Source organism: Cervus canadensis, chromosome 6 (assembly GCF_019320065.1).
Source record: "Cervus canadensis isolate Bull #8, Minnesota chromosome 6, ASM1932006v1, whole genome shotgun sequence".
Taxonomy (NCBI): Eukaryota; Metazoa; Chordata; class Mammalia; order Artiodactyla; family Cervidae; genus Cervus; species Cervus canadensis.
The window spans coordinates 14708977-14773010 of record NC_057391.1 but is presented as its reverse complement, the minus strand read 5'-3'; the positions used below and the strand labels follow the sequence as shown (position 1 = coordinate 14773010).

At 38.6% G+C, this 64034-nt stretch overlaps 1 protein-coding gene and 1 pseudogene across 1 annotated transcript; both read right to left on the bottom strand.

Annotated features, from left to right (window-relative positions):
- Window positions 1-7511: 7511 nt before the first annotated feature.
- On the bottom strand, window positions 7512-31868 carry SPESP1 (sperm equatorial segment protein 1). Its single transcript, XM_043472829.1, has 2 exons — window positions 31726-31868; window positions 7512-8720 (listed from the first exon to the last, which is right to left on the bottom strand). The coding sequence occupies exons 1-2, from the start codon at window positions 31796-31798 to the stop codon at window positions 7678-7680; spliced, it is 1116 nt and encodes a 371-aa protein (XP_043328764.1). The 5' UTR covers window positions 31799-31868; the 3' UTR covers window positions 7512-7677.
- Window positions 31869-52550: 20682 nt separating this feature from the next.
- Window positions 52551-53021, bottom strand: LOC122444016 (annotated as a pseudogene).
- Window positions 53022-64034: the final 11013 nt, after the last annotated feature.

Here is a 64034-nt window from a genome sequence, read left to right as displayed (position 1 = left end):
CCCTTATGGCAGAAAGTGAAGAGGAACTAAAAAGCCTCTTGATGAAAGTGAAAGAGGAGAGTGAAAAATTTGACTTAAAGCTCAACATTCAGAAAACTAAGATCATGGCATCTGGCCCCATCGCTTCATGGAAAATAGATGGGGAAACAGTGGAAACAGTGTCAGACTTTACTTTTTGGGGCTCCAAAATCACTGCAGATGGTGATTGCAGCCATAAAATTAAAAGACACTTACTCCTTGGAAGGAAAGTTATGACCAGCCTAGATAGCATATTAAAAAGCAGAGACATTACTTTGACAACAAAGGTCCATCTAGTCAAGTCTATGGTTTTTCCAGTGGTCATGTATGGATGTGAGAGTTGGATGGTGAAGAAAGCTGAGCACCAAAAAACTGATGCTTTTGAACTGTGGAGAAGACTCTTGCGAGTCCCTTGGACTGCAAGGAGATCCAACCAGTCCGTTCTAAAGATCAGTCCTGGGTGCTCTTTGAAAGGACTGATGCTGAAGCTGGAGGGATTGGGGGCAGGAGGAGAAGGGGATGACAGAGGATGAGATGGCTGGATGGCATCAACGACTCGATGGACATGAGTTTGAGTAAATTCCAGGAGTTGGTGATGGACAGGGAGGCCTGGCATGCTGTGATTCATGGGGTCACAAAGAGTCGGACACGACTGAGCAACTGAGTCGCCAGTTTCCTTTTGGTGTGTGATGATTCTTACATCAGTTTTATAACTTCTCTATCAATTCTGTTAATGTACCAATAGTCTTCTGATCAGTGTTACTTAAGTTACCCAGAGCTGGTATCTGTTGCCCCTAACCTAAAACCTCTTTGATTGACAGATGGTGGGGGTAGATGGTGATTGTAAACAGATCACTGGATAAGAGCTCTAGGCAGGGGCCCTAGGGCCCTTCAACTCCATCAAGAGAGGATGCTCCAGAAGGTTGCCTCCCACCTGGTGCCCAGCTCCTCTGTGGGCCCTTTAAAGCTCTCAAGAGGGGCCACTTAGGACCAGAACCAGATACACAGCTCAGTTCTCCCAACTGACCTCTGCTCTCACATGGGAGCTTCTGGGGATGACAGACTACCCTGCCCCTGCCTGCTAATGTAATATTAAGACAACTGCTCAATAATGATTGAGGCAGATCAGAGGGGAAGTTGGGAGTACAGCCTTTCAGATTAGCATGCCTAATTTCTTAATCCTGACTCTGTTATTTTCATTGTATGTACTCAGGCCTCCATTTTCTCATCTGCAAAATATAATAAAACCCACCTCACTGCCTGGAGAATGCCATGGACAGAGGAACCCAGTCCATGGGGTCGCAAAGAGTCAGACACGTCTGAGCGACTAACACACACACAGACACAGACTGCGCTGAGGTTTAATAAGATGGTCCATGCACAGTGAGTGTGCCTGATGTGTGCCTGATTGTAACAAAAGTACCTGTTGTTTTCGCAGGTAGGGTAAGACATGCAGAAACAGGAACAACTTTCCTAAGGGAAGAAGTGTGCTATACTCACAGATCCTTAGAAACAGGAGGCATGCCACACCTTGCAGGTCTACATGGGGAAATACCAGGGCCCAGCAGAAGGCAGAGAGAGTAGAGGAAACTGGGTGAGAGCCTTTATTGCAGCTTCCATGGGAAAGATGGGTAAGGCAGGACTGGTTTTTAAAATAATTCTAGCAGGTTCTGGGGCACAGGGGCTATCCTGAGCTGTCTGGTACCTGACCCTGGAATGATTAGGGCAGGAGAAGAGAGGCAGCAATCCCTCAGTCACCAAAGGGCAACATGAGGACATCCGTGAGGCCAGGAGGCTGTTAGCACTGAAAGTCATCACCTAAGAGTCTCATCTCTCTTTGTGGATCTGGAAGCACAGCAGGGGCCATGATCAAGATACAGAAGCAGTAAGAGTCAAAGGACCTGCCAGGATGTGTAAGAGGGGAAGAGAAGCTGGCCATGTGTGTGCGCATATCCGTGTGTGTGTGCATATCCATGTGTGTGCATACGCATGTGTGTGTTGAGAGGTGGTGGGTGAGCAGGTAGCCCTGGAAGTAGTTGAATTATATTGTCAAGAACACATTTTAAAATCCTTCCCCCACTGTATTTGCCTGAAGAAAATGTCTGATTTGTACATTCTGCAGGACCGCACACATGGGCATTGTCGGTCAACAGCAAACTTACCTGATAATGATCTGCGTCATTATCTCCTGGGGTTTCTCTTGTCTTGATGGAGGCTTGCCACCTTAACTAAAACAGAGCCTCACTTCCCCACATCATCAAGCAGGCTGCTGAGGGCCAACATGGACTTGCCTGGACCTGCCTCTTATCACCTTTCATCTGGACTGGGACAGAGCTTTCAGGCTCAGGCACAACCACGGCTTACATCCTCATCGACTGAGCAAAATCAATGAAGGCGTCTTGAAGCCAAATAAGAAGAGAGAAGTGAAATATTTCCTGCATATCAGTAAACAAGAATGTTATAGTCATTGGTGATTCCAGTCCTCCATCATGAGCTGGTGAGCCCTGAGAAAAATCAGGATGTGAAAACACAGGATACTGGCCCCAGATAGTTGAAAAGTCAAAGGAACAGTTTCAGTGAGTCCAGACTCTTGCATCTTCCCACACATTGGAAAAGTGCTAAATTCCTTACCTTGGGATATCTAGTTTTCTTTAATTAACAGTAATCTTTTGATGTTCTGACTACCTGCCCTTTGTTGCAAAACTCCTTTATATCCTGACTCCTTCCCTCACCTCCTTGGAGCAGCTTCTCAGATCTGTCTGAAACACTGTCTCTCGGGGTACAGTCGTCATTTTGCCCCAAATAAAACTTAATTCGCAGCTCTCATGTCCTGTATTTTTTTAATTTAACCGAAGTGAAAGGACCCCCTTTTGGCCTCTTGAGGCTGAACTGTCCCGGCTATGAGGAGCCCAGGACTTTCTCAGTTTAGCGCTGAATGTTTTGTGCCCTGCAAAACCCCCGGCCCCAAGCAACCTGGGTCAGGTGGTCCCCTTGCCTGAACTCTGGTGGTGCTTGCCCTCCAACCTTCTGCACGGGGCTTCTGAGGGTGACTGGCGGGGAGCAGAGCCTCCTGTGGGGCCTCCCGGGACTGTATCAGGTGTCCCAGGCACAAGGCCTACTCACAGCACCCCATCTGTTAGCTCTTGGTTCCAACCCAGGTTTGATTTCTCAGAAGTCTGGGTTAGATCCAACCAGCTGGAGAGACTGAAAGGGCCACCAAGAGACCAGATCATCCTCGTGGAATGACATGATGTCAGTAAGGAAACAAACTGAATGAGGTTCTGTTGAAAGGTGAAATCTTGGCTTGAGACAAGCAATGTGACAAGAAGCTCCAGGAGACAGGAAGCTTGTACGTGTGTATTAAAGGAAGACAGGAACAGACTCCCTCCCCTCAATGGCTAGGAGCTCATCAGACAGCTGCATGCTCAGGCAGTGGTCCATGAGCCAAGACTGCCAAATAACACTTACCAGCAGGCACAGGGCACTGATAAAGTAAGATGGGAATGCTGGAAGGACTCTGGTTCCTGTAGAAAAATGAAAATGTCAGTTAAGAATTTGAAAGCAAGGGGACAAGGACAAGGAAGATGGGTCCGAAAGGGATTCAGAAGCAAGTGAGGAAAGCCCAGCCTGGTTTGATCTAAGTGAGCAGAGGAGCAGGAAGAGAGAACAATGAGAAAGTAAGGCCCTGAGTCTTGGAGAGGGATGTCCCCATCAAGGAGAGGGGCGACTCACCAAGAACCAGATGCCCACCTGATTGAAGCATAGCCCCAGTATAAAACTTTACAGTTAGCAAAAGCCTCCACAAGCATGTGGTCATTTGATCTGATCTTCACAGTAACCCTGTGATGCAACAAAGCAGTGGTCACCCCACTTTATGGGGTCAAGAGATGTACTCCTGTAGCAGCAGCAATGAGCCTTCTGAGAACTCAGATGCAGACAGATGAGGTGGAGAGATCACCGGTCACCTTGGCCACCAGCATGTCAGCTCACATCTTACGTTACACTGTGATGATAGCTGGTCCAAACTGCCTGGATTTTCCATCCTCTTCTGCAAAAGTCTCAAAAATCCACCCTATGCTGTACCTTATCCCTAAAGTGAAAACATAATCACTGAAGCATGCATAGCTTGGGTTTGTGGAAGAATAGGGAATAGTTGGAAGAAAATGAAAATCAAGAGGCTCACTTCAGCTAAAAAACCAATAAGGGTCTGGAAGCCAAGTAGAGGACAGGCTCTCAGTCTCCATGTCAACAGATATCTACAGATTAACTGGAAGCTGGCTATGAGACAGATCCCGTTCAGACACAGAAATGAGTGAGACACATGTCGTAACTGTGAGAATCTTCCTGTTCAGAGGGGAGGCAGACACAAAATGGATGAAGAGCAGTAATCATAGCTAAGATGATATCTATTGTCCGCTGAGTGTGAACCCATACTGGCTCAACGCTTGGTGACATCCCACTTACCTGCCTCTACAACCTGGTGGGATAGCAGTGTGATCAGATGAAACTGCGTGTGTGAGGCGCTAGGCCTGGATAACAGTGAGCAGATGATAAATGCTAGCTGTGGTTTAAAATAACTATTGCCCCTGTATTAGAGGAGGGAGAAATGGGGCCTAAAGGGGTTAAAGTGATAGGCCCAGGATCCCACACTCCATGTTGTTTGATTCCCTAATCTTGACCATTGATTCCAGCAGTTCCTTTTTAAAAACTTTTTATTTTATATTGGAATATAGTTTCGGGTGCACAGCAAAGTGATTCGGCTAGGCTTATATGTGTATCTGTTCTTCTTCAAATTCTTTTCCCATTTAGGTTGTTACAGGATACTGAGCAGAAACCTGCTATATGGTAGGTCCTTGTTGGTTATCTATTTTTAAATATAGCAGTCCTGATATCAGTAATTCTTAAGTTTGCTTGTTGAAAACACAGCTTCTTGGGCACTCCTGTTGGAGGTTTAGATTTTGTCAGGTTGATGGTGGCAGGGAGGTCATGATGACAAGAAGGAGGTATAACTGGTGTTTAAGAGCCAGAGCTTTGGTCTGAGAACAAACTCTGCTCCTTACTAGCCTTGTGACCTTGCTAAATCTCACCAAGACTCAGTTTCTTGGTCTATAAAATGGGGTCTGTGATACAGGAGTCTGTAATGTTATCCATTATGCTAATATACACACAAGGCACTTTAATAAAGTGGTTGAGAGCATGAACTCCAGAGTCAAACTGCTGAAATTAAAATCTGGCTTCACCATTTGCCACTCTCTGTTGTTTATTCGCTAAGTTGTATCTGATTCTTCTGCCACACCATGGACTGTAGCCTGCCAGGCTCCTCTGTCCATGGGATTTCCCTGGCAAGAATACTGGAGTGGGTTACCATTTCCTTCTCCAGGGGATCTTCCCAACCCAAGGATTGAGTCCAGGTCTCAGGCATCGGCAGGCAGATTCTTTACCACTGAGCCACCAGGGAAGCCCACCTTGTGCTTTTCTGTGCCTCAGTTTCTTCATCAATGAGATGAAAGTGATATTATTATCTCCTTCAAAGGGCTGTTCGGTCTTAAAGCGTTCATACTTGTAAAGTTTAGGACAGGACCCGGTGAGCAGGAAGGACTCAACCAGTGTAAGCTGCTGCTATCATTAATATTGTTTTCACCATCATCACCATTCTGGCAAGAGGAAACAGACTCTAATTAAGGCAGTGGTCATAGGACTAGATAAGAAAGAACATGGGCACAGAATTCAAAAGATGAGCTTCAAGGAGCAGCAAGAATAAGAAAAGGAGAATGCGCTCACCTTCATTCCCAAACTGGTGGTGGGGCAGTGGGTGGACCTGGGACAGTCCTGCTCATGCCACTGGCTTGCAGGGCGCTCCATCTGGAGGTGCTCTCTCCTACCTTTCTTTTTTTTTTTTAATTTCATTTATTTTAATTCTCCCCTACCTTTCTATACTCTGGCTGCTTCTTGAACTTGCCATTACTCATTCTCACCTCATAGCATTTACACATGCTCTTCCCTCTAGCTGGAATGCCCCCTTCTTCCTTACATACAACCTTATCCTACAGATCTCACTTTAAATGCTACTTTCTCTGGGTAGTTTTCCCATTATTCTTGGTCTTGGTGAGGTCAAAGTTCTCAAGCTTTTATAACAACTTATCAAAATTGAAATTTAAAAACTGCTGAAGTTATGTCTCTTTGATGCTATAATTTCAAAGAGAGAAGGAACTAAACCCTACTATTGCATTCCCAAAGTCTAGCATTTTGTCCTACACAAGGTCAATAAATGTTTATTAAACTATAAATGACTGGGTTGCACTCCCAAAGTCTAGCATTTTGTCCTGCACAAGGTCAATAAATGTTTATTAAACTATAAATGACTGTCCTGATAAATGAATAAATAAATTAAATACTTCATAGCTCAGTCGGTAAAGAATCTGCCTGCAATGCAGGAGATCTGGACTCGATTCCAGGGTCAGGAAGATCCCCTGGAGAAGGAAATGGCAACCCACTCCAGTATTCTTGCCTGGACAATCCCATGGACAGAGGAACCTAGCAGGCGACAGTCCTTGAGGTCACAAGAGTCTGACATGACTTAATGATGAAACCACCACAAATCATGCAACAGAATTACCTGTACCATAATCACAAAATTACAGTTAACCTTAATGGTGTTAGTCGTGTGTGTGTGCATGTGAAGTCACTTCAGCTCTGTCTGACTCTGTGCAACCCCATGAACTATATAGCCTGCCAGACTCCTCTGTCCATGGAATTCTCCAAGCAAGAATACTTGAGTGGGTTGCCATGCCCTCCTCCAGGGTATCTTCCTGACCCAGGGATCGGAACTGCATCTCCTGAAACTCTTGAACTGCTGGCGGATTCTTTACCATTGAGCCACCAGGGAAGACCACGTTAGTCATACTCCCAAATACAAAATTTGGAAAGCTTCCATGTATATGTGTATAAACTAACAAAAGGAGAAAATAAGTGAGAATGATCACATTACAAATCCAGGTTACAGTCCTTCACTGACACTCCAGAAGTATTTAACAACAAAGGAATAGGGATGTATCTTAATATATCATCCACCTTTCAAAGGTGGCACATATGTACTCAGACAAAAGTAGTTTTGATACAAGCTCCAATTATGCTATTTAGACAGAATACTCAGATCCTCTAAAAGAGAAATAAGATAGCATATCCTAAAATTTTACATTTATATGCAATTATTTAAAGCCAGCTACTCTGGAGAAGGGAATGGCAACCCACTCCAGTATTCATGCCTGGAGAATCCCATGGACAGATACCTGGTAGGCTGCAGTGCAAGGGGTTGCAAAGAGTTGGACACGACTGAGTGACTAACACGACTACTACTACCTATATAGTGGACTGCACAGTCTCTTAAGTCTTATAAAATGGAAGAATTTACTAACCTATCAACTAAAATCAGTTTAAACACTTTAAAGATTAGACACTCATAACTTTTAAAATTAATGAGAGAAACTACAAACTCCTGAATCAAATTTTTATTTTAAATTGTTAGGTTTCAGTGCATATGAAAATTTTTCATAACACATGACATATAAAGATGTTAACACAGTAAACTACAATAGAAAATATTTTCATACAACTTTTGAATCACTAATATGCTTATTTCTCCCACAAATGAATGCACAGTTAGCTTGAATCATCTTTGTCATGAGTATCAAGTATGTGTAAAATTTTTATATTATTATTTAATAACTGCTTAAGGAGGTTGTGAGTTTCTTCTCCATGACCAACACATAGTATTTTTTTCAATGTACGGACTACTACAGTAGCTTTCCCTCTCATCTCTGATGGAACATATTTTATATCTAAATATTCAGATAATTTATATCTAGAATTATACAGCATGTTAATAACAGTTACAATGTCATAAACTCCACCACTGCTTCGTCCTTGTGGTAACATCTGGGATTTATACATTTTTTCTAATTTATGTTCTGCTGCTACTGCTAGAGCAAGGCTTCGTTTTAGGTGTTCTTTAGAGGCTCGAATGTCCGCTCTATATTCTGGCTTGTAGCTCTCAGGAAGAGGTATGTGATGCAACTGTGAATTAATGTCTGCAATTCTTTTCAAAACGTCTTCATTATACACATCATGTGATTCAAGATAATCCATTCCATTGTCACCTGAGAGCTGAGGAACATCTTCTTCTTCCATGACGGTGTCAAAGTCAGTGCTCCTACTTAAAGAGGTGACGTCTTGGCTTGGTTCAGTAACACTTGGCACTTGCTGTGGTGCCTCAGTGCGACGTTCAGTTGGCTCTGGCTCTGGCTCTGGCTCTGGCTCTGGCTCTGGCTCTGGCTCGTCCTTCTCAATATAAGGCTCTTTTGCATGTAAAACAACAGAAACATTATTTGGTTTAATCGACCAGAATGCTGTGCTTTTAGTACGTTTTTTCTTGTCTATTTCCAGGGTGAAGCCCCTAGTAGGGAAAGTTGTAGTTTCTTCACTGACAGGATTGATTAAAACATCATTGTCACCTGGACTTACATCATGTGTATAATTTATCTCCTTAACTCTTGATACTCTCGGTCCTATGGAATTAACATTATTTGGAGACTTTGATTTTTTCTGACGACCTGGCTCCTTAGTGGGAACACTTAGTATTAGGTTCTGTAAAACTTGTACATAATGATTCAAGTTTTGTTCTTCATCAGGCGTCACAGTTACTCCTTAAGGAAAAAAAAAAGTAACATTTATTATTATATATGACATACTGACAGTATTTACTCACCTAAATTTACTTCATATGCTATCACTTAAAAGTTGAGATAAAGAACCAAGAAATAAAGCACCTCTGACACCATCAACTCTCACCTAAATGAACAAAATTATTTTTTCAGATTCTTATTAAAATACATGAGCAAGATTACTGTAAAAGTTGCATATTAACACAATTCTGTATATCTCTTTGCTTTTACTCTCTCATATAACTTATGATTCAGTAGGTAGCTTATTAAAAAAAAATTCTTGGTTATGTTCTCTTACACAGGGGTGGGTTATAGTAGACTCACAGTGGCTCATTAGAGCCAATTAAACTTTAATGAACTTCATGAGCCAGATGGTAAACATATACATCATTAAAAATTAAATTCTGTATTTACAATTAAGTAAATATATTCATCAAAACAAGGTAATAAATATTCAAAACTCATCCTTTCTTATTATTTTATTTTATCTTACTATTATTTATGCTCTTGAGGTTATTTATATCTCAGTTCAGTTCACGTCAGTCACTCAGTCATGTCCGACTCTCTGCGACCCCATGAATCGCAGCACGCCAGGCCTCCCTGTCCATCACCAACTCCCGGAATTCACTCAAACTCATGTCCATCGAGTCAGTGATGCCATCCAGCCATCTCATCCTCTGTCATCCCCTTCTCCTCCTGCCCCCAATCCCTCCCAGCATCAGGGTCTTTTCCAATGAGTCAACTCTTTGCATGAGGTGGCCAAAGTACTGGAGTTTCAGCTTCAGCATCAGTCCTTCCAATGAACACTCAGGACTGATCTCCTTCAGGATGGACTGTTGGATCTCCTTGCAGTCCAAGGGACTCTCAAGAGTCTTCTCCAACATCACAGTTCAAAAGCACCAATTTTTCAGAGCTCCACTTTCTTCACAGTCCAACTCTCACATCCATACATGACCACTGGAAAAACCATAGCCTTGACTAGATGGACCTTTGTTGGCAAAGTAATGTCTCTGCTTTTTAATATGCTATCTAGGTTGGTCATAACTTTCCTTCAAAGGAGTAAGCATCTTTTAATTTCATGGCTGCAGTCACCATCTGCAGTGATTTTGGAGCCTAAAAAAATAAAGTCTGACACTGTTTGCACTGTTTCCCCATCTATTTGCCATGAAGTGATGGGACCAGATGCCATGATCTTGGTTTTCTGAATGTTGAGCTTTAAGCCAACTTTTTCACTCTCCTCTTTCACCTTCATCAAGAAGCTCTTCACTTTCTGCCATAAGGGTGGTGTCATCTGCATATCTGAGGTTATTGATATTTTCCTGGCAATCTTGATGTTATAAATGCTATATAGTGGTTGGCTTCCCAGGTCACTTAGTGGTAAAGAATTTGCTTGCCAATGTAGGAAACGTGGGTTCAATCCCTGGATCAGGAAGATCCCCTGGAGTAGGAAATAGCAACCTGCTCCAGTATTCTTGTCTGGAAAATTTGTATCTAGTACGTTATAAATCCTATATAATGGTATGCCTCTGTTTATCTCTTTCACCTCCGTGTTGAGTGATGTCAAGTAGGTCGAGTAGGTCGTCTGAAATCGACCATGGTGAGAGTATTTATACCATGTAAATGCGCAAATGCTGTAAGTCAGGGTGTACTCATCTCTCAGAAAAGCCAGTTGTTAAACATTTACCAGTATATCAGTCGAACACAACTTAGCAACTAGAACATCACCACTCCTTTCAACCCAGAAAAGATCTAATTACAGCCTGTGAGTCATATCCACCCAAATGTTTTTATAAATAAAGTGTTTGTTTTTTTTAACTCAAGACAGTCTTGCTCCTTTGTTTATGTATTGTATACAGCTGCTTTTGGCTGTTCAGTAGAGCTGAATAGCTGGAACAGAGACTTTATGGCCTAGAAAACTATCTGGGCCTTTACAGAAAAAGTTTACTGATTTCTGGTTTAAATCATCAACATTTTACTCTTACAATAAAATGGCAGTTCTATTTACACTGGTATTTTGTAGCATCTTCTCATTTCCAATGTGGAAAACAGAAAAGATTACTGAATAATATACTCTGAAATTCTGTTCAACTCCCCTACTCTAGAGTCAGAAGTTTTTTAAGTGCTAGAATCTTGTATTACAAGTAATTTTGAATTTATTTTGCCACTATTATGGATATAAATTGATTTAATTCAAGGAGGTAAGTTACTTTTTCCCAGACACTAATGAATAAGTTCTAACTGAATATTCCCTCTGCAGGCAAATGAAATAGCAAACTTTCTGCCCAGGAGGCACTTTTATTCAGCTCTTTAGCAAGCACAAAGTAGTCCCCAAATGCTTTTCCTCCTCTCTTTCTTAACTCACCTGTTAAATTTAGACCAGATGGAATTTTAATCAAACTTGAAAGCATATTTCTAAATTTAAAAAAAGTCTTAATCATAAGTTTAATAGGCAATGTCATAGTGGAAAGATACTAGACATGTCTACTAGAGATCTAGATTCTAAAAGCAGACTCTGCATTTTATGTCATGTTTAGAAAAGTCTGGCATATTTCAAGATCCATTTGATGATAGGTGAAAAAAGAAAGAGAACATAGATTTATTTGTATATTATCCTCATAATTTTTTATGAACCAATGATATAGCATCATACATTTGTCTGGGAATTGAGAAATTTTAATGATTAGAAGGATAACATTATCAAATTCATGTGGGCATTTGCCCCTGAGGAGAGAGAATGGGACTGAAGTTGGACATTAAAGGGGTCTCTGGACTTATCTATAAACTTTTACTCTCTAAGCACAGACACCCAATCATTTAACACAGTAAACAATTAAAGGCCATATTTTTTAAAGAAAATAATTATTTATGTATTCTTATGTATATAAATTATATTAGGTCCAGTAGACAGAGTGCCAGAAGAACTATGGATGGAGGTTAGTAATATTATACAGGAGGCAGTGACCAAAATCATTCCAAATAAAAAGAAATGCAAGAAGGCAAAGTGGTTGTCTGAGGAACCTTTACAAATAGCTGAGGAAAGATGAGAAAGAAGGCAAAGGACAAAGGGAAAGATATATCCAACTGAATGCAGAGTTCCAAAGAATAGCAAGGAGAGATAAGAAGGGCTTTTTCAATGAACAATGCAAATAAATAGAGGAAAACAACAGAATGGGAAAGACAAGCGAACTCTTCAAGAAAGCTGAAGCTATCAAGGGACTATTTCATGCAAGAACGGGCACAATAAAGGACAGAAACAGGAAGGACCTAACAGAAAAAGTAGAGATTAAGAAGAGGTGGCAAGAATACACAGGAGAATTATACCAAAAAAAAAAAAAATCTTAGTGACTCAGATAACCACAATGGTGTGGCCACTCACCTAGAGCCGGACATCCTGAAGTGTGAAGTCAAGTGGGCCTTAGAAAGTATTACTACCAAGAAAGCTAGCAGAGGTGATGGAATTCCAGCTAAACTATTTAAAATCCTAAAAGATGATGCTGTTAAAGTATTGTACTCAATATGCCAGCAAATTTGGAAAACACAGCCATGGCCCCAGGACTGGAAAAGATCAGTTTTCATTCCAATCCCAAAGAAGAGCAATGGCAAAGAATGTTCAAACTACCATATAATTGTGCTCATTTCACATGCTAGTAAGGTTATACTCAAAATTCTTCAAGCCAGGCTGGAGCAGTGTGTGAACCAAGAATTCCAGATATACAACCTGGGTTTAGAAAAGGCAGAGGAATCAGAGATCAAATTGCCAACATTCGTTGGATCATAGAGAAAGCAAGGGAATTCCAGAAAAAAAAATCTACCTGTGCTTCACTGACTAGGCTAAAGCCTTTGACCTTGTGGATCACAACAAACCATGGAAAATTCTTAAAGAGTAATACCAGACCACCTTACCTGTCTCCTGAGAAACCTGTTTGTAGGTCAAGAAGCAAACAGTTAGAACTAGACATGGAACAGTTGACTGGTTCAAAATTGGGAAAGGAGTATGACAAGGCTGTATATTATCACCCTGCTTATCTAACTTAAATGCAAAATACATCATGTGAAATATCAGATTGGATGAATCACAAGCTGTAATCAAGACTGCCCATAGAAATATCAACAACCTCATATACGCAGATGATACCACTCTAATGGCAGAAAGTAAAGAGGAATTAGAGAGTATCTTGATAAGGGTGAAAGAGGAGAGTGAAAAAGCTGGCTTGAAACTAGACATTCAAAAACCTAAGATCATGCCTGCAGATCCCATCACTTCATGCCAAATAGAAGGGGGAAGAGGAAGCACTAACAGATCTTAACTTCTTGGGAACAAAATCACTGCATGGTGACTGCAGCCATGAAATTAAAAGACACTTGTTTCTTGGAAGGCAAGTTAAGACAAATCTAGACAGTATATTAAAAACCAAAGACCTCACTTTGCAGACAAAGGTCCATTTAGTCAAGGCTATAGTTTTCCCAGTAGTCATGTATGGATGTGAGAGTTGGACCATAAAGAAGGCTGAGTGGTGAAGAATTGATGTTTTCAAATTGTGGTGCTGGAGAAGACTCTTGAGAGTCCCTTGGACTGCAAGGAGATCAAACTAGTCGTCAATCCTAAAGAAAATCAACCCTGAGTATTTATTGGAAGGACTGATGCTAAAGCTGAAGCTCCAATACTTGGACCACCTGATGCAAAGAGCTGACTCAATGGGAAAGACCCTGATGCTGGGAAAGATTGAGGGCAGGAGGAGAAGGAGGACAAGATGGTTGAATGGCATCACTAACTCAATTGACATGAGTTTGAGCAAATTCCAGGAGATAGTGGAGGACAGAGGAGCATAGTGAGCTGCAGTCATGGGGTACCAAAGTTGGACCCAACCTGGTGACTGAACAACAGCAAATATTTATAAAATGCATTGTCCTGAATCTAGGGGTTTTTCTGAAGGAAAATGCTAAGGGAAATTAACTTGTGACCTAGTGCAGTGAAAAATTATCTTTCATTCTGGTTCTGGTTCTACCACTTTCTAGTATTATGACCTTATTTCTCTACTACTAAATTAGTACCTACTAAATTTCTCTTAATATTTACTTAACTATAAAATTAAGATACTAAATCTGCCCTTTATCTCATAGGCTTAAAAATATTGGTCATTTGAAAACACTTTAGGGGGCAGTCCTAAGATGGCACAGGAATAGGATGGGGAGACCACTTTCTCCCCCACAAATTCATCAAAAGAACATTTGAAGGCTGAGCAAATTCCACAAAACAACTTCTGAATGTTTGCAGAGGACATCAGGCACCCAGAAAGGCAGCCCATTTTCTTCTAAAGGAGATGGAGGAGTCTTGAGGCTACTGTAAGAATAAGACTGAAAACCAGAGGCAGGAGGCTTGAGTCCAAAATCTGAGAACACCAGAGAACTCCTGACTCCAGGGAACATTAATCGATAGGAGCTCATCAAAAGCCTCCATACCTACACTGAAACCAAGCACCACCCAAGGGCCAACAAGTTCCAGAGCAAGACATACCACACAAATTCTCCAGCAACATAGGAACATGGCCCTGAGCTTCAAATACAGGCTGCCCAAAGTCACACCAAACCCACTGACATCTCAAAACTCACTACTGGACATTTCATTGCAATCCAGAGAGAAAAAATCCAGCTCCACCCACCAGAACACTGACACAAGCTTCTCTAACCAGGAAACCTTGACAAGCCACCCGTCCAACCCCACCCACAGCGAGGAACCTCCACAATAAAGAGGAACCACAAACTGCCAGAATACAGAAAGACCACCTCAAACACAGCAACATAAACAAGATGAAAAGGCAGAGAAATACTCAGAAGGTCAGAAGGTAAAGGAACAGGATAAATGCCCACCAAACCAAACAAAAGAGGAAGAGATGAGGAACCTACCTGATAAAGAATTCAGAATAATGAGAGTGAAAATGATCCAAAATCTTGAAAACAAAATGGAGTTACAGATAAATAGCCTGGAGACAAGGATTGAGACGATGCAAGAAATATTTAATAAGGACCTAAAAGAAATAAAAAAGAGTCAATATATAATGAATAATGCAATAAATGAGATCAAAAACACTCTGGAGGAAACCAACAGTAGAATAACGGAGGCAGAAGATAGGATAAGTGAGGTAGAAAATAGAATGGTAGAAATAAATGAAGCAGAAAGGAAAAAAGAAAAAAGAATTAAAAGAAATGAGTACAACCTCAGAGACCTCTGGGACAATGTTAAATGCCCCAACATTCGAATCATAGGAGTCCCAGAAGAAGAAGACAAAAAGAAAGACCATGAGAAAATACTTGAGGAGGTAATAGTTGAAAACTTCCCTAAAATGGGAAAGGAAATAGTCACCCAAGTCCAAGAAACCCAGAGGGTCCCAAACAGGATAAACCCAAGGTAAAACACCCCAAGACACATATTAATCAAATTAACAAAGATCAAACACAAGGAACAAATATTAAAAGCAGCAAGGGAAAAACAACAAATAACATACAAGGGGATTCCCATAAGGATAACAGCTGATCTTTAAATAGAAACTCTTCAGGCCAGAAGGGAATGGCAGGACATACTTAAAGTGATGAAAGAGAAAAACTTACAGCCCAGATTACTATACCCAGCAACGATCTCATTCAAATATGAAGGAGAAATCAAAAGCTTTACAGACAAGCAAAAGCTGAGAGAATTCAGCACCACCAAACCAGCTCTCCAACAAATGCTACAGGATCTTCTCTAGACAGGAAACACAGAAAGGGTGTATAAAGTCAAACCCAAAACCACAAAGTAAATGGTAACAGGATCATACTTATCAATAATTACCTTAAATGTAAATGGGTTGAATGCCCCAGCCAAAAGACAAAGACTGGCTGAATGGATACAAAAATAAGACCCCCATATATGTTGTCTACAAGAGACCCACCTTGAAACAAGGGACACATATAGACTGAAAGTGAAGGGCTGGAAAAAGATATTCCACACAAACAGAGACCAAAAGAAAGCAGGAGTAGAAATACTTATATCAGAAAACACAGACTTTAAAATAAAGGCTGTGAAAAGAGACAAAGAAGGACACTACATCATGAACAAAGGATCAATCCAAGAAGAAGATATAAGAATTATAAATATATATGCACCCAACATAGGAGCACTGCAATATGTAAGACAAAAGCTAACAAGTATGAAAGGGGAAATTAACAATAACACAATAATAGTGGGAGACTTTAATACCCCACTCACACCTATGGACAGATCAACTAAGCAGAAAATTAACAAGGAAACACAAACTTTAAATGATACAATAGACCAGTTAGACCTAATTGATATCTATAGGACATTTCACCCCAAAACAATGAATTTCACCTTTTTCTCAAGTGCACATGGAACCTTCTCCAGGATAGATCACATCCTGGGCCATAAATCTAGCCTTGGTAAATTCAAAAAAATTGAAATCATTACAAGCATCTTTTCTGACCACCATGCAGTAAGATTAGATGTCAATTACAGGAGAAAAACTATTAAAAATCCCAACATACGGAGGCTGAACAACACATTACTGAATAACCAACAAATCACAGAAGAAATTAAAAAATAAATCAAAATATGCATAGAAATGAATGAAAATGAAAACAACCCAAAACCTATGGGACACTGTAAAAGCAGTTGTAAGGGGAAGGTGCATAGCAATACAGGCTTACCTCAAGAAACAAGAAAAAAGTCAAATAAATATAACCTAACTCTACACCTAAAGCAACTAGAAAAGGAAGAAATTAAGAACCCCAGGGTTAGTAGAAGGAAAGAAATCTTAAAAATTAGGGCAGAAATAAATGAAAAAGAAACAAAAGAGACAATGGCAAAAATCAACAAAGCCAAAGGCTGGTTCATTGAGAAGATAAATAAAATTGACAAACTATTAGCCAGACTCATCAAGAAACAAAGGGAGAAGAATCAAATCAACAAAATTAGAAATGAAAATGGAGAGATCACAACAGACAACACAGAAATCCAAAGGATCATAAGAGACTACTATCAGCAACTATATGCCAATAAAATGGACAACTTGGAAGAAATGGACAAATTCTTAGAAAAGGACAACTTTCCAAAATTAAACCAGGAAGAAATAGAAAATCTTAACAGACTCATCACAAGCACAGAAATTGAAACTGTAGTCAGAAATCTTCCAGCAAACAAAAGCCCAGGACCGGACAACTTCACAGCTGAATTCTACCAAAAATGTAGAGAAGAGCAAACAACTGTCTTACTCAAACTCTTCCAGAAAACTGCAGAAGAAGGTAAACTTCCAAACTCATTCTATGAGGCCACCATCACCCTAATACCAAAACCAGACAAAGATGCCACAAAAAAAGAAAACTACAGGCCAATATCACTGATGAACATAGATGCAGAAATCCTTAACAAAATTACAGCAAACAGAATCCAACAACATATTAAAAAGATCCTACATCATGACCAAGTGGGCTTTATCCCAGGGATGCAAGGATTCTTCAATATCCACAAATCAATCAATGTAACACACCACATTAACAAATCAAAAGATAAAAACCATATGATTATCTCAATAGATACAGAGAAAGCCTTTGACAAAATTCAACATCCATTTATGATAAAAACCCTCCAGAAAGCAGGAATAGAAGGAACATACTTCAACATAATAAAAGCTATATATGACAAACCCACAGCAAACATTATCCTCAATGGTGAAAAATTGAAAGCATTTCCCCTAAAGTCAGGAACAAGACAAGGGTGCCCACTCTCACCACCACTATTCAACATAGTTTTGGAAGTTTTGGCCACAGCAATCAGAGCAGAAAAAGAAATAAAAGGAACCCAGACTGGGAAAGAAGTAAAACTCTCACTGTTTGCAGATGACATGATCCTCTACATAGAAAACCCTAAAGACTTCACCAGAAAATTACTAGAGCTAATCAATGAATACACTAAAGTTGCAGGATATAAAATTAACACACAGAAATCCCTTGCATTCCTGTAGACTAACAATGAGAAATCAGAAAGAGAAATTAAGAAAACAATTCCATTCACCATTGCAACAAAAAGAATAAAATACTTAGGAATATATCTACCTAAAGAAACAAAAGACCTATATATAGAGAACTATAAAACACTGATGAAAGAAATCAAAGAGGACACAAATAGATGGAGAAATATACCATGTTGATTGGAAGAATCAATATAGTGAAAATGAGTATACTACCCAAAGCAATCTATAGATTCAATGCAAGCTATCAACAGTATTTTTCACAGAACTAGAACAAACAGTTTCACAATTTGTATGGAAATACAAAAAACCTCGAATAGCCAAAGCAATCCTGAGAAAGAAGAATGGAACTGGGGGGATCAACCTGCCTGACTTCGGACTATACTACAAAGCCACAGTCATCAAGACAGTATGGTATTGGCACAAAGACAGAAATATAGATCAATGGAACAAAATAGAAAGCCCTAAATCCACACACCTATGGACACCTTATCTTTGACAAAGGAGGCAAGAATATACAATGGAGAAAATTATATTTAAAATCTCATATTATATATTTAAAGTATCTTTAACAAGTGGTGCTGGGAAAACTGGTCGACCACTTGCAAAAGAATGAAACTAGAACACTTTCTAACACCATACACAAAAATAAACTTAAAATGGATTAAAGATCTAAACATAAGACCAGAAACTATAATACTCCTAGAGGAAAACATAGGCAAAACACTCTCCGACATAAATCACAGCAGGATCCTCTATGACCCACCTCCCAGAATATTGGAAATAAAAGCAAAAATAAACAAATGGGACCTAATTAAGCTTTAAAGCTTTTGCACAATGAAGGAAACTATTAGCAAGGTGAAAAAACAGCCTTCAGAATGGGAGAAAATAATAGCAAATGAAGCAACTGACAAAGAATTAATCTCAAAAATACACAAGCAACTCCTGCAGCTCAATTTCAGAAAAGTAAATGACCCAATCAAAAAATGGGCCAGGATAAAGAAGCTGTGGTACATATACACCATGGAATATTACTCAGCTGTTAAAAAGAATTCATTTGAACCAGTTCTAATGAGATGGATGAAACTGGAGCCCATTATACAGAGTGAAGTAAGCCAGAAAGATAAAGAACATTACAGCATACTAACACATATATATGGAATTTAGAAAGATGGTAACGACAACCCTATATGCAAAACAGAAAAAGAGACACAGAAGTACAGAACAGACTTTTGAACTCTGTGGGAGAAGGTGAGGGTGGGATGTTGCGAAAGAACAGCATGTATATTATCTATGGTGAAACAGATCACCAGCCCAGGTGGGATGCATGAGACAAGTGCTCGGGCCTGGTGCACTGGGAAGACCCAGAGGAATCGGGTGGAGAGGGAGGTGGGAGGGGGGATCGGGATGGGGAATACATGTAAATCCATGGCTGATTCATGTCAATGTATGACAAAAACCCACTGAAAAAATAAATTAATTAATTAAAAAAAAAATGGGCCAAAGAACTAAACAGACATTTCTCCAAAGAAGACATACAGATGGCTAACAAACACATGAAAAGATGCTCAACATCACTCATTATCAGAGAAATGGAAATCAGGACCACAGTGAGGTACCATTTCATGCCAGTCAGAATGGCTGCTATCCAAAAGTCTACAAGCAATAAGTGCTGAAGAGAGTGTGGAGAAAAGGGAACCCTCTTACACTGTTGGTGGGAATGCAAACTAGTACAGCCACTATGGAGAACAGTGTGGAGATTCCTTAAAAAACTGGAACTGCCATATGACCCAGCAATCTCACTGCTGGGCACACACACCGAGGAAACCAGAATCGAAAGAGGCACATGTCCCCCAATGTTCATCGCAGCACTGTTTATAATAGCCAGGACATGGAAGCAACCTAGATGCCCATCAGCAGACGAATGGATAAGGAAGCTGTGGTACATATACACAATGGAATATTACTCAGCCATTAAAAAGAATACATTTGAATCAGTTCTAGTGAGGTGGATGAAACTGGAGCCTATTATACAGAGTTAAGTAAGCCAGAAAGAAAAACACCAATACAGTATACTAATGCATATATATGGAATTTAAAAAGATGGCAATGATAACCCTACATGCAAGACAGCAAAAGAGACACGGGTGTATAGAACAGTCTTTTTGGACTCTGTGGGAGAGGGCGAGGGTGGAATGATTTGAGAGAACAGCACTGAAACATGTATATTATCATATGTGAAACAGATCACCAGTCCAGGTTCAAGGCATCAGACAGGGTGCTTGGGGCTGGTGCACTGGGATGACCCAGAGGGATGGGATGGGGAGGGAGGTAGGAGAGGGGTTCAGGATGGGGAACACATGTACACCCATGGCTGACTCATGTCAGTGTATGACAAAACCACTACAATATTGTAAAGTAATTAGCCTCCAATTAAAATAAATTTTAAAAAATAAAAAATAATAAATTTCTATGTAAGACTTCAACTATTTCTATATGTTAAAATATAATGTTTGCAAACTAAACTAGTTGGAAATATTTTGTTTCTTGGTTTACGCATTGGTTACCCAGAAACATTAACTATAAAAATTAATTAAACTATACATTAGACTGTGCACTTTATTCTATGTATATTATACATTTAAAATCTCATATTGGTAACTGGTTTGCATTACACTTACTGAACATTAACACAAAGGTTTTAAAAATCATTTTGAAAGAATTAGAATTAATAAAATTTAATTTTATCAATAGACGTTATTTTCATTTTAGTTAGCAGAGCTAACTGAAGGCATACATAAACCAAGAGTTTTATTTACCAGAGTAATTATGCTATCTCTTTTCATTATGCCATTATGCCATAATATATGCCAAATTTTACTATTTTAAAGCATGAGGAAGTTAATATAAAATTGCATGAATCTATCTAATTGAATGAAAACTTCAACTCATAATAGGTGTAAAAACAATTTCTTCCACAATATCCATTTAAAAGAATGGAAATATATAAATGTATTGTTTTGTAAAAACCTCAATGGTTATACCTTTATCTGTTTCTGGAGAGATTTCCTACTTAGTAATACTAAAGTGCATTAATTGTTCTAACAAATTTTTCTGGAAACCTTACACTAAAAAGGGGGGTGGGGCAAGAGTTTCTATGCAACTAAAAAGTGACTGCATGCCAAAAATAACAATAAAAAGCAATGACACTAATGCTAACGTTAAAAGGCTTATTAGAAAGATACCTAATTCTTTACTTCCTTTGAGACTAAAGTTTTAAGAAATAAAAAAAAGCCACCCTAAATCTTGATCAAAGAACCAATAGCTTCTAAGCTGAATAAAAAGGAAAACTAAACCAAAAACTCCAGCTTTTTGGTTAAAAAAAAGGAAAGAAGCTACAATTTTTAAAAGATGTATAACCTCAAATTTGGAAGCTTTAATATGAAAAATCTTTACTTCAAAGGGTAATAAAATGTAGGACTATAAGAAAACTAGGCAATTTTAATATTTCTTTGGTTAGTTCCTTATTTAATGTAACAGTTTAAAATCTCAAAAGAAAAGTGGTAAATCTTAAGACTTTTTTTTTAAGACTTTTTAAAAAACTTACTTTTAGAAACGTATTCTTATGTGTTTTATTTATGTGGTCATTGTGTAGTTATCGCAGAATACAAAACTGGAAAGTAAGGACACATCCAAATCTATATGAAGAATTTGGATTTTTGCACTTGAGGTCCATATAGCTAAACTTTTCAAGAACGGTATCAAACACCACATACATAAAATGTGAATATGGGATTTCACTTGAAATGTATTATAAACCAAACACTTGGAATCTCAAAAACTGGTTATTATAAAACTCACACAATTCTGTAAAATCATATGGACCAATAGAATTTTTTCATTAAAATGTTCTATATATAGTCTTTAACTGCTATAATTCTCTGGCAACATTTAATATGAATTGTATTTTATTTGGACATTAACTTGGTTATAATTCCTGACATTCTTAATTATGAACCTGCAAACTAAAACAATTTTAAATTAATAGCATATGTATTAATCTAAAGACTTTTAAAAGGCAAAAACTTGAGGTTTGGTATCAAACATTTTAAAGTAAAAAGAATATTGCTAGTAAAATAAAGTATACTGGTTAATTGCTTATAATTATAAAAAATTAAAGGACAATTTTAAACAAACTCTCAAAATACTGAGTTTATTTACAGTCTCTTTCTAATTTAGAGTACTATGAATCACTACTCAGATAAAATTTTATCTAAATAACTTAAATACATATCTGATAGTCAATTAAGACTTCTCTCTTCTTTCCAATAACTAGTACCTATCAACTACAAATTGGCATTTGCCATCCACCTCTACAAGGATTAGATCATGTGCTGCTGTAGCTGCTGATTTTCAAATCCTACCCCCCTCAAAAGGAGTTCAGGGTGGAGAACAGAAATGAGGCACCCTACTCAGGGAAAAACTGGCAAGACAGGTCTTCAAATAGTTAGATATTTTCAGGAGCCGATTTTATGAGCCCAATTCTTGTATCTACTCATATTTTAAAAAGCACTAAAATCCTCCATGGTGATGAATGACCCTCATGACAGGCAGAAAGCTTCACAAGACTAGCAGAAACTTTCTGGAAAAATATGTGTCTGGTTGCATATATTCCTCCTTCACCAAAATCACATATATACTGACCATCCCCCCTGCCTCTTTGGAGCAATTACTCCAAAATCTGAGGTGCTGTCTCCCGGGCTGCACGCCTCATTTTTTCCCAAATAAAACTTAACTCACAACACTTACATTGTGCATTTTTTTAAGTCGACATACATTATACACAAACTGGAAAATAACATAGACAAAAACGACTGTAAACTTAATTCCAACATATTTTGACCAAAATGAAAAGTAGGGCATCACAGTCATCACAGTGTGTTCTACTTAGGTAATCTTGTTTACTTGTAAAACATAATGCCTCTTCCATAAGCCCCAAATAAAATGTTTTAAAACAATATATTTGGACTTCTACTTCCAAACAGATAGACAATATATATTTTTCCTCTATCCTTCCTACTAAAACAGTTAAAAATCCTGAACACTACATGTAAGACAAGCATGAGATGAGAAGACTCTGAAAGGTAGATCAATGAAGGCAGACCAACTAGGGACTTCAGGACCTGAGTAACGACATAGCAGTGAGTTCCCTGGGTTTTCTTTTTGCCATATACATCCTAGACTGGGAACTGGAGATGCTGGCAATGCAAAAACACCAAGGACACAGACAAAAAAGGCTCAAAGAAAAAGACTGCTCTCTTCATGGCCAAAGGACCAGGAAAAGAGTAAACTAACAAGACAGAAAAGGGAGGGGATATATGTATACCTATGGCTGATTTCATGTTGAGGTTTGACAGAAAACAACAAAATTATGTAAAGCAATTATCCTTCAATTAAAAAAAAAAAAAAAGGCAAAAGCACAGAAAACCAGCAATCCTACCCCCACCAGCAAAGGCTGAGTGGAGAACACAGACTTTCACCCTCATCAAGTTTCATTAAGCTTCCCCAATTCCTCTGCCCTTATCCCACGAAGTGCTGCAACAAATATGAATACCTCTTCTTTTCAAGTAGAGAAGGCCAAATAAGGAGCAAGGACTTTCAGCTCCTTCCTGTGGTAACAAAGCAACACCCCCCATCCACCACTAAAGTGGTGTCAGAGATCTATTTAAATCTGTAGCAAAAGAGTTAAATAAGGTCCAGAGTCTTACAACATAATACCCAAAATATCCAGGTTTTAATCAAAGGCCACTGGTCATTGTAAGAACCAGGAAAAATCTCAATTTGATTAAGAAAAAAAACCCAACAGATGCCAACACTGAAATGATGCAGATTTTAGAATTATCTGACAGGGATTTAGAAGTAGCCATCATAAAAATGCTTCAACAAGCAATTATGGAGTGCTTAAAACAAATGAAAAATAAAAGTCTTAATAAACAAGTAGAAAATCTCAGCAAAGAAATAGAATATATAAGGATGAATTAAGTTTTAGAATTGAATAACACAATAACTGAACTGAAAAACTCAGTGGGTAGGTTCAACAGCAGAATGGAGGAGAAAGAGGAAATAAGCAGTGAACCGGAAGATAGAATAACAGCAATTATCCAATCTGAATAAAAGAGAGAAAATGAAATGCAAACAAATGAAAAGAGCCTCAGGGTCCTGTGAGACTGTAACAAAAAGATCTAACATTCATATCACCTGAGCCTTGGAAAGAGAAAAGAAAAAGGATAAACAGAAAAGGTATTCAAAAACGTAATGACTGAAAATTTCCCAAATTTGGCAAAAGACATGAATTTACAGATTCAAGAATCTGAATCTCAAAACAGAATAAATCCAAAGAAATCCATGTTAAGATATATCATGGTCAAACTTCTGAAAACTCTAAAGACAAAGAAAAAAATCTTGAAAGAAGCAGGTTAAATTACAATTATAATTCTCAAGAGAAATCATGAATGTCAGAAGGAAACGGCATAGTATTTTTCAAGTGATAAAAGGAAAGGACTATCAATCTAGAATTCTTTATCAAGGGAAAATATCCTTCAGCAATGAAAGGATAATCAAGACCTCTCAGATGAAGGGGAATTAAGATAGGTTGTTGCCAGAAGACCTATTCTAAAAGAATAACTAAATTAAGCTCATAAAACAGAAAGGAGGGCATCCCTAGTGGGTCAGCAGTAAAGAATTTGCCTGCAATGCAGGATACACAGGTCCAGTTTCTAGGTCAGGAAGATTCCCTGGAGAAGGAAATGGCAACCCACTCCAGTATTCCCAATAGACTGTAATAAGTTATGTATACATAATGTAATACCCAGGCAGTACAAAGAAATATGCTCAAAAACCATACAAGTCAAGATAGAATCCTAAAAAATCCTAAATCCTAAAAAAAAAAAAAATCTCTCTCTCTCAATATAAGAGGAGTTCCCTTGCAATCCCATACAAGAAATGAGTAGCCCTCATAATTAACAAGAGTCCAAAATGCAGTACTTGGATGCAATCTCAAAAACAGAATGACCTCAGTTCATTTCCAAGGCAAACCATTCAACATCACAGTGATCCAAGTCTATGCCCCAACCACTGATGCCGAAGAAGCTGAAGTTGACCAGTTCTGTGAAGACCTAAAAGACTTATAGAACTAATACGAACAAAAAATGTTCTATTCATCATAGGGAATTGAAATGCAAACATAGGAAGTCAAGAAATATCTGAAGTAACAGGCAAGTTTGGCCTTGAAGTACAAAACGAAGCAAGGCAAAGGCTAACAAAATTCTGCCAAGAGAACACACTGATCATAGCAAATACCCTTTCCAACAACACAAGAGACGACTTTACACGTGGATATCACCAAATGGTCAATACTGAAATCAGATTGGTTATGCATTCTTTGCAGCTGAAGATGGAGAAGCTCTATACAGTCAGCAAAAACAAGACTGTGAGCTGACTGTGGCTCAGAACTTCAGATCCTTATAGCAAAATTCAAGCTTAAACTAAAGAAAACCGGGAAAACCACTAGGCCATTCAGGTATGACCTGAATCAAACCCTACCTAAATCAAATCCCCTATGATTATACAGTGGATATGATGAATAGATTCAAGGGATTAGATCTGGTAAGCAGAGTACCTGAAGAACTACAGAGATTTGTAATACTGTACAGGAGGCACTGACCATAAACCATCCCAAAGATAAAAAATGCAAGAAGGCAAAGCAGTTATCTGAGGAGGCCTTACAAACAGCTGAGAAAAGAAGAGAAGTGAAAAGCAAGGGAGAAAGAGAAAGGTACACCTAACTGAATGCAGAGTTCCAGAGAATAGCGAGAGACAAGAAGGCCTTCTTCAATGAACAATGCAAAGAAAGAGAGTGAAACAATGGACGGGAAAAGACTAGAGATCTCTTTAAGAAAATTGGAGATATCAAAGTAACATTTCATGCAAAGATGGGCACAATAAAGGACAGAAAGGGTAAAGACCTAATAGAAGCAGAAGAGATCAAGAAGAGATGGCAAGAATACATAGAAGAACTATACAGAAAAAGATCCTAATGACCCAGATAACGATGATGGTATGATCACTCACCTAAAGCCAGACATCCTGGAGTGTGAAGTCAAGTGGGCCTTAGGAAGCACTGCTGCCAATAAAGCTAGTGGAGGTGATGAAATTCCAGCAGAGCTACTTAAAAATCTTAAAAAAAAAAAAAATGATGCTACTAAAGTACTACACTCTAAATGTCAGCAAATTTGGAAAACTCAGCAGTGGCCACAGGACTGGAAAAGGTCATTCTTCATCCCAATTCCCAAGAATGGCAGTACTAAAGAATGTTCAAACTATCAGACAATTGTGCTCACTTGCCATGCTAGTAAGGTTATGCTCAAAATTCTTCAAGTCAGGCTTCCATAGTACTTGAATCAAGAACTTCCAGACGTACAAGGTGGGTTTAGAAAAGGCAGAGGAACTAGAGACCAAATTGCCAACATTTGCTGGATCACAGAGAAAGCAAGGGAATTCCAGAAAAACATATACTTCTATCTCATTGATGATTGTAAAGCCTTTGACTGTGTAAAAAACTCTCAAAGAGATGGTACTATCAGCCCATCTTACCTGTCTTCTGAGACACAACTGTATACAGGTCAAGAACCTTATATGGAAAAGCTGACTGGTTCACAATCGAGAAAGGAATATGACAAGGTTGTATATTGTCACCCCGTTTATTTAACTTATATGCAGAGTACATCATGTGAAATGCTGGGCTGGATGAGTTATAAGCTGGAATCAAGACAGCCAGGAGAAATATCAACAACCTCAGATATGCAGATGACACCACTCCAATGGCAGAAAGCGGAGAACTAAAGAGTTTCTTGATGAGGATAAAACAAGAGTGTGAAAAAGCCAGTTTAAAACTCATTACTAAAAAAACTAAGATCATGGCATCTGGTCCCATCACTTCATGGCAAACAGATGGGGCAAAGGTCGAAGCAGTGGCAGATTTCCTCTTCTTGGGCTCTAAAATCACTACAGAGGGTAACTTCAGCCATGAAATTCGAAGATGACTACTTCTTCGAAGGAAAGCTATGACAAACCCAGACAGCATATAAAAAGCAAAGACATCACTTTGCCGACAAAGGTCCATATAGTTAAAGCTATGGTCTTTCCAGTAATCACGTATGGATGTGAGAGTTGGACCATAAAGAAGGCTGAGGGCCAAAGAATTGATGCTTTCAAACTATGGTGCTAGAGAAGACTCTTGAGAGCCCTTTGGACAGCAAGGAGATCAAACCAGTCAACCCTAAAGGAAATCAACCCTGAATATTCATTGGAAGGACTAATGCTCAAGTTGAAACTTCAATACTTTGGCCACCTGATGCATTGGAAAAATCCTGATGCTGGGAAAGATTGAAGGCAGAAGGAGAAAAGGGCAACAGAGGATGAGATGGTTGGATGTATCACCGATTCAGTGGACATGAACTAGGGAAAACTCTGGGAGATGGTGAGGGACAGGGAGGCCTAGTGTGCTGCAGTCCACAGGGTCACAAAGAGTCACACACAACTTGGTGATTGAACAACAACAAAATAAGATGAGTGCTATCTGATCATGTGCTTAAAATGCAATTTATGTTTTTAAAAACTAAGGCCTTAAAGCCCAATAATATTATTAATTTAAACAAAAAAAAAACTGGCATAACAATAAATACCTGGTAAGTTAAAGGTAACAACAAAATGTTCAATATAACTGGGGGAAACATAGTAGCTCAGTAAAGAGGGAAAGATAAATTTTTAAACTTCTCAGATACAGACAAAAGTAGTTAAAGTTCAACAGAATATGATTGGTCATTGTGCTTTAGAACTCATATGTTTTTACTGTAATCTTAACATAGTACTTGGTGATTGCACCCAATTTAAAACAAGAACCATGGATGCTCATCTTTTAAAAGATTCAAATATAACTAGGATTTGTATTACCACAAGTGTGAATGGCTTTGTCAACAAAGAATTCATGTATATAAAGCTTAACATATACCCACGCATTGAATCATTTATAGATGGGCCAGACTCTGCCTGAATGTCTTAACTCTGGAGAACAAATTGCTTTTATTTTCCATCCAAGTCATGTAATGAGCTCATAAAGAACAGACTTCCCATACTCTACAGAAGTGTTGCAAGTAAGAATTAATACCTGAAAGCTGTCAGCATGTAAGAACTTCCATCTAAAACACCAACACCTTCAAATTAAAAGAAACTTGAATAACTGAGCTGAAGTACTTCCAACTCAAAGCTGTAATAACTATGCTTCATTAGTAGGGTATACTCAAAGAATGATCAGAAAAGGAAATGTTGCATCTTGTTATTTATGCAGCAGTTTTCCTATAATTTGTTAATTCAAATTTTAAGTTTTGGTAGCAGGTAAAACAAACAAGTAATTATGTTTATATTAATTAACTGTTCATGTTAAGGAAACATAACTTCAGGGTTAGGGATAGGGGAAATGGGGAGAAAGCCTGGTTAAAAAAAAATAGAAACTTTCAGTTATAAGAAAAATAAAGCCTGAGGATCTAATGTATAATATGATGACGATAGTTGATGAAACACACAAAAAGGTAAAGATGTGAGGTGACATGTGTTAATTAATTCAATGGTGGGAGTTAATATATATATATTAATACATATGTCAAATTATCATATTGTACACTTTAAATATATTATAATTTTATGAATCAATTATGTCTCAATGAAGCTGAAAACAGAAGAAACATAACTTTATGGCTTTGCTCTTCTTGATATTTATGTTTTGGGTTAATGTGTCTCTTCCCACACTGAATATAGGCTGTTCCCATGTGACTGTCTTGGCCTATTATAGGACACTAGCAAATCTGACGTGGCATAGGCTTTATAAAAACTTGCATATTGAGGGCTTATAAAGTTCTGTCTTGGAATCAAGCTCCCATGATATAAGGACACTTGGGCTAGATTACTGAAAAATGAGAAGTCATGTAGAGAAAGACCCTGAAAGATGAGCAGCCATGTTGGATGTTCTCATCCAAACTGTGCTTCTTCAGTTCCACCACATGAAGCAGAACTGTTCAGCTGAGTGCAGACAACTCACAGAATCGTGAGAAATGATAAAATTTGAGGGTGGTCTTTTATGCTGCAACAGAAAACCAAAATAACTATACTAAATTATATTTTGAAAAAGGAATACAAATTTAGTTAAGGTGAAGAGTCAAAAATCAGAACATTATCTTATGAGTAATGTTAAAGTTTAATCAGAACCCAAATAAATTCATGACCATGAAATATATCTCTTCTAGTTCTGTTGAGTAAAATGACCTAAATAATAATATTACCTCAGCATTGATATATATCCCAAGTACTCGGGTCTCTAACACCATATACTATTTTGTCTTCTCAGAAGGGTGGTTAATCCCATTCAGAACACAGAAAATACAAAGTGGTCTTGGTACAACTGGTTACTGTCAGAAAACAAGAAGTCTTAAAAAACACAAGACCCTATCAAAAGAACATGGACAATAGCTCCAAAGAACAGAAAGACAGAATTTTTCCCGTAAAATATTAATAGGCTAATGAAACTACTATACCCCCAGAGGCCATCCTCTGACATCTGCATTAGAAGACACACTCCTCATTATCTAAAACATTAATGAAGTGTCATAACATTCCATTCACAAGTTTGAAAGACTCTCCCAAGTGCCATGGCCTTGAGCCTTGAAATAGTGAAAAATGAACTTGCAGCACCAGAACCAAGTGAATTTCACCTTCTCAGTGTTCTTGAAATAAAAGCAATCTGCTTTCACTTTCAATTCCAATCAGTCACCAATAGATATGAATATTTATTGCCTTACTACTTCCCTTGCCTTCTATGGTCTATTAGGACTAAAGCCTTTCTAAAGACAAAGACAGATGCCAAAGAAGTACTGATGTTTTCAACAAATATAATAATTCCTGTGATGTTTGCATAAGATAACCTCAAAACTATCTTGTATTCCAAAAAAATTGTTAAAGATGCACTTTTCCTTAAAAAAACCAATTTGTCTTTTATCTGGCATGAAAGAGCAGTTTTTTATATGGCTCTCTTGACAATACTGTTGGAAGAGTAGACATACAAAACAAAGAATACATACCTGATTTAAATCGAACACAATGATAAACCTGGTTTCACAGGAAAAGTAGCCATGTTAGTACTGCCCTACATATCCCTTCATCTACTTCTATGGAAAATATGTAAATTACACTTTCTAAGATATCTTTGTGACCTATGACCTGTATATATATATTTCCTTTTCTCTTGTATCATCTGTATCTTCAACACAAAATCATTCCTTTGTCTGAGAAGTATCTTTTCATTTCTTACAAGCCTTAAGAAAGTTTAGGTTAAGAGGGTACAAAGAAAGTGCACAGGCCATGAAGTTTTGGAGTTAGACAAGAGATCGAACTGAGTATCCAGGTATTGCTCTCAAGCAGTCTCAGAGAGTGCTGTGTGACAGTATTAATTTCACTTCAGCTCTAGTCTGCATACGTATTGGTCAGTTGTGACCTACTGCTCTACAACTACCAAAATTCAATCTCTGGTGTTAGTAACAATGACCACTAGTAACAGCAAGAAAAGACAATTATCATCTTCAGTATGCTCTGTTCTTTACAGCAAAAAAAAAAAAAAGAAAGAAAGAATTTTACAAAGACTTTTGTTTAAAACAACTAACAATCATTAAGTGCTAGTATTGAAAAGGCTAACTTTAGTTACCTAAGGCAATTTATCCAGAACTTTATCCACTACTATTTGTGACTTCGGTTGTGCTGTGTTTTCATTCTAGAAATTTAATTGTTAACTAAGAGCTTTTAACAAGTCTGAAATACAGCTCTGCATGACTAGCATGCACTTTAGTACTTTTTTCACACCTACTTGTTAAATTTTATTTAGTTAGTTAAACCAAACCCCAACATCACTAGATACTACAATGAACTAAAGTTAAGCTAGATGAATAGACCGCATGGTCTATCTGGAATACCAGATATCAGACACTTAAATACCTCAAGGTGTTCATGTGATATTAATTTAGTAGTCTCAGCACCCCTGAATATGACCTTATTAGTTTTCAGCCATCGGAGAGGGACAAGTAATTAAGTCATAATCCTGCTCTACTAAGGTTTTGAATCCTGTGCGCCTGAGGATGCTCCGTGGGCGTGCATAGGAGGTCAGCGAGTGTCCTAGACAGCCCTCCACAATCCACACACTCTCCCTGTTTAAACATGGGCTCAAAGTCTTTCTATCAAGGGCCAGAGAGAGAATAGTTCAGGCTTCGCAGCCCATCCTGTCTCCGTAGCAACTACTGAACTCTGCTGTTAAACGGCGGGAAAGCAACCTGGACAACAGGCTGGCTGTGTTTCAAGAAAACACGACGAACGATAAAATTGGAATTTATGCTTTTGCACATGTCACGAAAGATTACATTTACAGCGAAAAAGGTAGCGAACAATGTAAAAAAAACCATGCCCAGCCAGCCAGGCAGCCATCCAAAACGCGGGTGCCCCGCCTACTGGCCGCAGGTGCTCCCATCCTGCTTTACCACACCTGCAGCGACTCTCGGGCAAACGACGCCAGGTGAACAAGGGTTGTCTCTGCCCGGGGTGAGGTCACTTGCGCAGTCCCAGGTGCCCAGCCCGGTTCACCCCAGCCACGCTTGGGACCCAAAGCCTGGATCACTGCCTCACCGTGCGCAGGTGGGGCGGACCAGAACTGGGACATAACTTGGCACCTGAGGCCGAGCCCCTGGAGAATGGGGTTTGGGAGGCATGTAGGGCCAAGAAAAGGAAGAGCTGGGTCTCAGGCGGGCCCGGGAACCCATGGAGGTTCCCCCACAAGTGTCCCCTGGAGTGGCAGCCGCCTCTGGCCAGTCACTCACTTCGATACGCTGGCAGGGACGAAGGCCATAGCAGCAGCGCAACTATAAGGACTAAGAACTTCATGGGCATCATCCACAGCACTCCGCCATGCGTCGGGAACGTCCTGGGGCCACCAGGCCGGGTACCTCAGTCCGAAAGGGGAGGGGGTTGGCGGGACGACCGTCCTTCCTCAGGGCCCCAGGCGCCCCGCAACGGTTGTCCCCAGCACGCAAGCGCAGAAGCCCTGGGTGGGGGAAAGGGGTCGCGAACGGCCGTGGCCACGCCCCCTATTAGTGCCACACACAGGGGGTGGGGCCACGGAGCCTGGCCCCGCCCTCCTAAACACAGTTGCTAAGCCTTGGAAGCCCTTATCGAGGGAAAGTTAGAAAGTTAAGTCGCTCAGTCGTGTTCGACTCTTTGCGATCCCGTGGACTATAGCCCACCAGGCTCCTCCGTCCATGGGATTCTCCAAGCAACAATACTGAAGTGGGTTGCCAAGGGAAGGAAGGGGAAAATCTTGATGCCCAGGGGAATATTGAGGCTTTAAAGGGTGGGTGTGGTGGCCTTGGCCTATTCCAGGAACTGGACTTGCTGTGCCTAAAACACGGTCGCTGTGCAGAAGGAAGTGACTGGGGGAAAGACAGACAAATAACCTGGCCGTTACAACAACTTGGAAGTGTCGTAATGGGGACGCATAGTGGCCAGCCATCCGAAGTTAACAACTGACCAGCTGCGAGCAGTCATTGAAGATGATCCTCTTATAGCTACAGGAGAAGTTGTCAAAGAACTCAGTGTCAATCATCTACTGTCATTTGGCATTTGAAGCAAATAGGATAGGTGAAGCTAAAGCTAAAGGCAAAGGAGAAAAGGAAAGATAAACCCATTGGAATGCAGAGTTCCAAAGAATAGCAAGGAGAGATAAAAAAAAAAAAGTCTTCCTCAGTGATCACTGCAAAGAAATAGAGGAAAACAATAGAATGGAAAAGACTAGAGATCTCTTCAAGAAAATTAGAGATACCAAGGGAATATTTCATGCAAAGATGGGCACAATAAAGGACAGAAACAGTATGGACCTAACTGAAGCTGACAATATTAAGAAGATGTGGCAAGAACACACAGAAGAACTATACAAAAAAGTTCATCATGACCCAGATAACCATGATGGTGTGATCACTCACCTAGAGCCAGACATCCTGGAGTGCCAAGTCAAGTGAGCCTGATGAAGCATCACTATGAACAAAGCTAGTGGAAGTGATGGAATTCCAGTTGAGCTATTTCAAATCCCAAAAGATGATGCTGTGAAAGTGCATTCAATATGCCAGCAAATTTGGAAAACTCTGCAGTGGCCACAGGACTGGAAAAGGTCAGTTTTCATTCCAATCCCAAAGAAAGGCAATGCCAAAGAATGTTCAAACTACCACACAATTGCACTCATCTCACATGCCAGCAAAGTAGTGCTCAAAATTCTCCCAGCAGGCTTCAACAGTATGTGAATCATGAACTTGCAGATGTTCAAGCTGGATTTAGAAAAGGCAGAGGAACCAGAGATCAAATTGCCTACATCTGTTGGATCATTGAAAAAGCAAGAGACTTCCAGAAAAATATCTATTTATGCTTTATTGACTATGCCAAAGCCTTTGACTGTGTGGATCACAACAGACTGTGGAGATTCTTAAAGAGATGGGAATACCAGACCACCTTATCTGCCTCCTGAAAAATCTGAGTACAGGTCAAGAAGCAACAGTTAAAACCAAACATGGAACAATGGACTGGTTCCAAATCGGGGAAGGAGTATGTCAAGCTGTATGTTGTCACCCTGCTTATTTAACTTATATGAAGAGTACATCATGCGAAATGCCAGGCTGGATGAAGCACAAGCTGGAATCAAGATTGCAGGGAGAAACATTATCAATAACCTCAGATATGCAGATGACACCACCCTTATGGCAGAAAGCAAAGAACTAAAGAGCCTCTTGATGAAAGTGAAAGAGGAGCGTGAAAACACTGGCTTGGAAACTCAACATTCAAAAAATAAAGATCATGACATCCGGTTCCATCACTTCATGGCAAATAGATGGGGAAACAATGGAAACAGTGACAGACTTTCTTTTCTTGGGCTCCAAAATCACTGCAGATGGTGACTGTAGCCATGAAGTTAAAAGATGCTTGCTCCTCGGAAGAAAAGCTATGACCAACCTAGACAGCATATTAAAGAGCAGAGACATTACTTTGCTGACAAAGATCCATCTAGTCAAAGCTATGGTTTTTCCAGTTGTCATGTATGGATGTGAGAGCTGGACTATAAAGACAGCTGAGTGCAGAATTGATGCTTTTGAACTGTGGTGTTGGAGAAGACTCTTGAGGGTCCCTTGAACTGCAAGGAGATCCAACCAGTTCTTTCTAAAGGAAATCAGTCCTGAATAGTCACTGGAAGGACTGATGCTGAAGCTGAAACTCCAATTCTTTGGCCACCTGATGCAAAGAACAGTCTCACTGGAAAAGACCCTGATGCTTGGGAAGATTGAAGGCAGGAGGAGAAGGGGATGATAGAGGATGAGATGGTTGGATGGCATCACTGACTCAATGGACATGAATTTGAGCAAGCTCTGGGAGTTGGTGATGGACAGGGAAGCCTGGCATGCTGGAGTCCATGGGGGTTGCAAAGAGTTGGACACGACTAAGTGACTGAACTGACTAACTGACGATTGTGTAAATTATACAAATTCAGGGTGAGGGGGAATATGTCATAAGATAATCATAATAGATCATCTATAATATAATCTTTTAAAATAAGAGAATAGTAAATTATATTTGTTGGTTAGAATGCTGGGCAACCATTAAAATGATGCTTACAAAGTATACTTAATTTGGGAAAATGTTCAAGTTCTAGTAGATCATATTTGAGATATCATCTGGGCTTCCTTGTCCTGTTCCCTTTCATTCCACCATTGAGATATCAATGTACTTGCCTTAGGGAAGGCCAGCTAGAATCTCAGAGACTTAAAAGAGGACCTGAATTTTTACCAATTCATGGTGGGATTGAAAGTCAAAACACAGTTGTAGAAGCTACTGCTTAGGTAAAAAGTTTTGCTTTGTAAACTTGTTTTGTTGGTGTTTTAGTGGACATACTTGCTTTGGATATAAAAAATCAAGGAAATTGGACAGTGGGAGAGCAAAATGCATAGATTGGGGTGGATTCCAGAGATGGAAGATCTACTTCCCCCATGCAGAGTAAAATTTCTTGGAGTAGGGAAGAGGGTTTGCAGTTTGCAGACAGAACCCTGGACAGGTTTGGAGGTTGCAAAGATTGTGTCTCTCTTTCTAGGTAGAGTTCAAGGAAATTGGGTGAGGAGCTTTAAGTGAGAGTTTAAAATAAGACATCTATTTGAGAGACATGGATAAAAAAGATGTGGTATATTATGTATACAATGGAATACTACTCAGCCATAAAAAGAATGAAATAATGCCATTCACAGCAACATGGTTTGACCTAGAGATTATCATACTGAGTGAAGTAAATCAGACAAAGATAAATATCACATGATATCTCTTATATATCTAAAATATTATACAAATGAACTTATTCAAAAAACAGAAACAGACTCAGACATAGAAAAGAAACTTATGGTTACCAAAGAGGAAAAGTGTGGGGGAGGGATAAATTAGAAGTTTGGGATTAGCAGATACAAACTACTATATATAAAGTAGATAAAAGCAAGGTCATATAATATATCACAGGGAGCCATGTTCAATATTTTGTGATAAACTATAGTGAAAAAGGAATATAAATACATATATAACTGAATCACTGTGCTGTACACCAGGAATTAACACATTTCAAATCAACCATACTTCAATAAAAATAAATAAATATGAAAAAAAAGATGTCTGTTAGGTCCGGAGTTGAGGTGGGTTCTTTTGCTTGCTTTGTTTATGCAAATAAGATAAGACCTTAGTTGCTCTCACTTTATGGACCATCAAAATGGACATGGTGAAATAGCCTTACTGTGAAATTCTAGTTAAGGAGGAGTTTAAACTGTATGTACTAACATTAAAAAATCTCCAAAATATGGTACTGAGTTTTTTCTGAAGTGCAGAAAAACACATATACCCATTTACGTAAAATCACAGCAGACTTATATATTCACATAAATACAGTAGAGATCATTCTGAAAAAAAACACAATAAGCTGAGCGTTGTTTGCTTTTAGGAAAAGAAATGAGATTGGGCAGGGAACCACCAATTTTAAAGGGAGAATTTTACTCTATTTTTCTTATCCTTTGGATTTTTCCAAATGTGCATGCTCATATAATAGAAAATAAAAACAAGAAAGATTGAAGTTTTTTTTTTCAAAGTCTGGAAGCTTAGAGGAGGTGGGGGCAGTGGTGTGCTCACTCAGTCATGTCCAACTCTTTGTGACCCCGTGGACTGTAGCCCTCTATGCTCCTCTGTCCACAGCACTTCCCAGGCATGAGTACTGGAGCAGGTTGCCATTTCCAACTCCAGGGGATCTTCCTGACTCAGGAATCAAACCCACATCTCTTGTGTCTCCTGCATTGGCAGGCAGATTCTTTACCACAGTGCCACCTGACTCAAATATTTCACGTCTCAAATATAACATCTACTAGGAATGCACCCCTCCCTTATCTCTCTAATTAGAATGAACTGTATCTTCCTTGGAGAAGGCAATGGCACCCCACTCCAGTACTCTTGCCTGGAAAATCCCATGGACGGAGAAGCCTGGTAGGCTGCAGTCCATGGGGTCGCTAAGAGTCAGACACGACTGAGCGACTTCACTTTCATTTTTCACTTTCATGCATTGGAGAAGGAAATGGCAACCCACTCCAGTATTCTTGACTGGAGAATCCCAGGGACCGGGGGACCCTGGTGGGCTGCTGTCTATGGGGTCGCACAGAGTCGGACACGACTGAAGTGACTTAGCAGCAGTATCTTCCTTATGACCTATTTCCATTATGCTGTGTTATAGCCATTATTTTACTGAATTACTGTAGCTTATGTTTTTACAAGTCAAACTTCTCTAGACCAAGGTCTTTGAGTGCAAGGAACCAAATCTAAATCATCCCTTCATTGTTCTTCCCAACGAGCCAAAGTCTTACATTCAACAGGAGCTCAGCAAATGAATGTTTGAGGTCAACTGAAATTAAAAGGTTGGGGATTTTATAAACATTTTTACAGAATCATAACAGGAGATAAGAGTAGTAACCAGCCACAGAGACAACTGCCAACACAATTTCAATCTCAAGAAGGAACCCCTAAGGAACTCTAAGCATCTGTGATGCCATCATTTAAGCCTAGGTGAAATGAAGGGCACGTGGTCTTATCATCTGCTCTTTTCTCTACCTACCTCCATAAGTAGTTCTGGACAATGAATTCCTAATGCTGGATTTGCTGTGTCAAATGGAATGCGCCAGTTTCCATACCCATCAATACTACAGTGACTAATACTGGCTGTCATAATCTCTGAGGATAAGCCATGTTAAATATGGTATCCTGTTTTTTTTTAATCTGTTTTGCTTATTTTTTTCAGTGAAGCAAAGGGTTTTGCCTATTCTCTCTTCCTGTCCCCACCTCAAACTTTCCCTGTATAAACCTTCTAGTGTATATCTAACGCTCACATTTACCTACTTTCTATTCTTTCTCTTGTTAACCCAATGGATTTCAATTATTAATAATAGGCTATAAGATACGCTTGTGCCCCTGGGGGAAGAAACATATTTGGAAAATCCTGCCTCCATTATCATCGTTCACTTCCCCAGTCCTTGCTACCTCCTACTGTTCTCCTGAGACCAATGCCCAGGGCAGCCCTGAGTATGGCCCTTGACTTCTTAATGATAAGGCAGTTTCAGATCTTGGATCTCAAATGTCATTTCCTAACAGCACTTGGCACAGTGCCTAGCAATATAGTTGAAATTCTATATTTATTAATTGAATAAATAAATGAACGAGTCATCACCGTATCCATCCATTCTCTCCATTCGAAAAATCACTCTTCTGCACAAGAGCACTAACTAGAGTTGTCAGAGACAGGCTTCAGCCACCTGGGGGCAGCAGAGCCCCACCAACGGTTAGGATGGTATTCTACTTGGCAATTGTTTCCAAATATCCCTCCAGCTAAGAGTCTAGGAACAGGATTCTGATCTTGTTGTGCCGAAGCATGCTTTGCTATTGTGTGTTTTATTTTATGCTCATGCTTTGTTTTCTAAATGCACCAAGTATCATGTAAAAACACTTTAAATGACAATAGCCTTTATTCTCCAAGTGAGATTTTCTTTATTGCAGGCTGTCCAGAGGAATGATGCATACCAGTCTTTCTCTGACTGTTAAAACTACTTCATTTTACAAACTGATTTCAGCAATGTACAGTGAAGACAAGGGACTGAAGTCAATTTGTAAAATGGGACCTGGGAAAATAGAGATGAGGCAGGCTGACCCTTTCAACAGGTTCTGTCCTATTTGAGGTAGGCAAAATGTGTTTTTTATTCACAGCATACCGGACTCTAAATTGGCTCCATGGGATGTTTTCGTTTCATTTTAATAAATGCATGGCAAAGAAATGGAACTAGAGATGGAACTAGCTGGAAAGGGTGACAAGAATGTGAGCCTCGGAGTGTTTTTACTTTTGTCCAGGAAAACCCTCCCCCTTTCCTTTTGGCTCCGCTAAGGTCAGTGTGCAGCCCCTGAAAATATGAGGATGGTGTATAATCTGTATTAAATATGCTGTGAATTTGGTTTCCTAGTATTTTGTTGAGAATTTTTACGTCTATGTTTATATACTGTTCTATAGTCTTTCCTGTGACATCGTTGTCTGGATTTGGCATCAAGGTAATACTGGCTCTGTAGAATGAATGAGGAAGTGTTCCCTCCTATTCTATTTTTTGGAACAGTTTGAGAAGAATTAGTATTAATTCTTCTTTGGAGCTTCATAGAATTCACTATGATATTTTGCTCCATGGATCCATTCACCTAGAAAGTTCCCAGAATTCTAAAGAAGTGCTCAATATACATTTAATTTGAATTCACTTAACTTTTGAAAAATGGAATTTGTTCCCACAGAAAAGGAAGATTCGTAAGGACAGGACTATGTATTTTTGTATCTATGTCCCACGGACTTTTCACAGTGTCTGGAAGAATGTATCTGTTGAATAACATGTGAAACTTTCTGGCTAATGCTACCTAACCAAATTGAAGATGACCTTAGGTAAGAAGGACCTTAATGTCTATTGTCCTTATTCCTCAAATAATAACCCTTTATATTTGAATACTGGCTTTAGTCTAAACCTTATAGACTCTATATTTTCTTTTATGCTTACAAGGATACTGGGAGGGTAGGCTACCCAGGTATTAGCATCTCAATTCTATGGATGAGAAAAATGAGTCTCAGACTAAATGATTTGGCCAGGTCACCCAGTCACATCCCGATGCAATAAGACTACAAAACTCAAGCCTTTTGAATCTAAGTGCAGCAAACTTTTCATCAAATGTTATATCTATTGGGACCTTTTCTCCAACTCCGGCAGTCCTTACTGCAGTTTATAATTAGTGCAGAGCTTTAAAAATGTTAACCAGTAATCAAGACTATGTGGTACTGGCGGAACAGAAAAATCTAGAAATAGGCTCAGACATATCTGCACAACTGATTTTTTCCAAAATGCAAAAACAATTCAATGGAAAAGGATAATTTTTTTTTTTTAGAAATGGTGCTGAAGCAATCGGACATTCATAGTTTAAAAAAATGAAATTTGACCCAAACATCACACCTTGTGTAAAAATTAACTTCAAATGAATTACAGATATAAGTATAAAACTTTTAAGAAAAAAAAACTGGATAAAATATTTAGGATCTAGGACTAAGTGAAAAATTCTTAGACTTGACACTAAAAGCATGACCTACACAAGAAAAAAATTTGATAAGTTAGACAACGTAAAAATTAATAACATCTGCTCCAAGAAAGACCCTGTTGAAAAGGTGAAAAGCTACCAACTTAGAGAAAATATCTGCAAACCACAAATCTGACAAAGGACTAGTATCTAGAATATATAAAGAGTTCTCAAAACTCAAGATTAAAAGAAAAAAATTCAATTAGAAAATAAGCAAAAGATATAAACAGACATGTCACTGAAGAGGATATAGAGGTGACAAATAATACACATGAAAAGATGTTCAACATTATTGGTCATCAGAGAACTGCTAATTAAAATCACTATGAGATACCACTGCCCACACATCAGAATAGCTAAAATAAAAATAGTGACACCATCAAATGTTACTGATGATGAGAGATACAGGATCACTATGAATTGCTGGTGGGATGTAAAATGATGAAGCCATTCTAGAAGACAGTTGGGCGTTTTCTTATAAAACTAAATATGAAACAATTATATGACTCAGGAATTGCAGTCTTGGGCACTTATCCAAGATACTTAAGAACGTATTGATACAAAAACTGAATGTGGATAACAACTTTGTTCATAATAATCAAAAAATTAGAAACAACTCAATTGTCATTCAATGGATAAATGGTTAAACAACCTCTGGTACATCTATGCCACAGAATATTGCTCAGCAATAAAATAGTTATTGGTGTGACAATGTGGATGAATCTCCAAAGAATTCTGAATGAAAAAAGCCAACCCACACTTGATCATGGTGTATAGTCCTTATTAAATATGCTGTAAATTTGGTTTCCTAGTATTTCATTGAGAATTTTTATATCTATATTTATATACTGTTCTATAGTTTTCTTTCTTATGACATCTTTGTCTGGAATTGGCATCAAAGTAATACTGGCTCTGTAGAATGACTGAGGAAGTGTTCCCCCCTCTTCTATTTTTTGGAAGAGTTTGAGAAGAATTAGTATTAATTATTCTTTAGAGTTTCACAGAATTCACTATTGAAACCATCTTGTTCTGGACTTTTCTGGAAGTTCTGGATTTTTTTTTAATTACTGACGCAGTCTTTTTCAGAGAAGGCAATGGCAACCCACTCCAGTCAGTACTCTTGCCTGGAAAATCTCGTGGATGGAGGAGCCTGGTAGGCTGCAGTCCAGGGGTCGCTAAGAGTCCGACATGACTGAAGGACTGAACGACTGAACGACTTCACTTTCACTTTTCACTTCCCACTTTCATGCATTGGAGAAGGAAATGGCAACCCGCTCCAGTGTTCTTGCCTGGAGAACCCCAGGGACGGCGGAACCTGGTGGGCTGCCGTCTATGGGGTCGCACAGGGTCGGACAAGACTGAAGCAACTCAGCTGCAGCAGCAGCAGTCTTTTTACCTGTTGATGGTCTGCTGAGATTTTCTATTTCTTCTTAAGCCAGTTTTGGTGGGAGTTTGTCCATGGGTTTGGGTGCACTCTGGGAGTTGGTGATGGGCAGGGAGGCCTGGCGTGCTGCGGTTCATAGGGTCGCAAAGAGTCAGATACGACTGAGCAACTGAACTGAACTGAACTGTCCATTTCATCTAGGTTATCCTATTTGTTGGCATACAGTTGTTTACAATATTCTCTTACAATCTTTTTTATTCACGTAAGGTCAGTATTAATGTCCCACTTCCATTTACAATTTTAGTTGTTTAAATTAATTCTTTTTTTTTTCTTGGTAATTTTAGCTAAAAATCTGTAAATTTTATTGATCTTTTCTAAGAACCAACTTCAGATTTCATTGATAATCTCTATAAAAATAGGTAATTCTATTTTCTATTTTGCTTATCTCCTCTCTAATCTTTATAACTTAATTCATTCTGCTTGTTTTGGGTTTAATTTTCTATACCTTTTCTACTTTCTTAAGTTGTAAATTTAGGTTATTGATTTGAGATTGTTCTTCTTTTTTTTAACACAGGCATTTACAGCTATAGATTTTTCCTCCAGGTACTGTTTTCACTGCATTCCATATGTTTTGGTATATGGTGTTTTCATTTTCACTCATCTCTAAACGTTTTGTGATTTTCCTTTCTTCTTTGACCCTTGGTTGTTTAAGACTACATTGTTTAATTTGCACACAGTCTTTTTTTTTTTTTTTTTATTAGTTAGAGGCTAATTACTTTACAATATTGTAGTGGTTTTTGCCATACATTGACATGAATCAGCCATGGATTGACATGTGTTCCCCATCCCGACCCCTCTTCCGCCTCCCTCTCCATCCCATCCCTCTGGGTCTTCCCAGTGCACCAGCCCTGAGCACTTGTCTCATGCATCCAATCTGAGCTGGCGATCTGTTTCACACTTGATAATATACATGTTTCAATGCTATTCTCTCAGATCATCCCCCCCTCGCCTTCTCCCACAGAGTCCAAAATTCTGTTCTATATATCTCTGTCTCTTTTTCTGTCCTGCATATAGGGTTATTGTTACCATCTTTTTAAATTCCATATATATGCGTTAGTATACTATATTGGTGTTTATCTTTCAGGCTTCACTCTGTATAATGGGCTCCAGTTTCATCCATCTCATTAGAACTGATTCAAATGTATTCTTTTTAATGGCTGAGTAATATTCCATTGTGTATATGTACCATAGCTTTCTTATCCATTCGTCTGCTGATGGGCATAAGAAATACAGATGGCTAACAAACACATGAAAAGATGCCCAACATCACTCATTATCAGAGAAATGCAAATCAAAACCACAATGAGGTACCATTACACGCCAGTCAGGATGGCTGCTATCCAAAAGTCTACAAGCAATAAGTGCTGGAGAGGGTGTGGAGAAAAGGGAACCCTTTTACACTGTTGGTGGGAATGCAAACTAGTACAGCCACCATGGAGAACAGTGTGGAGATTCCTTAAAAAACTGGAAATAGAACTGCCATATGACCCAGCAATCCCACTCCTGGGCATACACACCGAGGAAACCAGATCTGAAAGAGACACGTGCACCCCAATGTTCATCGCAGCACTGTTTATAATAGCCGGGTCATGGAAGCAACCTAGATGCACACAGTTTAAAACTTTTCAGTTTTCCTTACATTGCTCAGCTCTAGCTTCATTCCATGGTGGTTGAAAAAGATACTTCAGAGGATTTCAGCCTTTTTAAACGTACTGAGATTTTTCTGTGGCCTAATACATGGGCTATTCTGGAGAATGTTCCATGTGCCCTTTAGTGGAACGTGTATTCTGCTGCTATTGAGTAGACTGTCCAATATGTCTGTCAAATCTAGTTGGTGTATAGTGTTGCTCTATTATTATATTGTCGTTCTATTTCCTTATGACCTTCTGTTTAGATGTTCTATTCATTATTGAAAGTTGAATATTGAAGTCTCCAACTACTATTGTAGAACTATTTTTTCCGTTGCTGTTCACTTCATATATTTCGGGGGCCCTGTCGTATGTTTATTTTGGCTGTGTTGGATCTTAGTTGCAGTACACAGGATCTCGTTGAAGCATGCAGGATCTTTCCCTGTGGCACACGGGCTTCTCTCTAGCTCTGGCCTGGGCTGTACAGTACGTAGGCTTAGTTGCCTGCAGCATATGGGATCTTAGTTCCCCAGCCAGGTATTGGACCAGCATCTCTTACATTGGAAGGCAGATTCTTAACCACTGAACCACCAGGGAAGTCCCTGTAATTTCTTGATGAATTAACCCTTTTACAAATAATATATAATGTCCTTCTTTGTCTCCGGTAATAGTGTTTAACTTAATGTCTATTTCCTCTGATTTCAGTTTAGTTACTCCAGTTCTTTTGGTTAGCATTTGCATGAAATATCTTTTTACATCCTTTTACGTTCAACCCATGCATGTTCTCAGAGTTGAAGTACCTCTGTTATAGACAACATATAGCTGGATCATTTTTTAAAAGTTCTGCCAATCTCTGCCTTTTTTAAGAGTCGTTTCATTCATTTACACTTAAAGTAACTACTACTAAGGCCAGACTTATTTCTGCCCTTTGCTCTTTGTTTTCTGTATGTCTTACACCTTTTTGCTCCTCATTTTCTCTATTACTGCCTTCTTTTGCACTTAATTTTTTGTAGTGTGCCATTTTTCCCTCCTCATTTGCTTTTGTGTGTAACTTTTAGATATTTTCTCAGTAGTTTCCATGGGGATTACAATGAATGTTCTAAATTTATAACAATGTAGCTTGAATTTATTCCAACTTAATTTCATTAGCGTACAAAACTGCTCCTATACAGCCCCATTTCCCCCTTTATATTGTTGTTTTCACAAAATATACCTTTATATGTTTGCACCCTCTGACACAAATTTATAATTGTCTTATGCATTTGTCTTTATTCATGTAAAATGAGTTAGAAACCAATAATACTGGCTTTTATATTTACCTATGTAGTTACTTTTACAAAAGATATTTTTTTTCATATAGCTTTGGGTTACCGCTGGTGCCCTTTTTTTCCAACCTAAAGAACACCTTCAGTTCTATTATCAATAAATTCTCTTTGCTTGTATCCATCTAGGGATGTCCTAGGGCTTCCCCAGTGGCTTAGTGGTAAAAAATCTGCCTGCAATGCAGAAGCCACAGGAGACATGGGTTCAATCCCTGGTTCTGGAAGATCCCCTGGAGTAGGGCATGGCAACCCACTCCAATATTCTTGCTTGGAGAATTCCATGGACTGAGAAGCCTGGTGGGCTACAGTCCATAGGGTCACAAAGAGTCAGACACAACTGAAGTGACTTCGCACACACATAAGGATGTTCTAATCTCTCCTTTCAGTTCAGTTCTGTCGCTCAGTCATATAGGAGTCTTCACGACCCCATGGACTGCAGCATGCCAGGGTTCCTGGCCCATCTCCAACTCCAGGACTTTGCTCAAACTCATGTCCATCGAGTTGGTGATGCCATCCAACCATCTCATCCTCTGTCATCCCCTTCTCCTCCTGCCTTCAATCGTTCCAAGCATCAGGGTCTTTTCAAATGAGACCGTTCTTCGCATCAGGTGGCCAAAGTATTGGAGCTTCAGCTTCAGCATCAGTCCTTCCAATGAATATTCAGGACTGATTTCCTTTAGGATGGACTAGTTGGATCTCCTTACTGCCCAAGGGACTCTCAAGAGTCTTCTTCAACACCACAGTTCAAAAGTATCAATTCTTCAGCAGCTTTCTTTATAGTCCAACTCTCATATCCATACATGAGTCCTAGAAAAACCATAGCTTTGACCAGATGGACCTTTGTCGGTGAGGTAATGTCTCTGCTTTTTAATATGCTGTCTAGGTTGGTCATAGCTTTTCTTTCAAGGAGCAAGAGTCTTTTAACTTCATGGCTGCAGTCACCATCTACAGTGATTTTGGAGCCCAAGAAAAGAAAGTCTGTCACTGTTTCTATTGTTTCCCCATCTATTTGCCATGAAGTGATGGAACCAGATGTCATGAGCTTCATTTTTTGAATGTTGAGTTTCAAATCAGCTTTTTCACTCTCCTCTTTCACTTTCTTCAAGAGGCTCTTCAGTTCCTCTTCACTTTCTGCCATAAGGGTGGTGTCATCTGCATATCTGAAGTTATTGATATTTCTCCCTGCAATCTTGATTCCAGCTTGCGCTTCATCCAGCCTGGCATTTCACGTGATGTACTCTGCATATAAGCTAAATAAACAGGGTGACAATATACAGCCTTGATGCACTCCTTCCTGACTTGGAACCAGTTCATTGTTCAATGTCCACTTCTAACTGTTGCCTCTTGACCTGCATACAGATTTCTCAGGAGGCAGGTAAGGTAGTCTGATATTCCCATTTCTTTAAGAATTTTCCACAGCTTTTTGTGATCCACACAGGATCCACACATCCTTCTTGGAATTTGTTGAGTTTCTTAAATGTGTAGATTCATATGCTATATCAAATTTGGGGAGTTTTAGACCATTATTTCTTCAAATATTCTCTGTGTACCTTTCTCTCTCTTCTCTCACTATACATACATTGGTATGATACATGGTGTCTGAAAGGTCTCTTCGGCTCTGTTTGATTTTATTCATTCTTTTTTCTTTCTGTCCCTAAAACTGGGTATTTTCAATTGATCTATTTTCAAGTTTACCATTTTTTTCTTCTTCCTGCTCAAGTCTGCTTTTGAAATCTTCTAGTGAGTTTCCATTTCAATTATAGTAATTTTCAGCTCCAGAACTTCTGTTTGGCTCTTTTTAGCATTTCTGTTTCTGTGTTAATATTTCATATTTTGTCATATTGTTCTCCAGCTTTCCTTTATCTATTTGTTCATGGTTTCCGTTAGCTCTTTGAGAATAATAAAGACAATTGATTTAAGTCTTTTAAGTTCAATAACTTCCCTGGGGACAGTTTCTGTTAACATCTTCTGTGAATGGGCTATATTTTCTTGTTTCTTTTCATGCTTCATAATTTTTGAAAACTGAGCATTTTGAATATTATAATGTAGCAACTCTAGAAATTCAGATTGTTCTTTTTTTCAGTGTTTGTTTTCATTGTTTGCTGTAGGCTTTAGCTGTTTGTTTGCTGAATTGCTTTTCTAAATTATTTTTGTAAAGTCTGTAATCTCCATTATATGTGGTCTCTGAAGTCTTATATGGAATTCCATCACCTCCGTTAGCTGTGTTCAGCTAGCATTTAACTTAACGTTCAGCTAACATTTTGCCAGATTTCCTTGGATACCACAAACTGAATGGGAGACAGACATAGAGAGATACACAGAGAGAAAAACCTTTCTTAACCCTTTCACTCTGGCTTCATCCTAGGGCACTCCTCCAATGCTTCCTCCACTTGTTTCAACTCCTAATTGCTCTGGCCAGAACTTCCAGTATAATGTTGAAGAGCAGTGATGAAAGAGGACATTCTTGCCTTGCTTTGGTCTTAAGGATCAAACTTTCAGGAGAAAGGAGAAAACTGTCAGTCTTTCACCATTGAATACGATGTTAGCCATGGGATTTTCATAAATTCCCTTCTTGGGACTTTTCTGTTGTTTTGTTTCTGTTTTCTTGTTAAGTTCATACAAAACCACTGATCTGGTTACCCATAAGTGGAAAGGACCTCAAATTTAAATCTCCCATTGTATAGAGAGAGAAGCTGAGGCCCAAAGAGGACAAATGTCTTATACAAGGTTACTAGTGTTGTTGAGGCTTCCGTGGTAGCTCAGCGGTAGAGAATTTGCCTGCCAATGCAGGGGACTCAGATTCGATCCCTGAATCAGAAAGATCTCTTGGAGTAGAAAATGGCAACCCACTCCAGTATTCTTGCCTGGGAAATCCCGTGGACAGAGGAGCCACAGTCCGTGGGGTCGCAAAGAGTCAGACATAGCTGAGCAAGTAAACAGCAAGAACACTAGTGGTGTTAAAGGCAGAGCTTGGACCAGTAATGACAAAAGATGCTGCAACTCCTTACCTGCCTACTGAGTGTGTTACCACGCTGAACAACACTACCTCATTTATTCTTCATATCAACCCTATGAAGTAGGTACCACTACTAGCGTCTTATAAATGAAGGTGCTGGAGCTTGGAAAGTTTAAGAAACTTGTTCAAGCTGATGAACTGGTGAGCCTGGGTGGTCTTGTCATGTCAGAAAGTAAAGAACTTTTGAAGCCTTTTAAGTTTGTCAAAGGAATAAGCCAGCTTGAAGGGGTTTTCCTGGCCAAAAGTATAACAATGTGAACACCAAAAACTACTTGATGTTATTGTTTGAAATATTTAGAATTCATAATGGTATCATACTAAAAATCCACAAAAATATTCAAATAAGAATAAAACAACAAACTCACTTCTTATCAGTGGTGGTGGCTATAACAGTAACTTTGAAAATTGGTAATTACTTTCTTACTTAGAAAACAAGTTTTTAAAAGAAAGTAATTAGGCATTTATTCCACTTTCCATTAGGAATTATTATCAGCATAATCAACTAAACCTTGCTGATGAGAGAGAGTCTTAGTAATAGAAGAATGTTAGATAATAAATGTAAAAGATAATAGAATTAGGAAATCAATTTACAATCCCTTAGTGATATAGTTTATTCAGGCAAGGATCAACAAAGATGTGAAAAGCATTATGTGAAAGATCAATGGGGAACCAGTGTTTTACATATTTGCAAAATTTCACCTCAAAGATTACTTGCTATGCACAAGCAAGAAAATGTAATTTTATAATCCTAGGATAAGGCTGTTATCGTCTTAACCCAAGGATCAATCTTAGCATTGCAAATATTAAGAGAATCAGATTCATGTGCCTTCTAATATGATGAAATAGAAAGTATATATCACCTCTGCTATGAAGTATTTTCTGCCGAAAAATGTTTAACTTCTAGGTGAAAGGACGTAGAAGAGATGAAGAAACAACTCACACTGCTCTGAGGAAGCAAACAGACAAATCTAGACGGTGCTTCAACAAGTGAATGGTAAGGTAGTTCAAGATGAAACAGACAGGGACTTCCCTGGTGGTCCAGTGGTTAAGACTTTGCCTTCTAATGCAGAGAGTGAAGGTTTGATCCCTGGTCAGGGAACAAAGATCCTACAGGCCTTGTGGCCAAAAAAAAACCATAAAAAACAGAAGCAATGTTATAACAAATTCAATAAAGACTTTTAAAATGGTCCACATAAAAAAATACAACGAAAAAACATACAATGAAATAACATGAATAAACCAGGTATAAAGATATTTTGGAAACAGTTGGAAAATCTTAAGTAACTTCTAGATATTAGATTATATGAAGAAATTATTGTTAATATTGTTAGAGATGATAATGTTTTCTGGTTATGTAGGAAAAGGTATTAACTTTAGGGATGCCTTCTGATATTTAGGGTAAAATATGATATCTGTATCTACAACATCTTAACAAGATCAGTGTGGTAAATATGGTCAATATTAACAATTGTTAACTCTAGCTTATTTGATGAACTATTCAATTTTTTCTTTTTTTATGTTAAAAATTTTATTATGGAAATTAGGGGGAAGCATTTCAGGTTAAGAATGTATCCCTTTTGGCTCATAGAGTTCAGCATAAAAATAACAAACAACCCAATCAAAAAATGGGCAGTAAACCTCAATAGACACTTTTTTCAAAGAGGAAATGCAGATGTCCAACCTGCACATGAAGAGATGTTCAACATCACTAATCATCAGAGAAATGCAGAACAAAACCATGATGGGATATCATCTCATACCTGTCAGAATGGCTATCATCCAAAAGAATACAAATAACAAATGTTGGGAAGAGGTGGAGAAAAGGGCATCATTGTATACTGTTGGTAGGAATATAAATTGGTACAGCCACTGTGGAAAACAATATGGTAGCTTCTCAAAAAACTAAAAATAGAACTACCATATGACCCAGCAATTTCACTCCTGCATATAGATCCACTTCTAGATATATCTACAGATGTAGAAAATAAACTTATGGTTACCATGGGAAGAAGGAGAAGGGATAAATTGGGAGATTGGAATTTACATACACACACTACTATATAAAATAGATAACTAATAATGACCTACTGTATAGCACTGGAAACTCCACTCAGTACTCTGTAGTGGCCTATATGGAGAAAGAATCTAAAAAAGATGGATATATGTATATGTATAACAGATTCACTTTGCTCTACACCCAAAACTAACACAACATTGTAAATCAACTATACTCCAATAAAAATTAGAAGACTAATTCAAAAAGATACATGCACCCCAATATTCAGAGCAGCATTATTTACAATTGCCAAGATATGGCATATGGAACATGCCAAGATATTTGTTGACATCCATCAACAAATAAATGTATAAAGAAGATGTGGTATACATATGCACAATGCTTTACTACCCAGCCATAAAAAAAAAGAATGAAATGTTGCCATTTGCAGCAACATGGATGGACTTGGAGGGCATTATGGTAAGTGAAATAAGTCAGACAGAGAAAGACGAATACTGTATGGTATCACTTATATATGGAATCTAAAAATATACAAGCTAGTGAATACTGTAAGAAAACGGACAGGCTGACAGACATAGAGAATAAACTAGTGGTTACCCATGGGGAGAGAGAAGAAGGGAGGGGCAATATAAGGGTAGGGGTTAAGAGGTACAAACCATTAGGTATAAATTAAGCTACAAGGATATATTATACCACACAGGGAATACAGGCAATGTTTTATAATAACTATAAGTGGAGTGGAACCTTTAATAGTTGTGCATGCTATGTTGTATACCTGTGACTTATATTGTGCATCAAGTATACTTCTACAAAAAATAAGAATATATCCCTGTTTGCCCTGAACACATACTTGTATGAGGAACACATTTAGGAAAGCTCCTGGATAGGAGGTCAAAACCCACAGGGAACAGCCAGCAGCACCACTAGAATGACCAGCAAAGTAGGAGGCTGGACCAAGAGCCCCACCCGAGATGGAAGATCACCCAAGTGTGTTGCTCCAAGCCAACCTAAACATTCTCGGCAGAGAAAATGGAGGGCATAAGATGATGGAGCATGTTCTGTGCATGGAGGAAGACACTGAACACCTGCAGTGACTGGGATGGTAAAATGAGAGCGATGGCTAGAAAACTGGAGGCTCCACCTGGCAAGTCTACCCATACCATGAAGACAAGGAGCATATCCATATCCTTCCTGGAGGAAGCAGTGAAGCAGGACATCTTCCTGCAGGGACTCTCAGAAGAAACTGAAGAACTTAGTCACTCTTCCTGATTTTCCAGCATTTCCCAGAAAGGCTGTTAAATTACAAAGCTTCCCTTTGTAAGAGATAAACCACCTTCATAAATTGGAGAATTCAATATTGTGACATTGATCTTTCCCAAGACAATCCAAAAACAGGCCCAAGAATTTATTGTCCCCTGACATTAAAAAAAATTAGCTGTTTCTGGGGTATTGATAATGTACTGTTTCTTAACCTGGATGCTGCCTATATGGAAGAGTTGCATTTGTGAAAATTTAACAAGCTGTTCATTTATTATATGTGTAATTTTGTGTTTAAATACTGCAATGAACATTTTTTAATCCCTTTAAAAGAGTTCAAATGATGTTTTCCAAGATTAAACTGCTATTATTCAAAGTAATTGAGAAATATGTTTTTAATACTTTCTGTTAGCTCTTGGGTTGCTTTCACAGGTACTAAATTGATAGACAGACATTGTTAACAGGTGGAGATACAAGTGCCATATTGGTGAGTTACTCTTGGTCTTTGGTCTTTGGGTAGTTGCTCTTCAGTCTCTTAATAATTGTTGGGTTACTTGTTGGATCCCACAAGTATGTGCTGACCCACTCTATTCCCTTAGCCCATTTGGAAACTTCCAGAAATAACACTTATTTTAGAACCATTCGTGAGATAGCTTCTGCCTCCTGTTTTAAAATATCTTAAAATTTATTTTAATTGAGTAGTGTCTAGAGAGAGACAGATGTAGGCCTGGGAAGAGAAATAACTTGGGTAAGAAGAAAAAGCATCCTTCATCCTCCAAACTTGAAATAGAGCAATATAAATAGATACAAATAGATAAATTTAACTCCTTAAATAATATATTATCTTTATTTGATAAGTGATTTTAGTACATTACCTGGTTGAAGCCTTTTGCCAGAAGTACTGTAAGATAGAGCAGCTCTCTCTTTAGATGGAGAGGACTGATTTTACCTACTGTCCACGGTGTCTTTTTATATCCAGTCACCACTGCCATTTGTCTCTGATATGGTCAGTGCAAGAAAGAAGTACAATGCTTTTCAGTCAGGACCTAACTGACAACATGCTTCCTTGTTCTTAAAAGAAACAAAAAGGAAATTCTGCCTTCAAACAGAAAAAGTAATGTAAGTACATCCTAAAAAATTCAAATGAAGCACCTCTGTTCCCATTTCTAAGAATTAACCACTCAACAGTTTGCCATGAACATATTTCCTAAATGATTTATGAGTGTACACACAAATGTGTATTCAGATTGTTTTCTTATATTTATTTTACAAAATAAAATCACATGATGCATGCTGCTTTGCAACTTGTCATTTTCTCCCCAGTATATTCCAGCCTTATTCCCAAGCCAATGCACATAACCTACCTCCTTCTTCCTGGTGCCTAAATAGTATTCTTCAGTGTGGAATGCCAATAAAGTTGTTTTTCTTCCAGTTTTATTGACATACAATTAACATACAGCACTGTATAAATTTAAGGTGAGGCAGCACAATGATTTGACTTTCATACATATGAAATGATTATCACAATAAACTTAGTGATCATAAGGGCAACAATAGTAGAGAAATAGAAAAAATAATATTTTTCATATGATGAGAACTCTTGGGATTTACTCTCTAAACTCTTATATAAATTAAAGCAGTGTTAATGACATTTATTACATCCCTAGTACATTACATCTCTAGTACTTTATAACCGAAAGTGCGTACCTTTTGACTATCTTCATCCTATCCTTCCTTCCCATACCTCTGCCTCTGGTAACTACAATGAAGTTCTTAACTCTACTGTTAGATTTAGATTGTCTAGATGGACAACTGTCACAAATATTATCAATGTTCAGCAATAAGCTTTCCTTGTTTTGCAGATCTGTGCCATTATGTCAATGTACCAAATTCTTAGAAATGGCCTTGCTCAATCAGAGGACATTGCATTTAAAATTTTGTTTATAAGGTCAAAGCACCTTCCAAAAATTTGTACCAATATACCATCCAACAAACACAGATGCTAGTGTTCTAGTAGTGGGACCTTCCTATTTGGTGCTCCACTTTCACAAAGCTAATGCATGTTCAATCATTCATCAACAACAACTGCCTTTGTTTTGACTGACCTTGCAGTTTAAGCCTCACAGGTGTGGCAAAAGGCCAAATTTTAAGTAGTCAGTTGATGAATTTTCTGTAACCTAGTCTTTTTTTTTTTTTTTTTTTTTTTTTGAGCTTACATCATGGCAATTTAACAGAGAACAATAATAATTTGAGGAGTCCTGTTCACAGATGGCAATCAGAGCAACCCTTCTGGTGAGTGCTGTCAGAGGGGATGGGAGTGACATCCTCAATCTGCCCAGTCTTCATTGCTGAGCAAGCAGGCTTCTGAGGGCTGGTTGAGACCCCTGTCCAGGAGTCTTGGTCCTATTTCCTCCTGTGGCCTGGAGCTTGATGTGGACGGCAATGATGCCCAGCTCCTTGACCTCTGGGCTACATCCTGGGCAGCCAACATAGCAGCATATGGAGATGATTCATCTCAGTCGGTCTTCACCTTCATCCCATCAGTTACACAGTAGATGGTTTCCTTGCCAGAAGGATCAGTGACATGGACAAAAGTGTCATTGAAGGATGCAAAGATGTGGCACATACCATATACATTTTCTCTTCAGCCACCTGAGGGCCAAACCTGAAGGAGAAAATGGCCTGTTCTTCCTTCTTTTCATTCCCCTTGTGAAGTATCATTTCTACACATCTTTTCCAGACTCTGCCACCAGAAAGCTGTAACCTATTCTTTAAACATTATCTTTCAAGCTTAGATGTCTTTTATTTTACTGTTTTGAAAATAAAAACAGGCAAAGATGTTCATCAAACTTTCACAAATGACTTTATTTCAATGCTTAAGTCCTGCCACAAATCATTATTTATAGATCATGCTATTGGTTTGAGGGCAACATATGATGCATGAAAAACACCATCATTCTCTTTTACAACTATCTGTTTCAGCACAAAATCACCAAAAGACAATAGCTTGGTTGTCAGTAACACTATGTATTGATTTTTTAGTTATTTAGCTCACATGGGGTACAGTTTTAGCAGGATAATACGCTCTCCAAGCCTCTTATTTCATTATATATTCAAGGGTTTGGATCCCCCATCTTGGACACTTCAAATTTCAACTCTGGAACCCCAAATCTAGGGCTTTCTGATTTACATCACACAGGTGTGGCAGCAGCCTCGGGGATCTTCAGAAACCTAAGTCTCTGCTACATTCTTTAAAAATTGCAAAATTTCTACATTCACTGTGTGTTCAGTTATAAAACACTCTACAGTGACTTATATAAAGGACATTCCTTAATAGCATTTGCTGTTGTCATCAAACAAATGCTCTGTTTGAGTCAGAGAGAGGTGGTCAGTTTAGGGAGGAAAGGACATTGGTATATAGAGGCGGCCATGCTTCTAGGCTGAAGCCTCCTAGTCTGAGAGCCTGTTTCAGCATCAAGGAGAAATGTCTGGCTTCTCCATCCCTCCAGAAAAAACTCAGTCAGTGAGAAACCAGTCTTCTTTGAGATCATGGTGTGCTGCTCTCTGAGGGGCTCAGGTAGGGTGGCTAACCACCTGGGTTTGCCTGAACTGTCCCAGTTTTACCACTGAAGTTCCTATATCCTGGAAAACACCTTAGTCCCTGGAAAACTCATAGAATTGGTCACTTTAGCAGTGCTTACAGGCTCAATATGCCTATTACTTTGTCACTTTGTAGAAATGACAAAATGGTTATTAAAAATTGTGGTACATTTTAATATTTACTTATAACTTTTTTCAAAAGTTTTATTGGAGTATAGTTGATTTACAGTGTGGTATTAGGTTATGCAGAGAAGGCAATGGCACCCCACTCCAGTACTCTTGCCTGGAAAATCCCATGGACGGAGGAGCTTGGTAGGCTACAGTCCATGGGGTTGCGAAGAGTCGGACATGACTGAGTGACTTCACTTTCACTTTTCACTTTCATGCACTGGAGAAGGAAATGGCAGCCCACTCCAGTATTCTTGCCTGGAGAATCCCAGGGACGGGAGCCTGGTGGGCTGCCGTCTATGGGGTCACACAGAGTTGGACACGACTCACGTGACTTAGCAGCAGCAGCATTAGGTTATGCTTTGGGTAGTACACCTATTTTAAATACCTCAAATGTACAATCCATTATGCCTGTGCTAATCACAAGAAAATTTCAGATTTTTAAACAAAATTAATGTACATGTAGCAGTCCAATAATGACACAAGTCAAAAATTGTAAGGTGAATATCTTCCTTCCTTCTTGCTGGTCTATCTCTGTGGCCACAAGTGTAGCCTCATATAGATGGCACATCTAAATGTAAAACTCTCTGTGAATATGAGGTCTGGGCCATGATAGGCTGGCTGATGGGTGAGGGTGGGAGTAAGTCAGTGGTTATCTCACCATTAAAGTCACAAAATGCAAGTAACTTGGGAGGGTGGATTACCAAGAGCAAAAGAAGCAGGCAACAGGGAAACACTGAAGAGAATTTTAAAATAATAAAACTGACTAAAAGCTGATCTGTTTTTTGTAATCACTACTTCTGACAATTCTAAAAAATGTCAGTGATAAAATACTCTTCTCCAGGGTGAGAGAAGCCTTGATTATCAGATTCAAACTATTATATTAATATCTAGGATGGATAAACAACAAGTTCCTACAGTATAGCACAGGGAACTATATTTAGTATCCTGTGATAAACTAATGGAAAAGAATCTGAATTATATCTATATAGTGGTGGTGATGGTGGTTTATTCACCAAGTCATATCTGGCTTGCAACCCCATGGACTATAGTCCGTCAGGCTCCTCTGTCCATGGGATTTCCCAGTCAAGAATACTGGAGTGGGTTGCCATTTCTTCTCCAGGGATCTTGCTGACCCAAGAAGACTATATATATATATTCATATATTTATTTTTATTTATATATTTATAAATATATTTTATATATGCTTCAGATATATATATATATATATATATATATGACTCAGATATTTATCTGAGTCACTTTACTGTATAGCAGAAATGAACACAACATTGTAAATCAACTATACTTCAATAAATTTTTTTTTAAAAATACTTTTCCCTCCCCCCCCCCACAAAAAAATGTTATTGGTCTACATTCTAAACAGTAGTAGTTATTGTTGAATTTTAAGAACATACATGTAAGCTCTGAATTAGCACATTTGTTTATCATATACTTTGGTAAGCATCATACTTTATGTGGAGACTAATTTGAAGAACTCTCATTTATATAGTTGACCCCAACACTCACCTATGCACTTTTGTTTTGAGGTTCAGTTCAAACCATTCATGATTCTTCAAGTTCTCTTTGATGTTGTATGTACCCACAGAGCTTGTGATGTGATCTTAGGTGCATTTAGATGCATTTAGATGGTAAATTTGACATAAGCAAAGATGACACAAGTTATAAAGATGAAGAAGCAGAGCCTGAGGTACTGCAGTTTCATCACTCTTCATGATCTCTGAGTTTTTTCCTTGTTATTCAGTGGCTCAGCCATATCTGAATCTTTGAGACACCATGGACTGCAGTATTCCAGGCTTCCCTGTCCCTCACTATCTCCTGGAGCTTGCTCAAACTCATGTCCATTGAGTCGGTGATGCCATCCAACCATCTCATCCTCTGTCATCCCCTTCTCCTCCTGCCCTCAATCTTACCCAGCATCAGGGTCTTTTCCAAAGAGTTGGCTCTTCTCATCAGGTGACTAAAGTATTGGAGATTCAGTTTCAGCATCAGTCCTTGAATGTTCAGGGTTGATTTCCTTTAGGATTGATTGGTTTGACTTGGAGTTTTTACTTGTGTTTAAAATTGAAAATTGAAATAGTGTGTCCATTGTGAAATATATTTTTTATTGATAAGTGCAAACTTTACCTCACGTGTGAAATTTCTTTAAGGTTTATATTGATTATTCTTTTTAAATAGTTGTTATAAAACTAAAGAACAAATCAAGAAAATTATTATTACTGATTATTACAGAAAACAATCTTGTAAAGGTTATTTAGAGGATATGGGATGTTAAATACATTAGTGTGTATCTGTTAATGTTAACTTTTTCTTCTACTTTGTTTATGTCTTTTATGGGTCAAGTGGCTTGCTCAAGATCACACAGTTAGAAACTAAATGAACAGAAATTTAAACTCTGTTCTTTTCACTCTGACGTCAGTACTTTCCACAACCTTGCAGACATCTCTCACCATCTGTTCTTGTTCATTTTTCAAGTGTAATTCAAGGTCTAAAAAATGTGGGTCTAGAAGTTCAGCAAAAGAATCTATTGTTTAAAAGGCAAAACATCATTTTGTGCAAAATTTTATTCTGCACACAAAAGTAGTCATGGTTCTCCCAAATGTTTTCTTTTCCTTTTTTTCTAAATATAAATGAATGTCTGTGAGACCTTCCAGACAGCGTCTCTGTAAACTGTGGGCCCCTCTGGAATGCTCTCAGTGAGTGCATAGAGAGTTTGCTGGGAGCTAGAGCAGAAGCAAGAATATTCAGGGGCTAGTGCCCCATCCCTGTCAGTTCATGGGCAAAGTGAGCCCCACAAAGGGTCCCAGGAGTTAATGGTTGCGGCTGGGGAGAGACCTGTAGCATACACTTGAAGATGCTGCGTTGTATCACTCGTCTGCTTGGCCAATTCCACCTTGGTCCAATATATAAACAGACCTGAGGCGCTGTCAGAGAGTATTCCATTATGCTGTTAATGACATCAGGTGGGGATGTTTTACATGTCCAATGAAGGCACAGGTTATTCCAAAGCTTTCCATTTTCTTCCCAGGCTACCCTTCAGTGATGAGTGATACAGATATCATTAACACTCTCTGCTTCTAAGGACAGACGTTTATGGGGTTTTTTTACCCCCCGTGGGGAGAGAACGTAAAATACAATGTCAGTACAAACACTTTATATTTATTATGGAAGCATGGTAAACTAAAGTGCATCTTTAATTTATTTAGACATTCCGGTCTAGCTGGGTGTGTGCCCTCAATGAACATTTTCTGCTCTTACCTTTGAAAAGTTTGTATAACTTAGCTTGAACAACTTGACTTATTTGTTTACGAATGTGCAAAGGAATGCACTCAGAATGTCAGATGTGTGAAGAGTGAAATATTTTAATACTGTATTAATAATTCAATGGATAACACAGCTCCACTATCTTCACTGGAGGGTTTCTCTACTCAGCCCCTCTGCTCAATTCTGACACGCAGGAGTGGCTGTAGAAGGTGCATATAAACTTGGCATATGCTCTGTCTTTGGCATCATTTAGTATATCTAAACCCAGTGGTATATCTGAGGCAGACAGTGTTTTCACCATGGGCTTTTAAATATATTAAAGGACGTCTTCCAGCAGCATACCAGAATGCAGCCCTGCTGGGTTCTCCCTGGATCTCCCAGCGACTCTGGAATGTCTGGGCAGCCCGCTCTGCCCTGGCGCTGTCCCCAGGCAGCCAGCCCTCTTCTCCCCTCCTCCCATGACAAAATTCACCTTCTCTTTATTTCCTATGGTCCTTTAATTCAATAGACATGCTGGCTGTTATTTATTCTCACTGTGAATTGATTTTTTTTTTATTTTGAACTTCCCTTTAGGAGTATATTTTAAAGCCAGAATCAGTCAGGATCTCACCTTTAGAGATTTAAGAAACTGACTTTCCTAACTTTAGACTAGTGCATGCAAACAGAAATCAAAATGTGTTTGCTACCAGTGAAAATTAAATGATATTAACTTACAAAATGTGAAACAGGCAAAATATTCACTAAGATACAGTGCCAATGAGTTGATTTCCTTATTTGTTAGTCAGTAATATAAGGGAGGAAGAAGCTAGTCCCCATTTCCACCTTAAAGAAACAATAAAATAGAGCAAAATATATTCAGACAAAAGCCATTTGGGTTTTGGCAAAATTGCTCTTTCTAGATCAATAATATAGAAGGAACATGGGGTCTTAATAACATTATAACTTCACTTAATAATAATTACATGAAAATAGGAATTATTCAATATAGTATTTAAGCCTCTGGTTTTTTATTTGAGGGGAAATAAGCTATTTTCATACCTATTTCATATCTTATGGCAAAAAATGTGTAGGTAGATCAAGGAGTTAAATATATAAGCATCAAGCCATAAGTAGAAAAAAGAGTTGCATATCTAAAGAGCAAAATTCAAAGGAAAGTAGCAACATATTTAACAACATTAAAATGTTTGAAATCTATATGAGACTATAAACAAAATTAAAAGACCAACTAGAAGCTAGAAAAAGATTGCAACAAATATGATGAATAACAAATGTCTTTACCAAATAAAGAAATCATGTAGAAATAAGAAAACCATCAAGGATCAAACAGATCAACAGGCAAAAAATAGAAATAGTTCCAAAAAAGGAAAAAATAGCTAATTAATAGGTAAAAATATATTTAGCCTCAACTGCATGCAAATTAATATAATAACAAATGCCATTTTGCTTAATTCAAATAGTGTACATATTAAAAATTAATTACAATAAGCAATTCTAGTCAAGGTGCAGTAAGATGAATTCTTGTTGACTATAGTGAATTAACATTTTTTTTAATTTTCTGAAACTAGTTCAAATGTGTATACCAATTATCTGAAAGGTAGCAATATTCTTTATCATAAAAGTAGCTTTAGGCCGATTATATCCTTGTGATGTTGTTTAAAGTGTTGTTGGATCCACTGGTTGATTAAATCCAGGTTCAAGATTGTTTCTTTTTTAGGCAAGAGCACTGCCTATGTGCATTCTGCATCTCTTCAAGAGACACAGTACAACTGGTTGTCCCATTCTTAATAATGCCAAGTAGCATGGCATAAACCACTCAGCCTTTATATGTGGGATGTAACTCTATTTCTTTTTGATACATGAAAAATAATCAAAATTATATAAAAAGTTATCTTAAAAAGGAATTAAAAATATAAGTTCTATTTGTAAAATATGGAGGGGAGTGTTTTTTCTAATGTGTACTGTAAAAAATTGTTTTTTAAAAATTTTATTGAAGTATAATTGATTTATAATGTGGTGTTAATTTCCACTGTACAGCAAAGTGATTCAGCTATACACATATATTCTTTTTCATTATAGTATAGTTCCCTGGGCTATACAGTAGGACCTCGTTATTTATCCACTCTATATGTGACAATTCACATTGCTAATCCCAAACCCCCAATCCTCCCCTCCCCCTCCCTCCTCCCCCTCTGGCAACCACAGTTCTGCTCTCTATGTCTGAGTCTGTTTCTGTTTCGTAGATAGACTCACTTGTGTTGTATTTTAGATTTCACATATAAGTGATATCATAAGGTATTTGCCTTTCTCTTTGTGACTTTGCTCAGTATGATAGTCTCTACGTGCATCCATGTTGCTGCAAATACATTGTTTTATTCAGAAAAAATAAATCTTGATGTTAAGCATGCAGTTGGTCATATGTACCTTTTAAACAATTCAACTTATGAAGTGGTTAATTCAAATTTGGTACAATTAAAATGCCATCCAGAGAAGTCTTCTTTCAATGTTCTAGAACACATGGAAGAATCATCACCAGGATGGGTGAAGCCAGGACGCTTCTAAAAACAGAACTATTATGCATTGGCTTCTGATTTGATTATCAGTCTAGGAATTTTCCAACACCAAATTCTACCACTCAGACTAAGGAAGGACTCTGTGCATTTATTCCATTTATCCTCATTTACTCTCTATATCGGGAGTTCCAGCTCCTAGGTAACCCTCTCCAATCTTTTTACTACATGAAATAAGCTGTTTGCCTCTGCTGAGAAGAGGGAACTGGTAGGGTTTTAATAGATTTCTCTTTTGGGAAAGGCACACTATCCTACATCACATTATAAGCTCCATGGTCCTAGGCATAATTTTAGAAGTGTTCTTAAGGACGCACATTCACCATCAAAGAGACTACAATTATGAGACAATACCTTAAGGGCTACCAGGCTACAAAAATTCCACATACGATATTGAATTATAGCATTTGTGAGGGTCAACAAAACTCACCCTGTGGACAGACAATGGATGGAATTTAGGGAGAATCAAATCATTTTATGGCACAAGATGGCTAAAATCTAGTTAGTAATGTTAGGTTGTCTAATACAAACCTATTTTGAAAATTTGAGGTTGCAATTTCAGTCTTTAGTTTCCTCCCCAACACCCTCCATGCCCCTATCCTCCCCCTTCCAACATCATATGTTGAAGGGGCAGAAAGTCTCATGAGCATCGTCACTGACAATCTATGGGGAGAGTCTTAACCTTTTGTAAGGGTATAATGAAAACATCCTGAGAATATCCTTTCAGTTGATATTTTTCTTTTTCATTATGCTTTATTACCTACAGTTAAATTTAAACAAAGTATTTTTGACCTGAATAAAATTAACCTGAGTATAGGACTATTTATTTGAAAATAAAAGAACTTCTCTATTTGGAGTCATTAGGGTCTCATGGCTTTTTAAATAGACTTCAGTTCAGTTCACTCGCTCAGTCGTGTCCGACTCTTTGCGACCCCATGAACTGCAGCAGGCCAGGCCTCCCTGTCCATCACCAACTCCCAGTGTTTACTCAAACTCATGTCCATCGAGTCGGTGATGCCATCCAGCCATCTCATCCTCTGTCGTCCCCTTCTCCTCCTGCTCCCAATCCCTCAGCATCAGGGTCTTTTCCAATGAGTCAACTCTTTGCATGAGGGGGCCAAAGCATTGGAGCTTCAGCTTCAGCATCAGTCCTTCTAATGAACACCCAGGACTGATCTCCTTTAGGATGGACTGGTTGGATCTCCTTGCAGTCCAAGGGACTCTCAAGAGTTTTCTCCAACACCACAGTTCAAAAGCATCAATTCTTCGGCGCTCAGCTTTCTTCACAGTCCAACTCTCACATCCATACATGACCACTGGAAAAACCATAGTCTTGACTAGAAAAATCTTTGTTGGCAAAGTAATGTTTCTTCCCTGATAGCTCAGTTGGTAAATAGACTTAGCTTGTTTTAATAAACTACAATTTTTTTCTGAAGCTTGAATTGTCACATGTTAGAAATGGTGATTCAATGTGAGATCAAAAACCTTATTTGAATTACTTTATGAAACTTGATAAGCTCACTCAAAAACTCACCTGGAAAATCAAATGTACAAGAGTGTTCAGGAAATTTTTTTAAGAGCAATGAGGAAAAATTTGACTTTCAAGAGAGCAGAAGATACTATAAAGAGATCAAAACTGAAATCTCTGGGGTACCTTATTTTGTTTGTTTCTTTGTTTGTTTTGCTGTGTAGGGTCTTAGTTGTGGCACTCAGAATCTTTGTTGCATCATGCAGGATCTTTTGTTGTGGGGCAAAAACTCAAGTTTTGGTGAGTGGGCTCAGGAGTTACGGCATGCAGGCTTAGTTGCTCTGTGGCATGTGGGATCTTAGTTTCCCAAGCAGGGATTGAACCCATGTTCCCTGCATTGCAAGACAGATTCTTAACCACTAGACCACCAGAGAAGTCCCCTTGGGTACACTGGAGCAAATTCACAGAGACAGTAAGTAGAATGGTGGTTGCCAGGGGCTAGAGGAATAGACAATGGAAGTGATTATTTAAGGATACAGAGTTTTAGTTGTGCAAAATGAAAAAAAAGTTTTGGGGCTGGATGGCTGCATAATGAGATGAATGTAAATAATAGCACTAAACTGTATACTTAAAACGGTTAACATGGTAAATTTCATGTTATCTATATTTAACACATTTAAAATTTTTCTTAAAATATTAAGAATAACAACAAAAAACCTGTGGTAACAGCACAGAAAAGTTACAGTTACAGAAATATTAGGCTGTGTAAACAGTAGCCTTCACACTGCTTGTCCTAGGCACTTCATAGCCCAGTTTTCCACAGACACTTACAGCATCGTCGAATATACTGGGCCAGAAAGGCTAGGTGGCAGATTACATTCCTTGCAGCCTGGTTAGCTTGAGAAGTGTTCCATCTCCCCAGGCCTCTCTCAAAGTTGGCAAGGTTTTGCTTATCCAAAAACGTCCTATAAAGTATAGTATCTCAGTGTGTACATGCCCATCCTAAACTCCCTAAGTATTCCTCATTGCTATTTTTAAAATGGATAACCAACAAGGTCAGACTTGTATAGCACTTGGAGCTCTGTTCAATGTTATGTGGCAGCCTGGATGAGAAGGGACTTTGGGGGAGAAAGGATACATGCATATGTATGGCTGAGTCCCTTCGCTGTTCACCTAAAATTATCACAACATTGTTTAATTAGCTATGTATGAGTGTTCCGTTGCTCATTCATGGGAATGAGTCATGTCCCATTCTTTGCGACACCCTGGACTGTAGCCTGTGAGGCTTCTCTGTTCGTGGAATTTTCTAGGCAAGAATACTGGAGTGGGTTTCCATTTCTTCCTCCAGAGAATCTTCACAACCCGGGGGTCGAACCCATGTCGCCTGCATCTCCTGCATTGCAGGTGGATTCTTTACCAATGAGCCACGTGGGAAGCCCCCATTGGCTATACCACAATACAAAGTAAAGTGTGTTTTTGTTTGTTTGTTTGTTTTTAGAAGTATGGTGTCTCTGTCAAGATTGTAGAAGGGTACAAGATGAAGAGACTAATCCTTCATTCTGGAGCAAGTATCCATCATGACTCAGACTACTGGACTCCCTGAAACTTTACTGACATGGTAGTTTCCTGATTTTTCTTGGTATTTATCTGCCACATTTGGTATGCCTGCATCTTCCAAAGCGACCAGCAGACCTATTCCTTCCCACTCACCAGGCCCTCTTAGCATGATGACATCTATGTAGAGGACCAGGACTGTATCCTGTGGATTGGTGAAATGATCAAAGTTTCTAAATACAACTCTTTGCAACCCCATGGATTATACAGTCCACGGAATTCTCCAGGCCAGAATACTGGAGTGGGTGGCCTTTCCCTTCTCCAGGGGATCTTCCCAATCCAGGGATCAAACCCAGGTCTCCCGCATTGCAGGCAGATTCTTTACCAGCTGAGCCACAAGGGAAGCCCTCTAAATACAAAACTGAATCACAAAACCATGGAGCTGATACAAGTCTAAGGCAAGATGTTGAAAATATTCTGCAGTCCCTGCCATGTAAAAGCAAGCTGCTTCTGGTATCACTGTTTCTTGAGATGGAGAAAGAAGTACTTGCCAAATTGATAATACATATCAGGGGCCATGAAAGAGACAGCAGCTATAAAAGCAGATGCAATTGAAGTCACTGTCATTACATTCTCCAAATTCTTCTAAACTGTCAGGTAAATTGCAAGCTGGGATAGAAATCATCACTTCTGCGTCTTTCAAGTTTTAGACAGTGGTACTAATTGCTACAGTTTTCCCAGGGATACCATATTACTCTTTAACTTGTTTTAAAAAAGGGGCAGCCTGGGTTTTCCAACTGTAATAGTTCTAACTCCATGCTTCAGGGATCCAGTGTGAAGATTCTGCTAATTTCTAAGTATATCAATTTCAACTATACACTCAGGAATTTAGGAAATAATTACCAAATAGGTTCAAAACATCTTACCTCAGAGGGTGTTTAATCCCAAGGTATAAGTAAAATAGATGTTTACCAGCTTCTTTCAGGTTCTTCTATGCATCAGTGAAGGTAATTCTAAGGGATAATTCCTAAAAGTGAGGATACTGGGTCAAAGGGAAACTATCAATTTCCATTCCATAAACAAAGTATTGAATTAACAATCAGCTTG

What these genes read in the sequence shown, in the direction of transcription:
- SPESP1 (XM_043472829.1), bottom strand. Translation starts at nt 31,798, where the DNA reads ATGATGCCCATGAAGTTCTTAGTCCTTATAGTTGCGCTGCTGCTATGG. An exon ending in GTCCCTGCCAGCGTATCGAA is followed by an intron (nt 8,721 to 31,725) that starts GTGAGTGACTGG and finishes TTTTTCCTTAAG; the next exon opens with GAGTAACTGTGACGCCTGAT.